The sequence below is a fragment of the Lepidochelys kempii genome, chromosome 15, assembly GCF_965140265.1.
Source record: "Lepidochelys kempii isolate rLepKem1 chromosome 15, rLepKem1.hap2, whole genome shotgun sequence".
Taxonomy (NCBI): Eukaryota; Metazoa; Chordata; order Testudines; family Cheloniidae; genus Lepidochelys; species Lepidochelys kempii.
In genome coordinates, this window is record NC_133270.1 from 12,673,974 (window position 1) to 12,744,045 (window position 70,072).

Sequence of the window (70,072 nt, forward strand, 5' to 3'; positions counted from 1 at the left end):
AAAGAGTGCACGGACCATGGAGACGGTCAGTGCCCCCACCCCATCCCCATGGCGGTGCTACCCCCAGGGCGCTGTGAGAGGCAGGTTGGCGGGGTCCTGGGGGACAAGCTGGCACTGCTTCTGCCCAGGTTGCAGCCAGCGAGCGACCATCCCCGTGACCCCACCAGGTCTCGCACGTCCAGCCCCTCAGCGGGCCCCTCCCGAGCAGGGGAACGCGCCAAAACCCCCCTGAGGGGTGGTGGCGGGGGCGTGTCCCGCGGGCCAACGGTCTCATTCGCGGGAGTGCCGGGCTGGCCGCCGGAGCGTAACGGTCACTTAGCCTGCCCGGTCCCGTGCAGTCCGCTGGTGGCCACCGCTGCCTCCCTCGTCCTCGGAGCCGCCATGGCGGGGGGTCTGGATTCGCTGGAGAAATGCCTGGAGCGGCACCTCCCCCCCGAGGAGCTCGGCGAAGTGAAGCGGATCCTCTACGGGAGCCTGAGCAGGTGCGGGAGGGACTACAGCTCCCAGCAGCCCCTGCGCCGGCGGCCCGCGTTGCAGTGGGACTGAGGCCGGGGTGGGGGGCGCCTTAGCTCGGGCGGCGTAACCGAGCCGGGGGGAGGGGGCGTGGCCGTGGCCGTGGCTGTGGCTGGAGGCCTTTGGGCCTCAGGTTTGGCTTGAGGGGTGGTGGCCGCGCAGCCTCCAGCAGCCGCCTTGTCCCGCCTGGCGGTTGGCCGGCGCGCGGCGCTCGCGCTGCCCACCCGCGCGCGCGCGCCCTTGATTCCGCTCCTTTGCCGTTTCAGAAAACTCGCCTTGCCGGCGGCGGCTCTGTCGGCCGCGGGCCAGAGGGCGTTTGAGCTGCAGGGCTGTGGATTCGGAGCGGCGCCCGAGCAGCTGAGGCAGCCCCGCGTTGTCCGAGTGGGGCTGGTTCAGAATAAAATCCCCCTGCCCACAGATACACCCGTGGCGGAACAGGTACGGTCACGGGCTCTGGGTCAGCCCGCTCCAGCTCCTCCGCTGGATCAACACCTGTCATGAGCCTGGCTGCTTAAATTCCCAGCTCTGTGACACTGAAATCATGGACTCCTTAGGGCCTGTCTTCACTACCTCCCCCATCCCCCCAGTGGCACAGCTGCAGGGATGGATGTAGCAGGTCTGGGAAAGACACACTGTGTTGACAGGGGAGCGCTCTCCCATGGAGGTAATTACTCCACCCCACTGAGAGGAGGAAGCTGTGTCGGCAGGAGATAGGCTTGCCAGCTTTGGTTGGCCATATTCCTGGAGGTTTCCTCACATGACATCATCTTTTAATTAAAGATTAATTCCTGGAGACTGCAGGACAATCCTTGAGGATTGGCAACCCTAGAGGAGAGCATCCCACCCCTGAGCGATGTAAATTATGATTTTAGTGGTACTATAAACAAGCTCTTAGCGAGACTGGTCTTGTGTCTCATTACAACAGTAAGTAACCCCTTAACGCTTCTTTGTCCAGTGATTGCAGAGGTGATTTTGTGCACATTGCAGAGAAATTGTGCACATCATCCTGAAGGATCTCTTGCAATGTGTTAACTCCTCATATTTCGCAATCTGTTCTACCTTGTACTGAGCTGTGACACTCTGAGTCCAGGTCTACATTAGAGACCTATATCGGTATAACTATGTTGCTTAGGGGTGTGAAAAATCCACACCCTTGAGTGCTACTGACCTACAATTCTCTTCCACCCCCCCTGCCCTCTCCCGGGTAGACCGTACTACATCGACGGGAGAGCTTCTCAAGGAGGTGGATTAACTACGCTGCTCTCTCTTTGGCATAGGAACATCTTCACTAAAACGCTACCACAGCATAGCTGCATTACTGTACATGAGAACAAGCCCTGAGTACCTTTCCCAGACCTCTGCGTATCTCAAAGCTTGTCTCATTCACCAACAGAAGCTGTTCCAATAAAAGATATTACCTCACCCCCCCTTGTCTTTCACATGTCACACTATCAGTTCTGCATTTCTTGTGTTGTCCGCTCTCAGTTTTGTGGCCTATGTTACCTAATGTCCTTGGATTTGACTTGTTGAATGGTAAATGGCCAAGAAGTCTTGTTACTCAAAGAAGAACATGCAGCTCCATCAGAAAATCTCATGTGTATTGTTTACTTATTGACTCGCCCGAGCTATTTGTAGTTTTCTTGAAGCTAAATATTTTAGTTGCTGGCTTTCTAAGCTAAAAGCCTTTACCTGTCAAATGAACCAGAAAGGTTTCATGTTCAGAGAATTGAAAGTTGATGATTGCAGAATGCAGAGTTGGTGATTTGTATAAATTCTACGCTCTAAGACTCTTTATACAGCAGTAAGTCAAAGGTCTGAGGGGAGTCTTTCACCAGAAGAACACTGGCATGTCTGTGATACAAGATGCACAGGTGCAAGTTTTATGTAAATCTATGAAGTCTTTTAAAAGCAAAATAAAGGTGAATTCCACATTTGTGAAATATGCTAGACCAATAGTCCAATTTATTCACAGGGCAGAAATTTCACTCAACACTGTATTTTGGAGAGAGAGAGTAGCTCATTCTCTGTGTTAGTCAAGTTCTTGCTTTCTCTGTGGTGTCTGCCAAAAAGAGTGCCAGTTGCTGCCATTTGTTATGTGGATGCCTGTTTACTAGAAACTGGCCTGAGACCACCAAGTCATTTTGCATAACGCTACACAGCTGTTATATCTCTTTGGTCAGTATCAGTCTGGGTTGGATTTGAGATGAATATATATATATATGAATGGCTCCAAATCTCGTTGCCACTGCCCCTATGCCTCTTTGTAACTAGAGTTCTCCAGTGAGAGGAGTTCCTGTGTAAAGATTTTTAAGTACTTAAAGAAAAATATGAACAGGCCATCACTGGTGCACTGCTTGGTTCTTGTAAGGGATGCATTAAAACATGCTTGGAGGGTAATAACTTGTATATTACTGACTGAAGCGTCTTTACTAACTCTGTGTGTGTGTGTGTGCGTGTGTGTGTGCATTTCAAGCCTCAGAGCATGAGCTTCTCTCATTAGACCCAGAGCATATGCCAAAAGGAGGAGCTTGTCTGCGTTTCAGGAGTAGCCAGTCCATGGCCATCCCTGCCCCTGATCATCCCATCTCTCCTTTATCCAAACATAGGCAACTGTCCCACAGATAACCATAGGGAGATGGCCTCCTAACTTCTAGTCAAAGAACTTCTGGTCGAAGTTGTCAGATGTATGGGGCTCAAGAGTGAAGCAACATACTGCTCCAACAAGCATTTTGTCAGTTCACAACTCTGCTAGCTCCTGGGCTGGTATTTTAGGGGAAGATCTGGAATCTACATGTGCTTGCAGGATGCACAGATATCAATTCAATAGGCTGGTCTAACCTCTGGTGGTATTATGCTTACTCATTCACATTGCTAAGTGTCACATCTCAAAACAGCATCAAAATGTTTTTTTCTGTGTCACTCTTTTAGGGTTTATAGATCTCTAGGCACCTAGATTCATTTGAAAAACTGGCCTTTAATCCCTATATGTGCATTAAAGATGCAGATATGTGCTTTTGAAAATCCCATTAGGCACCTATCTGAATGTTTAGGCCCCTAAATACCTTTAAAAATGCCCTAACTCTTTAGGGCCTAATTCTGCAACCATTGCTTGTACTGAGCAGTAACTTACCCTACAAGTACTCTCACTGAAATGAATGGGGTGAAGTGCCAAGCATGGTACTGCTTAGTGTGAACAAAGGTGGCAGAACCAAAACCGTAATGTTATAAGTGAATTATGATGTATGAATTTTTATAGACTCAAATTTCTTATAACCAGGTGGCTGCACTGCACAGGCGAATAGAGGAGATCGTGGAGGTGGCTGCAATGTGTGGGGTCAATGTGATCTGCTTTCAAGAGGCTTGGAGTGAGTATTTTCTGTAGTCTCCCGAAGTCCAGATTTTTTGCCTTTAAAATGCTAAAATTTCTGAAAATAGCCAATTCCTCTCCATTTAACAGGTACCCTATATTTTAAAAATGTTCCGCCGCAGCTATGAAACAGAGATTCCAGGATACAATCCTCTGATCCTAATCTTTATTTTCTGAAAGAAACTTAAAAGAATCCTTGTTAACAGAGCTGTGTGCAGGTTCCATGTTGGTCTGCAAAGGCAGGGTCTGCATCTGGGCGATGCTTTTAGTTATGCTTACTGTGTGTTCTTTCACCTGCTCTTCCCCTTTTCTTTCTTGGAAGTTTTGTTTCATTTAGGAAGATTCCCAACAGCAGAAAAATAATATTTAAATGAAAATGGAGGATGTGTGGGTTTAGGACTAGCCAAAACCAAAATTGAAGGACCTCCTGTGTGGCTGTTTAGGAAAATATGTCTTAGTCATTAATTTGCAGGTTTCTTCCTCAGACGCGCCTTCAGGGGATCCTCTGCCCCGTGTGAGATAGTGGGTAATCTTCCCCTCTCATTGCACCTATACTAACTTCCTACCCTCTTCGTCTCTAATCATAGCCACCTCTCTTCTGGCCAGACAGGCCTCCCATTTCAAATCAGTAGGGACTCAGTCTGGCTTCTTAATTGAACAAATGTTGGCTGATTATAAGGTGCTGTCTTTGCTCCATAGAGCTGAGCGACTGTGCAACACTTCTTGTCCTTGCTGGGCTGTGGAGTAAGAGGAAATTAGATCTTGGTCTGCTGCATATAGAGCACTGGAACTATACGTGGCTGGTCTTGTCACAGTGTCTCTGTGAGAATGCAGCCTAGAAAATCTAAAGTTTAGAGACCCCTAAATGGCACATTCTCAAGAATCAAACTCCTTTTTGCAGGGAGAAGAAGATAGTAATACCATACTCAGATGTGGTAATTATTTCTCTGTTTACACAAAAGCAGCTTCTGAACACATTTCATTGACCCGTTTTATATAAGTAAAGCAGAACCCACCCCATACCAGCTCAGTGATCTAAAGTCTTTGTATTGACTTCTCATGTTGGTGTTTTTCTAGCTATGCCTTTTGCATTCTGTACAAGAGAGAAGCTTCCATGGACTGAATTTGCTGAGTCAGCAGAAGATGGTCTGACAACAAGGTTCTGCCAAAAGGTAAAAAGCTGAATTCATACCATTCTGTAGTGGTCACTTTTTGTATATCAGTCTTATACATTGTAAGACTCAAAGAACCAAAAATAATTTTCCAGCATGTTCAAAGCATGTATTGTGAGAGCTAGTGAAAGTGCAAATGGACAATACACGTGCAATATGAAACAGTTTTTAAAAAATCATACTTTACATTTTTATAATGCCTTTTACCCTGTAGGATATGTGAGACTTCCTATCCTGATTTTTCCCATATTTTTACAAGAAAATAAGTTTCACAGCCAGTCATCTTTAACTTCTAGTCAAGAAATTCCTTTTGAATGGAACAGACCATGCATTAGCAAAGCATTACACAAAGAATATTAACTGATGAATTAACTAATGTTCTGAAAGGGAAACACTTTCATATGATTCTTCTACATCCTTCCTCTGACATGTAACACAGAATGTAGCTTTCTGTGCACCAGAGGTGACCTTTTAATAGCTGGCAGTCATTCGGCCAGGGATCGCTAAGTGAAAGCATGATTGTGGGATAATTTTCACCTTTTGCCATCTTAAATAGGCTGCAGTTTTCTTGTTTTATAAGGGATGTTGTATTTTTCTTTCTTAAATAATTCACTGACATGATCAGGTTTGTTGTGGGCCTGAATCTACCCAGATGTGATCTGACCTACTAAGCATGTGTATCTAACCACTTTACAGCTTCAATCTGACCTAGGTCAAGTGTGGGGCACTTCTCAATGTGGGGTTAATGACCTAAGGGCAGATCCTGCAAGAAATATTCAGACATATAGAAAAGTAAAATTACATGAGGGGAAAGAAGAGAAAATGTCATTTGACCAAATATTAAATAACCTATCAGTACTAACATTTGGTGCAAAATATTCTTGCTAGAACATTAAAAGGTACTGTGATGTTATGATTCCTGTGGATAAGGCAGCACCTATACTTTTAAACATAAATGTATTTACAAAGTGTGGATCCACTATGTACTGTGTAACTACAATAACTCGTTGATCAAAGACTTTCTTATATTTGATCTGTTGCAATAAAGAGGAATTTAAATTCCTACTCGAAAAAGGATTTGCTCTTGGTGCACAGTGCCACAGTTCTATACCTAGCATAACTGGGGATCCAAATTGTGTAACATCTGTCTGTTATGTTACTAACCCTAAATTTAATGAAAGGAAGAATACAAGGACAAACAATGCTTAAACGATGAGCGGCCAGTAGAATCTGGGATTTAGTTCTAGAGAGTGGATTCCTGGGACATCCTTGGAAGACTCTGCCTTGCCTGAATCCTTTTGTTCCCAACTGTTGGATTCAGTTTCATGTGCCTCTGAATTGCTGCTGAAGATAACTTGAATGCTTTATCTTGTAGGTAAAAGCCAAACATGAGATGCTTTGCAAAGAGAATAAAAATGATCACTAGGTCCAGACTGATTTAATAAATGTCTGCATAGAGTTGTCCACTTTCCATACTGTGATTTCACATGTCAGTTATTCACAGGAAAGCCTTAGCAAATACATTCATTAATCCTTTGCTCCAGTTCTTTGTAGAAGGCATCAGGAATCAGCACAAGGGTTTATGGGAAGCTTTAGAATCTGAGGCTCAGGCACAAGTTGTTAAGTAGAGTTGGTCAAAAATTCTGAGTAGAAACATTTTTTCAATGGAAAATGGCTATTGGAATGAAATGAGAATTGTCTTGGAAAATTTGTCACTGGTAAAACAAAAATTGAAAAAAAAATTCAGTTTTCTGTTTTGGTTTTTCATTGAAAAACTGATTTATTATTTTTCAGAAAATAAAAAATGTTCTTTTAAGCATGTCCTATGATTTTTTTTTTACCTTTTTCAGCCAGCTCTTGTTAAGCAAATCCACTAAGCAGTGTACCAGAATGAGAGAATGAGAGCAGGATTAAACACCCTCTCCCCCCGCTTATTTCTCAGCAGTTCCTTATGCCCCTTTTGGGTGGGTGGGTCTGGCCTACAGGTTAAAAACTGCTGCTACAGCAGAACTCATCTAACTGGAACTTGGTGCTTCTGCCAGAAGGATTCAGACTGGAAAGTTTTCACTGAGGTATCCCTCTCTGAACAAGAAAAATGTTGTAACACTAGAGTTCCAGTACATCATATATTCATCACTAGTGCTTAGCTGAGGTCAGAATAATGCACAGAATGAAAACCTCTTCTGTATTCTACTTTGAGGGGAAAAAGATGAAAACAGAGTTAATCATAACAGGCTTTTCCGTAATAGAGATTTTCTATTCATTTCTATAGTTGGCAAAGAAACACAATATGGTTGTGGTGTCTCCAATTCTGGAGAGAGATGATGTACATGGAGGAACTTTGTGGAACACTGCAGTGGTGATTTCAAACTCTGGATCTGTCCTTGGGAAGAGCAGGAAAAATCACATTCCAAGGATTGGAGATTTTAATGAGGTGAGATGCAGCATTGCTTATAATACACTGTCCTCACTTTGTAGCTCTTGCTTGTCTCTATATGGTAGAGTGTTGGAAAGTGTAGCTGCATAACTGTCCTGTCCATTTTGTCAAGGTAGAATTGTGTGGCTATGATGATACCACTGAGGGATATCTGGTGCGCTCAAAAATCACAAGCATGGAATATGATGCCACCAGAATTCCCAAGATGCTATTGTAGCTTTGATTTATTTTAAGTTATTTTCTTTGTTTTATAATATTTCCCCAAAATAATCTGCTCCACAATACAGGTTATCATCCCAATGGGCTTTTCTATACAAAGCAACTTCACAAAAATATTGATGAGCTTTATAAAAATTGTGTAATTCATAGCTACGGTGTGTCAGTTGTGGGGTTCTGATGAAGTCACACTCCTGGTGAATTTCCTGTAAGCTGATGAGCCTTGTGTTATATGGTTCAGGGATGAACTGTACCTGTGATCTCTTTGTATCTCTCCATGGGCGCTTCTTTCAGGTGACAGGCCTATACCTGCACTTCCCTAAGTAGAATCCTGCAATTCATCCCACTTTTGACTAGACCACAAGTTTACAGCACCTTTATTTATAAACCATAGTACCTCCAGCATGGCCAGCTGGGTTTGACCTCAATCCAAAATTCTCTCAGGGAGCTGTGACCAGCTGGTGAATGCAATGACATAGAGCAGCTTGTTCAAAACAGAGTATGGTTTATTTATCTGTAGGAACATCACAAGCAGAGAGAAAAGGGTTAAAAATAACAAATGCCTAAATGCATATTGTCTTACCTAAACCTAATCTTTCCTTGCTAGTTTAAATAGATTCTGCTTAACCCAGGAACCCCCAAAGCATTGGGCTGCACGAAGCAGGCTGCACCCCTGCAACTGCTGCCTCTCTCATAGTCATCCCCCGCTATCCAGTCAGCGTGCTGTGTCCCTCAAGATCCAAGCTGCCTTTTATCCATTTCAGAGTTCCTTTGTTTGAAATTTCCTACCCAGAGATCTCCTGATGTTTCAAGCTAAGCCCCTGGAGCTGACGAAACTGGAATGCATTTCTCCAGGGCAGGTTGGAGGTAGTCTTCATACAATGGATTCATAGTATTATCTGAGCACCAGGCAACTGACTTCTGTCTTTAAGCGATTGTTTCAGGTTCCTGAAAGGTTTAACCCTTAGCTGCCTTTTAGCCAGCACTACAGTAGCCACCAAATCCTCCCCCTTCCCTACACACACACATAAACATTCATACAAATTAATACACATACCTTCCATGTTCTTCACACCTTATTTAATAGTTAAATCCATACATAATAAATACCGTGTTCGTACTGTATGGGCCTAGAACATTCTGTCTCAGAGGTTCCCAAACTGTGGTCCGTGTAGCACTTGCTGGTTGCATGTTTCTCTTTGTTTCCAGCTGTGAAACTGGAAAAGGCATGAAAGGCAGCTAAACTGTATATGAGTACTTTCACTTTTCTATGCATGAAATTGCTGCAGTTGCCACAGGGTTGTTATGTGATCACCAATGGGAGGTGGTCTGTGTGACCATGAGTCCCAGGAGAAGCATCAAAACAATCTATTAACATAATTAAACAATTTTGACAATTCCAACCCTATCAGCTTCATTGTAAGGGGTAAGTAGTGTTTGCCTAAAACACCCCATCTTGTTAAAAAGTGTTGATTGTGCTTGGAAGGGGTTAAGGATAGTCTGCTGGTAACTTGTTACCCTGCCTGGATATAACCTAGATAGTCATGGCTCTCTGAAAAGAGAGAGATAGACAGACCTTGGGTGAGGTCTGAGCAGCTCAGACTGGGGGAAGGATTATTCCGATCTTTATTAACAGAGAAAACAACAATAAAGTAACAAAATCCAAACCTGAGGAGGGCAGTGAGTTGGACTTCTCAGACTGGGTGTTTGTCGTAGAGCAGGTTGAGAAACATGCCAGCTTGCAATCATCCATGGCAAATCAATGAGAACTAAATGTAAAGGGGAAAAAATTCGTTCTCTAACCTTTTCAGCCCTGTGTGGGAGCTTGTATAAATAAACAAAAATCAATCCTCCTTGAGACATCAGTTAGTTGCTGTGGAGATTATTATGACCTCTGGTGAGGAATAAAGAGCAAGAGCTGATGAATTCCCCCAAGAAATAACAATCTTGTTTTTCTTCTCCTATCATAGTAGAAAAAACAGAGGACTGAGAAATAAAAATAAATTTAAAATATACAAGATAGGCAGATCTGTTTTGAAATAGAAATATTTATTAGAACATAACTGCCATGCTGGATCAGACCAATGGTCCATCTAGCCCAGTGTCCTGTCTCTGACAGTGGCTAGTACTAGAGCTTCAAGGGGAATTTGGGAATGATTCACCTTGTCTTCCACTCCTGGTTTCTGGCAGTCAAAGGTTTAGGGTTGCCTGGAGCGTGAGGTTGCATCCCTGCCCATCTTGGCTAATAGCCATTGATGGACCTGTCCTCCAGGAATTTATCTAATTCTTTTTTGAACCCAGTTATCTTTTTTGTCTTCACAACATCCCCTGGCAATGAGTTCCACAGGTTGACTGTGTATTGTGTGCAGAAGTACTTATGTTTGTTTTAAACCTGCTGCCTATTAATATTATTGGGTGACTCCTGGTTTGTGTGTTATGTGAAGAGGTAAATAACAGTTTTTCTCCACACCATTCATGATTTTATAGATCTCTATCATATTTCTCCTTAGTTGTCCCTTTTCTAAGCAGACCAGCCCTAATCCTTTTAGTCTCTCCTCATATGGAAGTCGTTCCCTTTGTTGCCCTTCTTTTACCTTTGCCAGTTCCACTATACCTTTTTTGAGATTGGGTGACCAGAACTGGACACAGTATTCAAAGTGTGGGAAACCTTGGATTTATATAGTGGCATTATGATATTTTCTGTCTTATTTTCTATTCCTTTCCTAATAGTTCCTAATATTCTTTTAGCCTTTTTGATCACTGCTGTGCACTGTGCTGAAGTTTTCAGAGAACTATCCACGGTGACTCCAAGATCTCTTTCTTGAGTGGTAACAGCTAATTTAGAACCCATCATTATGCATGTGTAGTTAGGATTATTTTTTCCAGTGTGCATTACTTTGCACTTATCAGTGTTGAATTTCATCTGCCTTGTTGTTGCTCAGTCACTCAGTTTTGTGAGATTCCCCTTGTAAGGGCTGGTCTACATTGAAAAGTTACATCAGCATAGCTACGTCTGTCAGGGGTTTGTTTGTCTGAGCGATTGGCTGAAATAGGACTGAGTGGACTTGTAGGCTCTAAAGTTTTACATTGTTTTATTTTCAATGCAGTTATTTTTTGTACATAATTCTACATTTGTAAATTCAACTTTCATGATAAAGAGATTGCACTACAGTACTTGTCTGAGGTGAATTAAATTTTTTTTGTTTTTTTATAGTGCAAATACTTGTAATCAAAAATAAATATAAAGTGAGCACTATACACTTTGTATTCTGTGTTGTAATTGAAATCAATATATTTGAAAATGTAGAAAATATCCAAAAAATATTTAAATAAATGGTATTCCATTATTGTTTAATAACGTGATTAATCGTGATTAATTTTTTTAATCGCTTGAGAGCCCTAAAAAAAAGATAAATTGCAAATGGATACCTAACTTAATGAGCTAAGTGAATTTAAAAGCAAAAAGTTTTTTTTTACCACACGCTTACAGCAGTCTAACTGGATTGCTTCAGCCAGGACCTCCCTCCAATTCAATGATGCTTCCTTTGTGTTTCAAACATTGTAGCTGTCCTGAGTAGAGTGAGGGGAGAGAGGTGATTTGCGGGCCTCTGTTTCTTATTTTTATACCCTTCTCCCCTCTTTAAGGATTACCTCCAGCTGGGGGTCAGGTGACAGGCAGTCTGTTTACAAAGAAGCTCCTAGCTGTTTCATTGTCAGTATGGGGAAGTTCTCGCTCACCCCTTCCTCCTGCCGCAGAATGGCTGCTTAACTAGGTGGTAGTCTATAATAGTTCATCTGATTCTGCTGATACCTGGCTGGGGTGCCAGTGTGTCTCTGTCTCTGAAAAACTGATTTGGGCCTGCCTCTCTAACTTTGGAACATATTACAGCAATGTTATACAGTAGAATCTTATAACTTTACATGCAATGTTTCCATACATATTTTACCAGGACACTAATGTTCTGCAGAATGAGTTTTCAAATGATACCTCACAGGGCATGCCTTGTACCAAATTTAACATAGACTTGCAAAAATGGTGACCATGGGGTACAGTCTGTCACATCATCACAGGTTTTATCTTTAATGGCAAGACACTAAGGGTATGTTTTCACTGCAGAGTTGACTGTGGGTCTTACTTGATGTTGTCCCTAACCCTTCACCTGTCCACACATAAAAATGTCTCATCTGAGTTAGATGGTGCTTTGAACCCAGGCTGGTTGGCCTGGCTGGGGTTATAGACAAGAGCTCAAGAGTTGATCTCCTTTGGGCTGGCAACCTGTCCATGTTGCAGGGAGGATAAAAGTTAAATCACTTCAGTGCTGATTGTCCTCCAGTGCCTTCCTACAATTCCCCCTGTGTGCCGAGAAGGACAGATAAGATCTCCCACAATTCACTTTAAAAGAATCATAGAGCATCTCAGCTTACTGCAGCAAAAAGAAGCATGGGATATTCCTCCAGAAGTCCTTACAACAAACACAAGTGAATGCAGCACCAGTGAAGATGCAGTAACTTGAGTGAGGCTTGCGCCTGGGCTAGGCTGCACTGGGTGCTCAGATCCAGGTACTGATTACACAAGTTAACTCTATTCTGAAGACATAACCTAACAGGTAGTTCAGAGTTCCATTAAGAAAACAGCAGGTGTTATATGTGACAGTTGGTGATGCATGTTTACTAGCTAGTACATAGCATTCATCTCCATTTTCTAAGGTACTCATGGAATTACTGGAATGTATTTTGAGAAGGAAGAAGTGTTATTGGCTGAACCTAGTGAAGGCCTTACACTCAACTTGATGGTATATCTTTGTACGTTTGCAGTATTGTTTTAGCCATGTTGGTCCCAGGATATGAGAGTGACAAAGTGGTGAGGTAATCTCCTTTTATTGGACCAACTTCTCTTGGTGGAATAGACAAGCTTTCATGCTTCACAGAGTTCTTCTTCAGGTCTAGACCAGGGCGTCCCTGAAATAGTGAGGGTGGGAGCATGGCACCCAGGGAGCTGTGGGATAGAATGGGGGAATGCAAGGAGCTCCTGATGTGTGCAATAAACTGGGCCTACAGAAGCTATCAAATGTGTAACCCCCTACTTATCTATTGAATGCAGCAAAGTTTGTGTGTTTTACCTCCTGTTGGCACCGACAGCAATGTAAATTGAGCCAGCGGAAATGGAAGCTCATGTGGTTTTTATCCACCTCTCCATTCTGAGTTCTCTTTTCCCTCTGTACCGTCTTATTTCATCTCCCTTGTGTGACTGAGGTCCCAGCGGGGGCCAGCTGAGGTCACTCAATTAGAGTGAACTGCAAAGAATGGGGCAGACAATCCCCATAAAGCTGGTGGATATTCCAGTACTTAGATTTACCAAGCCGGCATAAAACAGCTTCTTTATTACCTTAATGGTTACTTAGAAGTCCAAACAACACAGTTCCCTTCCTGAGGAAACTACAATCCATCAGTGATCTTCCAGAAAACACCATCTTGGCTACTATGGATGTAGAAGCCCTCTACACCAACATTCCACACAAAGATGGACTACAAGCTATCAGGAACAGTATCCCCGATAATGTCACGGCTAACCTGGTGGCTGAACTTTGTGACTTTGTCCTCACCCCAACTATTTTACATTTGGGGACAATATATACCTTTAAGTCAGCGGCACTGCTATGGGTACCCGCATGGCTCCACAGTATGCCAACATTTTTATGGCTGACTTAGAACAACTCTTCCTCAGCTCTCGTCCCCTAATGCCCCTACTCTACTTGCACTACATTGATGACATCTTCATCGTCTAGACTCATGGAAAAGAAACCCTAGAGGAATTCCACCATGATTTCAACAATTTCCATCCCACCATCAACCTCAGCCTGGACCAATCCACACAAGCGGTCCATTTCCTGGACACTACTGTGCTAATAAGCGATGGTCACATAAATACCACCCTATACCGGAAACCTACTGACTGCTATACTTACCTACATGCCTCCATCTTCCATCCAGGACACACCACACAATCCATTGTCTACAGCCAAGCTCTGTGATACAACCACATTTGCTCCAATCCCTCAGACAGAGACAAACACCTACAAGATCTCTATCAAGCATTCTTTAAACTACAGTACCCACCTGCTGAAGTGAAAAAATAGATTGACAGAGCCAGAAGAGTACCCAGAAGTCACCTACTACAGGACAGGCCCAACAAAGAAAATAACAGAACTCCACTATCACCTTCAGCCCCCAACCAAAACCTCTCCAGTGCATCATTAAAGATCTACAACCTATCCTGAAAAATGATCCCTCACTCTCACAGATCTTTGGAGACAGACCAGTCCTCGCTTATAGACAGCCCCCCAACCTGAAGCAAATACTCTCCAGCAACCATACAACAAAAACGCTAACCCAGGAACCTATCCTTGCAACAAAGCCCAATGCAACTCTGTCCACATATTTATTCAAGTGACACCATCATAGGACCTAATCACATTAGCCATGGCATCAGGGGCTCGTTCACCTGTACATCTACCAATGTGATATATGCCATCATGTGCCAGCAATGCCCCTCTGCCATGTACATTGGCCAAACCAGACAGTCTCTACACAAATGAATAAATGGACACAAATCTGACATCAGGAATCATAACATTCAAAAACCGATAGGAGAACACTTCAACCTCTCTGGCCACTCAGTAAAAGACTTAAGGGTGATAATTTTGCAACAGAAAAGCTTCAGAAACAGACTCCAACAAGAAACTGCTGAGCTTGAATTAATATGCAAACTAGATACCTTTAACTTGGGTTTGAATAGAGACTGGGAGTGGCTGAGTTATTGCACATATTGAATCTATTTCCCCACTTTAAGTATCCTCAGACCTTCTTGTCAACTGTCTAAATGGGCCATCTTGATTATCACTACAAAAGTTTTTTTCTCCTGCTGATAATAGCTCATCTTAATTAATTAGCCTCTTACAGTTTGTATGGCAACTTCCACCTTTTCTGTATGTATATATATCTCTTCTTACTATATGTTCCATTCTATGCATCCGATGAAGTAGGCTGTAGCCCACGAAAGTTTATGCTCTCATAAATTTGTTAGTCTCTAAGGTGCCACAAGTACTCCTGTGCTGTTCTTTTGATCTCTGAATTACCAGAATACAGCACAGACAGGGACTGTGGATTACATTGTTGACCCTACTCATACATATATAAATACACAAAAATGATCTCCCCACATGTCTTTTGAGGGTTATTTATTTTGCAGGATGTTTAACCCTTTCTGGCCATACATCACACCTTGCTTTCAGTTGCAGCAGCTGTAATTTTTGCTCTTACCATTTTGGCATGGAGGGTCTGGTGATCAGGTAATAAAGTCTGTAGAGAATGCAGTATTGCTTCAGGAACATGTGAAAAAGACAGGTGGCACAGCACTTATGTCCAGCAGTGAGTAAAGAGAAGTAGAAATGGAACTGGAATTTGATCTCTACAGCTCAAGAGAGACATTTCTGTTGGATCTGTACATACAATGCAGGTATTTAGTGGCTGAGGGATGTTGTCTTTTCACATACTGTTGTGCCCCAGAGATCTAGTGAATTTTAAAGGCTGCTACCGGGGGGTGGGTGAACTCGGAGACAGTACCTGAAGACACCTGCTTGTGTTTTTTCCTAGTCTACTTACTATATGGAGGGCAACACAGGGCACCCTGTGTTCCAGACTCAGTTTGGAAGGATTGCTGTGAATATCTGTTTTGGGCGCCATCACCCCCTGAACTGGCTCATGTACAGTCTAAATGGAGCAGAGATTATCTTTAACCCTTCAGCTACTACTGGAGAGCTCAGGTAAAGTACAAACAACTTGTGGGCTGTCCATTGCTTGGGATGGGCTGTATTGTGGAGTGAAATACCTGCGTGTCCCACATTTCCTGAAAGAGGAAAACCATACTTGTTTTTCCTAAATGTTTCTTTTGGACAGGAACATTTAAAAAATGTTTTGAATTACACTTATTTTTATTTATTTATTTATTTATTTTGGTGATATCAGTTTGGAGTGGCTCACAACTGTTAGTGCCTACAACAAGGCAGATTGTCAAAAGCAGGGCAGACACCCCAAACGGGTGATGTGTTCTATGATTAGATTTCACCAACCCAATAAAGATGTGAACTCCTGGATCACTATATCAATCTTACCATGGAGTCACAGACAGTCCCCTTAGATTCTCTAGTCTATCTCGCCACCCAGACAAACTGGACTTTCTGATAAAAGATCACTTACACCAAAATCACACCACATGCAGGTTGCTCCCAGTCCCAAGAAAACCATCACTTACCCCAGATCAGTTGGTATCCTAGATCTTACACGAAAGGCAACGCTGGTAGCCAATTCTAGAGTAAACTAACTAAAGGCTTATTAGCTAAGAAAATAAGAGTTATTGAGAGGTTAAAGCAGGTAAAATATATGTACAGATGAGACACAGTTTGTAATTCCAAATGGTGGTAGTGATGTAATAAACTGCCAGTTTCCCAAAAGTCTTCTCAAGGTACCCAGATTGTCTCTAGGGATCTCCCCTTTGAATCTGGTATCCTTCCCTGTAAGAGTCCAAACAGTCCAGAAATGAGGGATCTTTCCCTGAATCCATACTTCTAGCTTCTTCTCATAGGAAACAAGCTGACAGGGTCACTACCCACGTGGGCTCTTCCTTTGGGGACGGAGAGTAAGGAATGCATTTAGAGTCTTTGATCTCCAATCATCACACAAAATGATCACTTGATTTGAAATTAGCACTTTGCTGTTAAAGTTCTTCATTTGCATTCCGTAAGGCTTCTTTCTCAGATTGATGGGTTATTTAGTTACAGGCATATAGACAATGTAAATATTTGCTGTTACAGCGGGATACAGATAAGTTACAAGTGTGCATGTAACATCCCATTACTTTTAATGACATTTAAACACCAAATACACTCTCATACATTTAGTAGTCACTTTGATCTATATTGCTACACAAGTGAATTGGCCTGGCTTCTAGATATGCATTTGTAAGCATTCACTGAGGCCTGGGGCTTTGGCATGAGCTGGCACATGGTCTGCCAGCATCACAAGCGCATCTATTAGCTAAGGTCCAGTATTCCAGAATATGTCAATGGATCATCTTGACACACAGTATAGTACATTTACTTTTTCATTTATCCAAATGACAGTGGAATCTGAAAAGAAATCCAGTTCTGTAGGATGTACACTCCTATATTAGTAAGCAGTGTTGCCTGACCTGTTAATTATGAATTAATTATATTGATTACACTCAGAGGATTGGTAGGTTCTCATCCCAAGATCAGGCCCAGTATTATTAAAATTACTATCCAGTTGGGAGCCCCGACATGCATGGTTCATAGATTCATAGATATTTAGGTCAGAAGGGACCATTATGATCATCTAGTCTGACCTCCTGCACAATGCAGGCCACAGAATTTCACCCACCACTCCTAAAAAAGACCTCACACCTATATCTGTGCTATTGAAGTCCTCAAATTGTAGTTTGAAGACCTCAAGGAGCAGAGAATCCTCCAGCAAGTGACCCGTGCCCCATGCTACAGAGGAAGGCGAAAAACCTCCAGGGCCTTCCAATCTGCCCTGGAGGAAAATTCCTTCCCGACCCCAAATATGGCGATCAGCTAAACCCAGAGCATATGGGCAAGATTCATCAGCCAGATACTACAGAAAATTCTTTCCCGGGTAACTTGGATCTTACCCCTTCTAAAAACCCATCACAGGCCATTGGGCCTATTTACCATGAATATTTAATTACCAAAACCATGTTATCCCATCATACCATCTCCTCCATAAACTTATCGAGTTTAATCTTAAAGCAAGATAGATCTTTTGCCCCCACTACTTCCCTCGGAAGGCTATTCCAAAACTTCACTCCTCTGATGGTTAGAAACCTTCGTCTAATTTCTAATCTAAATTTCCTAGTGGCCAGTTTATATCCATTTGTTCTTGTGTCCACATTGGTACTGAGTTTAAATAATTCCTCTCCCTCTCTGGTATTTATCCCTCTGATATATTTATAGAGAGCAATCATATCTCCCCTCAACCTTCTTTTAGTTAGGCTAAACAAGCCAAGCTCCCTGAGTCTCCTTTCATAAGACAAGTTTTCCATTCCTCGGATCATCCTAGTAGCCCTTCTCTGTACCTGTTCCAACACTCACACTTAGGACGTATTGTTTCATATTCTCTGTGTATATATAAAGTCTGCTGCAGTTTCCACGATATGCATCTGATGAAGTGAGCTGTAGCTCACGAAAGCTTATGCTCTAATAAATTGGTTAGTCTCTAAGGTGCCACAAGTACTCCTTTTCTACTCACACTTAGGAAAACCTTTTGTATTTGTAACAGTTTTATTAACACAATTAGTAAAATCACAAACACTCCAACCCAGCAAGGTAGATAGAGAGAATACAGAATGTGCATCTGAACATCCATATACTCACACCATTCTTTGCAAAAGGACCCAAAATGTTACTCATCATGTTCACCGTCAGATTCACTATCACCAGTGGTCAACATTCTGGCATCTCCCAAGAGTCACATCTCCCCAAGGTATGTGGGCTGGGATACAACTTTGATAATATGTTACGCTGAAACCACTATGCCAAATGCATATTCAGTAGGGGTGTCATTCTCTTTTCCTAGAGTGTCGAGCATAGTGGGGCCCCAATTTCAGTTGGTATCTAGGTGCTAATGTAGTACAAATAAGAAATAACAATAATGTTACCCTTTTTGGCCTAACCACTTTTTTCCATTAGGAGAAATTGATGATGGAGTCGGGTATTTCTTTGATGCAGTCCTGTTTATTTACAAAGAACATACATAAAATCCTGTTTTCTTGAATGCAGTAGGAATCAAACAGCAGGAGACAGTTATTTACTCACAGTTCCAAGCCTCTTTCCAGCCAGCACTCTACCCAAATGTGCTCTTTCTCAGCTTTTTCTCAGGGTCACACTACAAGTGCTTCTCTGGCTGGCTGGTAGACTTCCTTGCTACCTTTCCTGTGTGCTTCTGTTGTGTTTGTGCTACCTCTCTGCCCCTTCCCCACACCCTGCAATCAAATCAGTATCCCATCCCTGTGTTTGTGTTCAGACCCCCATGAAACCCCTTGGCCCAGTGGTCTAGTCCTTGGGCAGTAGTTTCCATTGCTTCAGCCATCACTAAACAAAGGGGCATTTAGTTTTCCCCTCATTTAGCCTGAATGGAAGGTAACTAGTATAACATGCCCAACAACTTCATCAAGGTGGGGTGATTGCCCAACCCCCAGCATAACAATAATATTAATATATTCAGTAATGCTAAGTCTGTTTCAGAAGATCACTCCTTCTCTAGGTGAGGAGCTGGTTGATAGAACATTTGTAGGCAGCCTTAGGGGATTCTAATAACTTAGGCCCCAGTAATGCAAGGAACTCCATAGGGGTGCAGAGTTCTGCCCATGCAGAGCTCCTGGCAGAACTGAGACCGTAGTGCTTCTTATCTGAGGTGGTAACCACTTCCTGGGCTGAATAAACTCTGCCTTTGAGTCTGTCAGCCCCAGGATATGGCTGTTATCAAGGTAACAGGAAGCCCCGTTGAGTTGTTTTAAGACACTGACATTTTAAATGTAATATTCAAATTGAAAGTGAAGGAAGAAAATCTAACAAAAGGAATCCACCCCTTCAAACTAACTGAACCCCCTTTAGGCCCCTGCTTTCCCTTCCTCTGACTCAGCAGTGCTTGTCTGTCCAGAATAATTGCAATATATCTTTCCTTTCATTGTCTTTAAAAACAAAGAGAAGGGAGGGGCCTCTCCCAGTGTAAACTGTGTAAACATAAATGTATGAATTATTCTGGGAACAAGAGCACTGCTGAATGGCACAGGAAAGAACAGAAAGTTTTAAATCATGGAGAAGGGATTCATTTAAAAAAATTTTTTTGACAGTCCCATTTTCTGTGCGCCCTCCCCCCCCACACACACATATTTCTCCGCTTCTCTTTCATGTAAATTTGGAATTTTTCTGTATCAGCCGAAGAGATTGAAGCAGTGAGGCCAATCTTCTTGCTGGCAAATAGCTTGAAAATTCTGAATACATGAGCCACTCAGAGTAGGGAGATTGCAGTAGCCAGAGGAGTGTGATTATTGATAAATAAGCACATAGTGAATACATAAGTCACACACCCACAGCCAAGCCCAGTACAGGGAATTGTATATTTGGAGTGGTGTGGAAGGGAACTATAATTTTGAATCAGTAAGTGTACAGCATCCTGTCACTCAGACTACCTAAGGCAATTCTGTTTCCCAATAAGAGCTGATAGCTGCTGATTTAGGTTGTTTAATATTGGAAAATGTCCTTAGAAAAGAGTTTAGTAAATACAGCGTCACTTGTAGTGGGCTTTACAAATGTCACCATTAAAATAATGTTTGTGATGTTGGTCCATTTATAGCCCATTAGAAGGAGAGCAAACAGAAATTATACTGCCTTCCTGAGGCACTTCATTGCTTTTCTGGGTGCTCCAGGCTTTCCTGATTATTGGCTTTCTTCTCTTGGTTGCTTTTTGAAGGTATAATTTTTATTGCAGGAAGAGGACTCTTGAGTCCCATGCAGAAAAGAGTTTCTAGGGAAATGGAAGAAAGCTGTTCTGTAGTAACCTCTTGGCTATCATCTCTTTTCCCACAGTATTTCTCCTTCCTTCTGTGAAATTGTAATTTCCAGGAGCCTTTCAACAAAGTCCCTTTTTCTTAGACGTGCTGTCAGGTTGGCTCAGCAGTTGGGGGGAGGGGGGCGAGGGGAGGGTGGAACAGGGGGAGTGATAAACCTAGTCCTTTCAATCAAGCCAATGAGCATCTTGTAGGTGTCTGAGTCTTCTTGAGATTTACTTATGAGTCATCCACCCACACTCTCCCCTTGGAGCTCAATATTGGGCAGCTACATGCTGTTATGAGGGTGATTTTGCAGAAGAGTGTACAGCCAGTCACTCTTGTTTTTCAGTGCTGTAGGTACTGTCAAACCATATCTTCTTGAATTATCTGATCCCTGTGTCTCAATATGCTTAATGAAAGGAAGGCTGCCTGCGTTTTCAGTGAGACAAGGGGAGTGAAGTAATATCTTTTATGGGCCCAACTGTTGTTGGCGAGAGAGACAAGCTTTCGAGCCACACAGAGCTCTTCTTCAAAATGTAGTCTAATAAAAGATGTTACCTCACCCACCTTGTCTCTAATATCCTGGGACTGACATGGCTAAAACTACACTGAGTTTTCAGTGTCTCCAAAATTGAGTCCCAGTTTGGAAAAGAACTGAGGGTGAAGGTGGAGGAGGAATTCTTTCCCATTTCACAGTTCTTGGTTTTCTGTACAGTGTGGAGACTGGTTTAATGGATAATGATTGAAATGTTACAGGGCTGCTTTTGTCAAGCATGCCTTTTTGTTCTGCAGCCCTGCATAGGGGAATGACTTTTGAAAATGTCTGTGAAACCTGCAAGTAGAACAAGGGGAGCAGGAGGGGTGGACTTTTTTTTCTAGCTTTCAGACAATCTAGTTTCCCACTGCCTGCCTCAGAAACTGCTCCTGGAGAAAGGGGGAGGGGGGCAATTAGAGCAAGAACCTTTCTATGCTGCTGCAAAATATTATTTGGATTCCTGAAAATTAATGTATAAATCTTCCAGACTGTTTTGAAAAAAATTTCTCCCAATGACTTTAATGGAAGGTGCATATCTAAATTCCCTGGGCTGCTTGAAAATCTCAAACCAGGCATTTAAAATTCTCATCATGGTGGTCACCATTAGAAGTCAGCATTTGCCAAGTTACCAGATAAAATAGTCTCTCCCTATATGTGGAATGGGAATAATGTTGGTAACTGTGCTGAATCTGGTGGAAAATGCTCACTATTGAGGGTGACCACTCTTTGTGATCCAAGATCATTGACAGCAGTTGGCTGTGGTTAGCTTTTGTTTCCCTGATCGCGAGGCTCAAGATTACAGGTATCCACAGCCCATGAAATCTCAAAATTTAGCTATGAGCCATGCAAATAAACAATAATCACCACCTTTTTTGTTACCAATTTGCAGCGAGTCACTGTGGCCAATTGAAGCAAGAAATGCAGCTATTGCTAACCACTGCTTTACATGTGCCATAAACCGAGTTGGAACGGTAAGTATTTCAACACTTTGCTTTGTAGCCTTAATTTCAGAATCTATGCATTTGAGCACATTTTAATCCTAGCTAATGAACTGTATAGTGCTAACGGGATTACATGGTAGCTGTAGGACACCTGGAAAACTCCTGTATTCCTCTGTATAGCATGAGACCTCCTCTCTCATGAATGTTTGCAATGGTGCTTTGAAGATTGAAAGTGTTGCTATGATACCTAGTAAACAGAGAGTGTGAGCCACCTGCCCTGCTGCTGGTAGCCTGCATTCTGCAGTGGCTCCTTCCTATTCTTGACTTGTTCTTTCTTTATGGTGATGGATTTAACTAAGGGCTTGTTTACACGTACTGGGGGATCAATGAATGGCGACTGATGCATCGGCGGTTGATTTAGTGGGTATAGTGAAGACCCGCTAAATCAACCATAGATTGCTCTCCTGTCGACTCCTGTACTCCACCAGATTGAGAAGAGTAAGGGGAGTCAACAAGAGAGCATCTCCCGTCGACATCATGTAGTGTGGACCCTGCGGTAAGTAGATCAAAGCTACGTCTATTTGAATTACGCTATTCACGTAACTCAAATTGCATAGCTTAAATTGACTTTTCCCTTTAGTGTAGACAAGGCCTAAGATGAATGCTCCTTCCCTTCTCGCTAATTCTCCTAGCTCCTATGCAGAATCCAGTGTCTCCTTCACTAAGATTATTGAAAATAAAATGTGTGCTTGCACTTCTGTAACAGAGCTGGTTCTTACTAGTCAGACACCTTCTCTCCTTAACAACTGAGACCATGGAACCAATTCTACCTTCATGTGCAGTAGGTGAGGCCTGTCTTCAGAGCTAGTGACACAAGGTGGATGAGGTGTAATACACTGTATTGGACCAGTTTCTGTTGGTGATGGTGACAAGCTTTCGAGCTATGCAGAGCTCTTCTTCAGATCTGGGAAAGGTACTCAGAGTGGTGTAGATAAATACAAGGTGGAACAGATTGTTTAGCATAAGTAGTTAACACATATTTTAAGGGACCATTTAAGGGAAGTTGTGGTGGAAACCTGTAGGGAAGTTTAGATCATTTGTCCAGAGGATGAAAATAATATCGATATCAACCTCTTTATGGGCCACCTTGAGGAAGAATTTCTGGACAAATGCACCATGAAACCAATGTACCTCAGATACATCAATATTATTTTCATCCTCTGGACAGATGACCTAACTTCCTTCTGGATTTCCACCACTACTTCAACAACCACCACCCATCCATCAGACTCTCTCTAGAACACTCTCACAGCAGCAACAACTTCCTGGCCATGATTAGCTTCAACAGTGGAACCTTAAACAGTATACAAGAAACCCCATGGATCACCGCACTTACCTTCACAGATCTAGTAAGCACCCCAAGAAATCTGTTATCTACAGCCAGGCCCTCAGCTATCACAGAATATGCTCCAAGGAGAAAGTCTGGGATACACACCTTAACACATATAAAACCACCTTTACCGAACAAGGATACTCCACCAGAGAATTAGATCACATCATGGAAAGAGCCACCCAAAAACCCCAAGAGACCCTGCTTTGCTACAGGGGGGAAAACCCTCTGACCGCACACCTCTAGTTGTCACCTACTACTCCATACTGGAACCTGTACGGGGTATCTTTAAACCATTACAACCCATACTCGATGGGGAGCATATCCTGAAAGAAGTCTTTCCCAACCCTCCTCTTCTGGGCTTCAAACAACCCACTGTGTCTCCAGGCTCATTGTCAGAATGAGCTCCCCACAGACCAGTACCCACCAATTCAGAGCACCACGAGACCCTGCCATAACAACAGATGAAAAACCTGCAGACATATTGCTACAAGGGTCAATATCTCCCACAACACACGTTTCAAGATGCATGGGTCCTACATATGCCTATCATAACCTGTGATGTACCTCCTCCAGTGCACTAAATGCCCCAGTAACAACTATGTGGGTGAAGCCAGACAGTCATTATGCTCTTGAATGAACTCACAGAAAGTGATGAAAGACAAATATACCATATCATCCATGGGCAAATACTTTTCACAAAGCGATCACTTCACTCCATATCTGACCTATCAGTCCTCATCCTCAAAGGAAATTAGCACAATTCCTTCAAAATATGAGCCTAGGAGCTTAAATTGATAATTTTGCTGGACATTAAAAATAATGGTCTTAATAAAGACACTGGATTTACGGCTTATACAACAATCTGCAACCCATTAACCCCCTTTTTTTGTCCTATGACTGGAGGAGTGTTAATGGGCCACTTCACCGTGAATCGTTCCTGAAAATATGTGTTAGTTACTTATACCTTTCCCAGACCTGAAGAAACGCTCTGTGTAGCTCAAAAGCTTGTCTCTTCCACCAACAGAAGTTGGTCCAAGGAAAGATTATACCTCATCAATGTTGTCTCTCTAATATCCTGAGACCAACCTGACTATATCAACACTGCAACATTCAGAGCTAGTGCACATACAAATTCTTTGCTGAGCAGTTTAGCATGTATATTTTTTTAAGGTGCTCTCCATGAATCTGGCTTAGTGTCCACCTGGTTAGACCATGTTCTTCCTTTCTGTTATCTGCAAAGACTACCTCATTTAAATCTCTCTTCTCCCACCCCCATACCAGAGCTGTCCTCTCCTTGGACTGTTAACTTGTTGTGGTGGAGAGGTTTGTGTCTCCCAATGACCCTCAGAACTATGTTGTTCGGACTATTGTACTCGTGGTAGGGTCACCCTTGGCGAACAGTTCTGAGGTGAGGTTCCAGATGAAGCACGGTCCAGACTTCTCAAAACCCCAACAGTGGAACAGGTGTATTTAAGGACTTGTCAATTCTCTGTGGCTGTGAAGGTGCATAAGGGGTGCAGCAGGATGGAGACCTCCAGTTATCTCGCTCTCCTCTGCCACCGGGTCCAGGGCTCCTTCCTGTCAAGTTCCGTGAGGTTCCTGCCTGCGCACCAGCTCCCCCACATTAAAAGATTTCATGCATAGGCCTCTGCCGTGACCAGAGCTGTGACACGCTAGTATTACTACTCATATTCCCCAGAGCACTGTGAATACAAGGCTGTCAACCAAGAAAATGCCTGTCTTCCAGGCTAGTCCATCCTAAAATTCTAGCAAGACAGTCACTACCTTGAATCTAGAAACTAGGTGACACTGAAGATTCCCTTCTGCAGGCAGTGTTGACGGTAAGCCAGACAAGTCTTAATCGATGTATGCCAAGCATTAATATGTTAGTATATTAAACATTGAATTGCAGCAAGATTCTCTTGCATGAAATGAGATTATAGTGCCATCTACAGCTTCATTTCAACCTGGCTTTTGTTTCACAGGAATACTATGTGAATGCATTTACATCTGGAGATGGTGGAAAAGGTACGTTCAGCAAATACCTTCATGAGTTGCTAATAGTTGATTTTGAAGCATGAAGAGTTATCTTTCCGGCTATCTGCCTGTAGTTTCCATGACAATGGTCGTATCTAAGAGCAGCCTTACTTCCCAGAAATGCCACTGTCATAGAAATGACAGGCAACTAGCAGAAAAGATATCCAAAGTACAGTGGCATATGGTCATTAGAGGTGCTTATATAGGGCTGCTATATCCTTCCTAGGGACTCCAGTCTGTATGATCCCTGGAAACTTGCAAGGCAAAACCCCACTAATTTGCCCTATGTTGTCAGTGTGGTTTATGATGATGCATTAATCTTCATGTTCTGACTTTAAATCCATAAAAGCCAGGAGTTCTCTTACCAAGTACTATTGCTACATACACAAGTTAATGTGAAAGAGGATTAGCTTCAGATAGTCCAGATCCAGACACACAGGTGAACTACTGAGTCTCATGCGTTTTTGTAAATGGTTTACATAAAGTTATAGGTACTTGCATGCCTCTGGCATGCCAAGCCAAATGATGCTGAAGATGGGGTGCAGAGCTAAGACATACAGGGGACTCTCTCACTGGAATTCTGCATTTCACTGCTTTATAAAACGTTGCCTCTTTATAACAATTGGCTATGTGTCTGATGTGGTTGTAGCAGACTCCCGAAACCTTCCTTTAGGCTGTCAGATTACTCCTCTTGTAATGCCTATTTTATAAATAGACAAATGTGCAATTCCCAACAGATATGTCTTCACTGCGGAGTTAAGATGAGTGATCAGCACCTGGATTAATCTAACCCCAGCAGGGGGAGTGCAATACCCGTGTGACTGTGTCCTCACTAATACTGCATTCACTATGTTGCTATGACTTTTGAGGGTATATCCCATGGTTCTTTGTGCTACAGTAATCTGAGAAACCCTATGATTCTTTCCTAGTGAATCGTGGTAGAATTTCTGTCTTGGGCACATGGGAGAAATTGTGGGAAGCCACTGGAGGTGTGTCAGTGCAGGAGTGATTTAGCCTGCATCTTTACAGCAAAGTGGACAAGTTACCAGCCCAAGTGGAAGCAGCACAGAAGCTCTCGCCTATACAGCCAGTCAGCCTGAGCCCTGGTCTACACTAGGACTTTAGGTAGAATTTAGCAGCGTTAAATCGATGTAAACCTGCACCTGTCCACACGATGAAGCCCTTTATTTCGACTTAAAGGGCTCTTAAAATCGATTTCCTTACTCCACCCCTGACAAGTGGATTAGCGCTTAAATCAGCCTTGCCGGGTCGAATTTGGGGTACTGTGGACACAATTCGATGGTATTGGCCTCCGGGAGCTATCCCAGAGTGCTCCATTGTGACTGCTCTGGACAGTACTCTCAACTCAGATGCACGATTGTTTGCCGTTGCTCTGACGCAGGGAGGGGCGACTGACGACACGGCTTACAGGGTTGGCTTACAGGGAGCTAAAATCAACAAAGGGGGTGGCTTTACATCAAGGAGTATTTCAGGCAGGACTTCACGGAGGGTTCCAATAAGAAATGGTGCACCTAAGTTATTGTTCTTATTGGAACAAGGAGGTTAGTCTGGCCTCTGATTGATACATGGCTAGATTTACCTCGCTGCACCTTCTCTGTGAGTGACTGCAGTGTGACCTAGAGGAATGAGTCCCCTAGACGGGGGAGGGAGGTTGTTTGCAAATGAGTACAAAACAAATCTGGTCTATTTCTTGTTTTGACCCACTCCATCTATCTTTTACATCTTTGGCTGGCAGCAGACGGTGCAGAAGGACTGCTAGCCATCCTCATCTCTTGCCTGCCCGGCAGAAGATGATGCAATAGGACTGCTAGCAATCCATATCACCTGCCTGCTCACCATAAGATGGTTCAATAGGACTGACTGCAGGACTAAAGCAAATGACTTGATCAGGTCACTCCAAATTTAGTCCCTGCGCCCATGTCTGCCTAGGCGCTCCTGATCGACCTCACACAGGCGACCAGGAGCACCTCGGACATGACAATGATGGCTACCAGTTCTATTGCACCGTCTGCTGCCACAAGGCAATGGGTTGCTGCTGCTGTGTAGCAATGCAGTACCGCGTCTGCCAGCACCCAGGAGACATACGGTGACAGTGAGCTGAGCGGGCTCCATGCTTGCCGTGGTATGGCGTCTGCACAGGTAACTCAGGAAAAAAGGCGCGAAACGATTGTCTGCCCTTGCTTTCATGGAGGAAGGGAGGGAACGGGGGCCTGATGATATGTACCCAGAACCACCCGCGACAATATTTTAGCCCCATCAGGCATTGGGATCTCAACCCAGAATTCCAATCGGCAGCGGAGACTGCGGGAACTGTGGGATAGCTATCCACAGTGCAACACTCCGGAAGTCGACTCTAGCCTCAGTACTATGGAAGCACTCCACCGAGTTAATGCACTTAATGCACTTAGAGTATTTTCTGTGGGGACACACACACTCGAATATATAAAACCGATTTCTATAAATTCGACCTAATTTCATAGTGCAGACATACCCTGAGTGTAAAGCGCTACCAGACCCAGGGGAGAGGCTTTTGTGTGAATGGAAGGGGGGTGAGGGGCAACACCTGAATAAGAGCCCAAATTAACTGCAGTGAGGACATACCTTAGAGGGGTTTCACAGGAGCAAACCAAAATATACTTGGCCAGTTTTATTCTGTTCTTTAATTTTACATCATTATAAATGGTGAGAACATGACAGGCAAAAGTAAACACAAATTATAATTCAGAAATAAGAGAAGAAAGAAAAGAATAACCTAATGCATTGTCGTGTTCAATATAGGCTTGAACAAAAGGATAAGTTATAAAAGTCAAAGAAACTTGTACTCTGATTATTCAGAAATCCAAAAGAAGTCTGAGATTCTGAACTGCTTTCTCTTGGGGTAGATGTAACCCACCAATATTCAGTTGTAACCTCAGCATTTGTCCTATGGGAACCACCATCTTCTCTGTTTTTTCTGGCCTCAGTCTGAGTCTCAGCCAACCCATTTGCTACAGATCCTTGTATTGGCCTGACATTGGAGCTGAGTGTTAGTGGCTGCTGCATGAAGGTGGCTAGTGGTTGCTATCGCTCACTTTGATTGCCCTCACTGAGCAGTGCAGAACTTTAGAGGTGTCTGATGCACTTGATCTTGTGGCCAATTCTTTGATCCTGTTGAAGATATTCGCATTTTTAATAAGATTTTTCTTCCTGCTATCTCAATGTTTTATACTTCGGTCCTGCACTGAAGAGCTAATGCTGTGAACTCTCTCAGTTGCTTTGAAACACACTGCGATGTTACTGTTAGCATTTACTTGATTGTAGGCTAGATGGGAGAGGGAAACAAAGCCCTTCTTTAAATGCAAATAGTTTTAATAATTAGCCAGCACAGTAGTACATTATGAAAAGCCTATGAAAGTTACCTGGGTTCCTGTTTCTATGTGAAAGTTTTCCTGTGAGGAAAAGGGTAACTAAAGGATAGAGCTACAGTTTTCCTGTGGCTTCACTGTGGCTTTTTGAGTGAAATGAGGGCACAGTTGGGTGAAAAAATAGAGGAAGTAATCCTGAGTTTCTCACAGGAAAGAACATGTGAAGTTCTATACTTATTTGCTCATGGCATTCTATGTTGTTTATTATCATTTATTTATTTATTTAAGCCCACCATGACTTGGGATATTTTTATGGCTCAAGTTATGTGGCTGCACCAGATGGCAGTCGGACACCTGGACTGTCTCGCACTCAGGATGGGCTTTTGGTGGCTGAGGTGGATCTAAACCTTTGCAGGCAAGTTGGTGACAAATGGAGTTTTAAGGTAAGTCCTTATTCTCTAAAGAAACCTGGCCAGTTTGCTAACTTTTATATGACACTGAATGGGCCTTACATGTTAGTTTTTGTGGAATTTAAGCTGTTGCTAAAAATGAAACCTAGTCCTTATGATTCTGAAGATCACACTCAGAAGGTAAGTGGTGGATTTCTCACTTCCTGAGCCTGCAGACAGCCTGAAACCAGACATGAGAACTCTCCTCATTCACCTCTGAAGCCTCTTGCTCTGTTTCACTTTGGAAGTGAATTAAGCTAAATGGAATTTAGGCCACTTTAATTCTGAATGAGAGCATCTACACGGGCGTGTGCTGTGATTTACGTAATCTAACACACCTTTAGTTAATTTAGATTAACTTTCCTGAGGGTATGTCTATATGGCAATCATAGGTGCCGACGAGTGCTCGACCCTGCCCCGCCTCCACCCCTGCACCGCCCCCATTCCAACCTCTTCCCCAACTCCGCCCCCTCCCTGTCCCTATTCCAACTCCTTCCCCAAATCCCCACCTCTTCCCCACCTCCTCCCCTGAGCGCGCCACGTTCCCGCTTCTCCCTCCCGGAGCTTGTTACGCCGTGAAACAGCTGTTTTGCGGCGGTAAAAGCTGGGAGGTAGGTGGAGAAGCTGGGACGCAGCGTGCTCAGAGGAGAAGGCACAGGTAGAGGTAATGTGAGGCAGCGGGCAGGGAGGGAAGCTTGGCTGCCGGTGGGTGCAAAGCACCCACTAATTTTTCCCTGTGGGTGCTCCAGCCCCGGAGCACCCTTGGAGTTGGCGCCTATTAAAAACTCACAGCTAGCCCATGCCAGCTGACTTGGGCTCGTGGGGCTCAGGCTAAGGGTTTAATTGTGGTGTAGATGTTTGGTTTCAGGTTGCAGCCCAAACTCTGGGACCCTCCCACCTCGCAGAGTCCTAGAGCCCGGGCTCCAGCCTGAGCCTGAATGTCTACAGAGCAATTTTTCAGCCCTGGAGCTTGAGCCCCGAGAGGCCGAGTCTTCTGACCAGGGCCAGCCACAGGTTTATTTGCTGTGTAGACATACCCAGAGAGTTCACATGTAGTCAAGCACTTAGTTTTAGTCCTCAGAACTGCTATAGGTCTGGAATTTCTATTAACCTTTCCTCCTGAACCCAATATGCACTTTGACTCCTGGCAACAAGTAGGATAAACCCTCTAGCTCAGAGGTGGGCAAACTACAGCCCACAGGCCACATCCGGCCCGCGGGACTGTCTTGCCCGGCCCCTGAGCTCCCGGCTGGGGAGGCTAGCCCCCGGACCCTCCCCTGCTGTCCCCCCTCCCCCGCAGCCTCAGTGCGCTGCGCCACCAGCACTCTGGCCCACCACTCCTGCTGGGCGGCGTGGCTGGCTCTGGCGGGGCTGCGAGCTCCTGTTGCTCTGAGCAGCGTGGTAATGGGGGAGGGTTGGATAAGGGGCAGGAGGTCCTGGGGGAGCAGTCAGGGAGCAGGGGGCGGTTGGATGGGGCGGAGGTTCTGGGAGGTAGTCAGGGAGCTGGGGGCTTTGGATAGGGGGTGTGGTCCCGGGGGGCAGTTAGGGGCGGGGGTGTGGATAGTGGGTGGGGGGGTTGGATAGGCGTGGGAGTCCCAGGGGGCCTGTCTGGGGGCGGGGGTGTGGATAGGGGGCTGGGCAGTCAGGGTGCGGGGGGGTTGGATGGGGGTGGGATCCCGGGGGGCGGTTACGAGCAGGGTTCCCAGGAGGGGGTGGTCAGGGGACAAGGAGCAGGGGGGTTGGATGGATTCTGAGGGGAGCAGTCAGGGGAGGGGGTGGGGGTGGGGGCCGGGGCCAGGGCCAGGCTGTTTGGGGAGGCACAACTTTCCCTACCTGACCCTCCATACAGTTTCACAATGCTGATGTGGCCCTCAGGCCAAAAAGTTTGCCCACCCCTGCGCTAGCTAGTGACCTTTGCAATCTATCATCCTCTTCCTGCTTGAGTTCTTCAGTTATACCATATTCCAGTGTTTAAAATCAGACATGGTAACAAAGAATTTTATGTCTTTATCTGTACAGAAACACATCCAACTTCCTTGCGTTTTGCTCTTGCATACACTTGTGACGTATGGTCTTATGTGTTCTGTGACACACTGGACCTAAAGTCTGTGGAAAGGACTCCTGGTGGCTGTGGTATACTGGTACTGAGTTTTACATCCTCAGTAAAATGAGGGGTCATTTCAGCAGAATGTAGATCTGGGTCATCAGAGAATACAAAAGGCCACCTCAGCTGCAACAGCACATTTTAGATGTATTCAAATGTGGACATTTTTTTTGCTGTGTGAAAATGAGTAGTACAATCAGTACAATATCCCTTGTGCTGTTTTTATATTTGGTTGTTTATTTTATGCTGCCCCCATGTCTTCTGTTTCCAGTGTGCTGCAGTTTTGTATTGATAGTGCAAACCGGCATTGCTGGAAGTTTTGGAAACTGAGTAGAGGACAACTGGGACTTTTGACAACCAGAAAGGAGTAGGATGCAGTTTAAATTTTTGTCATTTGATGGAGATGCATATCCCCTTTCTACTTGTGAGCAGCCAGAGGTGGCTTGACATTTGGGGGTGATGGGCATGACCTTCTTGTTCCCCACCCAGACAACCCTTGACAGCAACCACATATCCCCATAACCTGCTGCAGGATCTGCCCCTGCATCCAGCAACAATGGATAAGGACATTAACTGTATGTTTCTTCTAAAATTATCAGCAGTGAAATAATTAACCATTATCCTCATTACATTTCAGAATTCACTCTATTGCTGTGAGAGGAGCAAGTTCACTCCCCTCAAAGCTAATGTTTCAGGCTGCTTGCACACTCAGGAAGACAACAGTATCAGGTCACATTTAGAAAGCTTTTTTCACAAGTATAATGGCTATAAACTTACTAGGGTTTTGCTCTGAAAAGTGACTGTAAAAAGAGCAGCATGGAATTCATGTTTTATATGGATATCTTTCACACACACACACACACACACACACACACACACACACACACACACACACTGAAAGTCAAGATAGGTTCTTCCCTTACTCTGCATCACCAGGTGATCATGCAGCCACAATGGGAGCTGTATAAGTTCCTACATAAATACAGGTTCTGCAGCCCAAATGCTACAGTGACACTTGTGCAAACCCACTGAAAGCAGTGGGGTTTTTAGGTGTTACTGGGAGCATCGTGTGAAGACTTCTCACTTGTGTAGTTCCACTGCCTTCATTGAGTGTACATTGGTGCAACTGGAGTTCAGTATATAATTCAGTATATAATTCTGTTAGTGCACAGCAAAGAGACTCCAGCTCTCCCACTCACCTGTGTTATCTCTGCAAAAGTAACACAGGTAAAAAAAAGCTGTAAGAATTTATTTTTTGTCCCTAGTTAGCAAATGTGAATCTGAACACACACACAGGGAGTACACATGCTGAGTAAGATGGTGCCAATTTTACATAGTCACTTTCCAGCATAGAACTCCATTTGTAATGTTATTTTAAATGAGAGTTTAGCTTTTGCAAGAGACTGCTTGTGCAGGGCATTGGTAATTTTTGAAGACTGATGGAATTAAGACCTTACTGTTCTTGGTAGTTAATGTTCCTTTTTAAAAAAGTAATGTAAATCAATATTTTTCTATTGAAATTCCTTCCACTGATCATCTGTAATCCTCCTGGATAGCAGGGAGGAGAAGGAGCAGCTAATGGGAAGTTACTGAAATAGGCTACAAACTCTGCTTTTCTTTTCCAGATGACTGGTAGATACGAGATGTATGCAGAGGAACTCATGAAGGCTGTCCAGCTTAACTTTGCACCCAATATTATTAAAGAGTAACTGTGGCGGTGTCCTCTGGTAGGAGAGCTCTCACACCAAGATGATAGCACCTTCTTTATAAAACAAAAGTGATCTATGTATGTTAGTCTGCAAAAGTCTCCACCTTCTATTATCTTACAGTTGGTATTGCAACTGAAACTTGGCTGCTAGTCAAAGTGAAAAGTGACTGCTAGTCAAAAGTTATTATACATTTTTATAAAGCACTTACTGCAAAGTGATGAACAAATGATAGAAGGCAGGGTGAGGAACTCACCTGGTCAGATTTAGCTTAAATTCTTAAATGTGCATTATACTGTATGAGGTGTTGGTGAAAAGGTGATATAGCATAAGCAAAACCAGTCTGGCCCTGTGGAAATGCTAGTGCGCTTTCCCTACATGCTTTGTTGCAGTGGGATAAAAATGTCAATGCTTAAAGGCTTTGTCTGAGACCTTCTGACACATGTAGTCTCCTTTTCTTTGGACGCTGAATCAGTCATATGGTTCAGAAGAGTATCAGGAATACAGGCACTGGCTCTTGGTACTTCCCAAAAGGAAGCGCTAGATAAGGAACTGACTGTATTTCCCCTCACTTCACATGATAACTTTACATTGTCACAAGTAGCTGAACGCTCCTGCTGTCACACAGGTCTAATTTGTTAAGTCATGTTTATGAAAAAGCCAAAAATGGCTCTAAACAAAAACTGCCATTCAGCTATTCTTGTAGCTCTTTCCATTCCTTCACATTGACGCAGACATTGTAAGCTTCAGAGTGATGTTTGGGGTTAGTGTGCCTGCTGGTTGTGTCTGTTTGTGTGTGGATTGTGTCGTGCTGGGAGAGTTGTGTAGATTTCTCCAGGCTGGGAATGAGGAGGGTGGCTGCAGTGAGAGGCTATGTGTGTTTGGGATTTTTGTGTGTGGATTACATTGTGTTGAGAGATTTTTATTGATTTTTGTGTCTGTGGCAGTTGGGTCAGGTAATCCAGCATTTGTGCAGTTTCCTTAGTACAGCCAATGAAATTATTGCATGCAAATTAGCTGTAGAATAAGGTTGGTTGGTTGCGTTACCTCTGATATCACAATGGTCTCGAACTCTTGGCATAGAGATGCATGCCTTACTATAGCTGTGCACCACACAGGTGTAATACGTAAGGTCAAAATGGCTGAGAACTTAAAAATTGGATGGTAGTAGGCCATGAAACCCAGTGATGATGGAACCTGGTGATATTCTAAACAAACAGAGCTTTCAAGCCATGCTTGGACCTGCTGCCATTGCTTCACACTGACTCAACAGACATTTTAGGCTTCAGAGTGCCATTCCTAGAATCTTCTTATATGGATGCTGCCACACTACATATTTCAGCTTGGGGACATTGTACCTCTTAGGTTATTTATCTTGCTGGGGAGGTAATGCCCTTAGCCTTGCTGTTCCACCATCTGACTCCTTAGAGCCGGGGTGCCAAACATATGGCCCATAATCCTACACATCCCACCAGAGCATTCATAAGGCCCACAGCGGGACTCAGGCTGTCAGCCCTGGGTGGCAGGACTCCCACTGTTACCTGAAATCTTATTAAAATATGTAGAATCTGTTTGGCCCACACAAGGTTGTCTTAGGGTATGTCTACACTACGGAATAAGGTCGAATTTATAGAAGTCGGTTTTTTAGAAATCGGTTTTATATATTCGAGTGTGTGTGTCCCCACAGAAAATGCTCTAAGTGCATTAAGTGCATTAACTCGGCGGAGCGCTTCCACACTACCGAGGCTAGAGTCGACTTCCGGAGCGTTGCACTGTGGGTAGCTATCCCACAGTTCCCGCAGTCTCCGCTGCCCATTGGAATTCTGGGTTGAGATCCCAATGCCTGATGGGGCTAAAACATTGTCGCGGGTGGTTCTGGGTACATATTGTCAGGCCCCCGTTCCCTCCCTCCCTCCATGAAAGCAAGGGCAGACAATCGTTTCGCGCCTTTTTTCCTGAGTTACCTGTGCAGACGCCATACCATGGCAAGCATGGAGCCCGCTCAGGTAACTGTCACCCTATGTCTCCTGGGTGCTGGCAGACGCGGTACGGCATTGCTACACAGTAGCAGCAACCCCTTGCTTTGTGGCAGCAGACGGTACAGTACGACTGGTAGCCGTCATCGTCATGTCCGAGGTGCTCCTGGCCACGTCGGCTGGGAGCGCCTGGGCAGACATGGGCGCAGGGACTAAATTTGGAGTGACTTGACCAGGTCATTCTCTTTAGTCCTGCAGTCAGTCCTATTGAACCGTCTTATGGTGAGCGGGCAGGCGATACGGACTCCTAGCAGTCGTACTGTACCATCTTCTGCCGAGCAGCCATGAGATGTGGATGGCATGCAGTCCTTCTGCACCGTCTGCTGCCAGCCAAAGATGTAAAAGATAGATGGAGTGGATCAAAACAAGAAATAGACCAGATTTGTTTTGTACTCATTTGCTTCCCCCCCTCCCCTGTCTAGGGGACTCATTCCTCTAGGTCACACTGCAGTCACTCACAGAGAAGGTGCAGCGAGGTAAATCTAGCCATGTATCAATCAGAGGCCAGGCTAACCTTCTTGTTTCAATAAGAACGATAACTTAGGTGCACCATTTCTTATTGGAACCCTCTGTGAAGTCCTGCCTGAAATACTCCTTGATGTAAAGACATCCCCTTTGTTGATTTTAGCTCCCTGAAGCCAACCCTGTAAGCCGTGTCCTCAGTCGCCCCTCCCGGCGTCAGAGCAACGGCAAACAATCGGGCATCTGAGAGTGCTGTCCAGAGCAGTCACAATGGAGCACTCTGATGGGGCTAAAACATTGTCGCGGGTGGTTCTGGGTACGTATCGTCAGGCCCTCGTTCCCTCCCTCCCTCCGTGAAAGCAAGGGCAGACAATCATTTCGCGCCTTTTTTCCTGAGTTACCTGTGCAGACACCATACCACGGCAAGCATGGAGCCCGCTCAGGTAACCGTCACCCTATGTCTCCTGGGTGCTGGCAGACGCGGTACGGCTTTGCTGCACAGTAGCAGCAACCCATTGCCTTCTGGCAGCAGACGGTGCAATACGACTGGAAGTCATCCTCGTCGTGTCCGATGTGCTCCTGGCCACGTCGGCTGGGAGCGCCTGGGCAGACATGGGCGCAGGGACTAAATTTGGAGTGACTTGACCAGGTCATTCTCTTTAGTCCTGCAGTCAGTCCTATTGAACCGTCTTATGGTGAGCAGGTAGGCGATACGGACTCCTAGCAGTCGTACTGTACCATCTTCTGCCAGGCAGGCAAGAGATGAGGATTGCTAGTAGTCATATTGTACCATCTTCTGCCAGGCAGGCAAGAGATGAGGATGGCTAGCAGTCGTACTGTACCATCTTCTGCCGAGCAGCCATGAGATGTGGATGGCATGCAGTCCTTCTGCACCGTCTGCTGCCAGCCAAAGATGGAAAAGATAGATGGAGTGGGTCAAAACAAGAAATAGACCAGATTTGTTTTGTACTCATTTGCCTCCTCCCCTGTCTAGGGGACTCATTCCTCTAGGTCACACTGCAGTCACTCACAGAGAAGGTGCAGCGAGGTAAATCTAGCCATGTATCAATCAGAGGCCAGGCTAACCTCTTTGTTCCAATAAGAACGATAACTTAGGTGCACCATTTCTTATTGGAACCCTCCGTGAAGTCCTGCCTGAAATACTCCTTGATGTAAAGCCACCCCCTTTGTTGATTTTAGCTCCCTGAAGCCAACCCTGTAAGCCGTGTCGTCAGTCGCCCCTCCCTCCGTCAGAGCAACGGCAGACAATCGTTCGGCGCCTTTTTTCTGTGCGGACGCCATACCAAGGCAAGCATGGAGGCTGCTCAGCTCACTTTGGCAATTAGGAGCACATTAAACACCACAAGCATTATCCAGCAGTATATGCAGCACCAGAACCTGGCAAAGCGATACCGGGCGAGGAGGCGACGTCAGCGCGGTCACGTGAGTGATCAGGACATGGACACAGATTTCTCTGAAAGCATGGGCCCTGCCAATGCATGCATCATGGTGCTAATGGGGCAGGTTCATGCTGTGGAACGCCGATTCTGGGCTCGGGAAACAAGCACAGACTGGTGGGACCGCATAGTGTTGCCGGTCTGGGACGATTCCCAGTGGCTGCGAAACTTTCGCATGCGTAAGGGCACTTTCATGGAATTTTGTGACTTGCTTTCCCCTGCCCTGAGGCGCATGAATACCAAGATGAGAGCAGCCCTCACAGTTGAGAAGTGAGTGGCGATAGCCCTGTGGAAGCTTGGAACGCCAGACAGCTACCGGTCAGTTGGGAAGCAATTTGGAGTGGGCAAATCTACTGTGGGGGCTGCTGTGATGCAAGTAGCCCACGCAATCAAAGATCTGCTGATGTCAAGGGTAGTGACCCTGGGAACTGTGCAGGTCATAGTGGATGGCTTTGCTGCAATGGGATTCCCTAACTGTGGTGGGGCTATAGACGGAACCCATATCCCTATCTTGGCACCGGAGCACCAAGCCGCCGAGTACATAAACCGCAAGGGGTACTTTTCAATAGTGCTGCAAGCTCTGGTGGATCACAAGGGACGTTTCACCAACATCAATGTGGGATGGCCTGGAAAGGTGCATGATGCTCGCATCTTCAGGAACTCTGGTCTGTTTCAAAAGCTGCAGGAAGGGACTTTATTCCCAGACCAGAAAATAACTGTTGGGGATGTTGAAATGCCTATATGTATCCTTGGGGACCCAGCCTACCCCTTAATACCATGGCTCATGAAGCCGTACACAGGCAGCCTGGACAGTAGTCAGGAGCTGTTCAACTACAGGCTGAGCAAGTGCAGAATGGCGGTAGAATGTGCATTTGGACGTTTAAAGGCGCGCTGGCGCAGTTTACTGACTCGCTTAGACCTCAGCAAAACCAATATTCCCACTGTTATTACTGTTTGCTGTGTGCTCCACAATATCTGTGAGAGTAAGGGGGAGACGTTTATGGCGGGGTGGGAGGTTGAGGCAAATCGCCTGGCTGCTGGTTACGCGCAGCCAGACACCAGGGCGGTTAGAAGAGCACAGGAGGGCGCGGTACGCATCAGAGAAGCTTTGAAAACCAGTTTCATGACTGGCCAGGCTACGGTGTGAAAGTTCTGTTTGTTTCTCCTTGATGAAACCCCCCGCCCCTTGGTTCACTCTACTTCTCTGTAAGCTAACCACCCGCCCCTCCTCCCTTCAATCACCGCTTGCAGAGGCAATAAAGTCATTGTTGCTTCACATTCATGCATTCTTTATTCATTCATCACACAAATAGGGAGATGACTACCAAGGTAGCCCAGGAGGGGTGGTGGAGGAGGGAAGGAAAATGCCACACAGCACTTTAAGCACAGCACTTTAAAAGTTTACAACTTTAAAATTTATTGAATGACAGCCTTCTTTTTTTTGGGCAATCCTCTGTGGTGGAGTGGCTGGTTGGCCGGAGGCCCCCCCACCGCGTTCTTGGGCGTCTGGGTGTGGAGGCTATGGAACTTGGGGAGGAGGGCGGTTGGTTACAGAGGGGCTGCAGTGGCAGTCTGTGCTCCAGCTGCCTTTGCTGCAGCTCAACCATACACTGGAGCATACTGGTTTGGTCCTGCAGCAGCCTCAGCATTGAATCCTGCCTCCTCTCATCACGCTGCCGCCACATTTGAGCTTCAGCCCTGTCTTCAGCCCGCCACTTACTCTCTTCAGCCCGCCACTTACTCTCTTCAGCCCGCCACTTATTCTCTTCAGCCCGCCACCTCTCCTCCTGGTCATTTTGTGCTTTCCTGCACTCTGACATTATTTGCCTCCACGCATTTGTCTGTGCTCTGTCAGTGTGGGAGGACAGCATAAGCTCAGAGAACATTTCATCGCAAGTGCGTTTTTTTTTCTTTCTAAGCTTCACTAGCCTCTGGGAAGGAGAAGATCCTGTGATCATTGAAGCACATGCAGCTGGTGGAGAAAAAAAAAGGGACAGCGGTATTTAAAAAGACACATTTTATAAAACAGTGGCTACACTCTTTCAGGGTAAATCTTGCTGTTAACATTACATACATAGCACATGTGCTTTCGTTACAAGGTCGCATTTTGCCTCCTCCCACCGCGTGACTACCCCCTCAACCTTCCCCCCTCCCTGTGGCTAACAGCGGGGAACATTTCTGTTTAGCCACAGGCAAACAGCCCAGCAGGAATGGGCTCCTCTGAGTGTCCCTGAAGAAAAGCACTCTATTTCAACCAGGTGACCATGAATTATATCTCACTCTCCTGAGGATAACACAGAGAGATAAAGAACGGATGTTGTTTGAATGCCAGCAAACATACACTGCAATGCTTTGTTCTACAATGATTCCCGAGTACGTGTTACTGGCCTGGAGTGGTAAAGTGTCCTACCATGAAGGACGCAATAAGGCTGCCCTCCCCAGAAACCTTTTGCAAAGGCTTTAGGACTACATCTAGGAGAACCGCAAATGCCAGGGCAAAGTAATCCTTTCACATGCTTGCTTTTAAACCATGTATAGTATTTTAAAAGGTACACTCACCAGAGGTCCCTTCTCCGCCTGCTGGGTCCAGGAGGCAGCCTTGGGTGGGTTCGGGGGGTACTGGCTCCAGGTCTAGGGTGAGAAACAGTTCCTGGCTGTCGGGAAAACCGGTTTCTCCGCTTGCTTGCTGTGAGCTATCTACAACCTCCTCGTCATCATCATCTTCTTCGTTCCCAAAACCTGCTTCCGTATTGCCTCCATCTCCATTGAAGGAGTCAAACAACACGGCTGGGGTAGTGGTGGCTGAACCCCCTAAAATGGCATGCAGCTCATCATAGAAGCGGCATGTTTGGGGCTCTGACCCAGAGCGGCTGTTCGCCTCTCTGGTTTTCTGGTAGGCTTGCCTCAGCTCCTTCAGTTTCACGCGGCACTGCTTCGGGTCCCTGTTATGGCCTCTGTCCTTCATGCCCTGGGAGATTTTCACAAAGGTTTTGGCATTTCGAAAACTGGAACGGAGTTCTGACAGCACGGATTCCTCTCCCCAAACAGCGATCAGATCCCGTACCTCCTGTTCGGTCCATGCTGGAGCTCTTTTGCGATTCTGGGACTCCATCATGGTCACCTGTGCTGATGAGCTCTGCATGGTCACCTGCAGCTTGCCACGCTGGCCAAACAGGAAATGAGATTCAAAAGTTTGCAGTTCTTTTCCTGTCTACCTGGCCAGTGCATCTGAGTTGAGAGTGCTGTCCAGAGCGGTCATAATGGAGCACTCTGGGATAGCTCCCGGAGGCCAATACCATCGAATTGTGTCCACAGTACCCCAAATTGGAGCCGGCAACGTCGATTTAAGCGCTAATCCACTTGTCAGGGGTGGAGTAAGGAAATCGATTTTAAGAGCCCTTTAAGTTGAAATAAAGGGCTTCATTGTGTGGACGGGTGCAGGTTTACATCGATTTAACGCTGCTAAATTCGACCTAAAGTCCTAGTGTAGACCAGGGCTTAGATTTCTGTGGCCTTCTAGTATAATAAGGTTGGGCAGCACTGCCTTAGAGAATTGGTGTATCTAAATCGGTGGTTTAAAAAAATGAACTGCATGTTCCATGTACTAGTTTTACAGGGGAAAATACAGAAGGAAAATGTCTGGCCAAAAACAGAGTGGCTGAAGTTAGGTTCTTATGTCAGTGCTCAAATAAGGATTTAGGAGCCTAATTTTTGGCAACCATTTTTAACTCTCTCGTGAAGAAAGATTTAAAATGAAATGTGTATGGTTTGGCTTGGCTTAGTGAAGATGAAAGGGACCTGGGGGCTATAGAAAAACCTTTGAGTGAGCCAAGGGTCTAAAAGTATATAGGGCCTGGTCTACAGTACGCGGTTCTTTTGGAATTAGCTGAATTACCTCGAAATAAAACGGATTCCATCCACATGACCAAACCAGTTTTTTCGATTTAAAGGGCTCTTTACTCCAATTTCTGTACTGTACCTCGGCAAGTGGAGTAGCACTAAGATGGAATAAAAATGAGAAAAAGATTTGTTTGTAGAACTCCCAATAAGAAAATGTAAGGGTATCATTTTCTTAAGAGAATTGGTGGAAGTTCCCTTGTTTGGGACACTTATGACAAGTGATCAGTAAACAGTGTGAGAAAGTAATCCCACAACGGCAGGGGGTAACACTGGGTACTTTGTAGACCTTTTCCAGTGCTAAAACCAAATTGGTCTGTAACACCAGAGTAACTCCCATTGAAATCAAAGGCATTATTCTGTTTTATACTGATAAAATTTAGTTCAGAATCTAGCCTCTAATATCCAATTTGTATCTTAACCATCTTAATGCTCTGCAATTTTAAAAAGGTCAGTCAAGCAGGATTAAATGCTACACATTCTATTAGGGCTTTACTCTAAACTCCATGAAGCTATTATGAATGTTGCTTTCTAAAGAATTGATTAGTTTGGCCGTGAAGGACAGAGACAGCTTTGTAGCGAGACATCTTTTTTGATATTACAGCCAAGCCAAACAGAACTCTAACAGTGTTCAGTACTTTGTAATGGAATGTATTACTATTGCAGACTTCCATAGCACTTCAGGATTTTGTTGTCTTATTTTCCTGTAGCCAGTTTTTAAATACAGGCAACTAAAGCTTCTAAGCAGGGCCCCAAATGACATTAAGGAAAAAAAAAATGAAGGCAGCTGCCTAGGAAGTTTTTTTCTGTAGTATAGGCAAGTAGCTTCCAACCTTCAGTCCGGTGACTGTCCCACCAGAAATACAGCCATTGCATGATGCATGGGTATAACAAATGCTAGAGGAATTCATTCAGTATCACGTGCAGGAACAGACCATGTGATGTAAGTGGGGAAAAGGGGGTGAGGGTGGGGGGGGTCAGTAGAGAGAAAGAAATGTAATATTTTAAAGTTTTGTTCATAACATGCATTGTCTGCTCACTTTTAATTTCCTGTCTCTCCCTGTGTCACCCCCACATTAAGCACTTAATCCAAGCAGCACAAGAAAGCAGGGAACCCCAGCTCTGTGGCAAAACTAACTGCCTGAAATGCTTGTAAGCAGCAGGACTTGTTCTCTCTCTCCAGTGGGGTATTTTTGCCTATCTTCTGTTATCTCTCTGTATAGCACCACCGCCAGGTTGAGATTTGGCCATATTTATTTTTTATACAATTTAACTGTAGAGTCTGGGATTTAATTGCTTTCCTTCTATTGTTTTGTATTATAAAGCATTTAATACAGCCCACCTAGAACCAGATAGTGGCTCCAAACAGGACGTGACCACTAGTTGGGAATCACTGGTGCAGATAAGGCTTCTGTGTATTGATCCCATTAAAAGTATGTAAACACTAGCAAATGAAACTATTGCAAGGATGATGACAGGACATTACGGTTTATCACCTAGTTTGACCTTGCAGCAATTTAGCACATATACCCACCCCACACCATACCACCATAAGTTGAACCAATGCTTTTGGGTACTCCTGTAGTACCCAGTAATGGTGCTAGAGGCTATTAAGGAACGTCCAAAAGCCCAGCATTGCATTGTGAGATGGAATTAGAAGGAGCAGCTGAACTGGTGCAGCAGTTGCAATTCTTGTGGCTTCTTTCAAACAATGCAGAGAAATTGGTGTAGACTGCACCCAGTGCAGAGCAGAAGACCTCAACCAAAGAGTTGCACTCAGCTAGGATACCCACTGGTTGTGTGATGCCTGAGACAAATGTAGGGTGTGGATAGCAACGGTACATGGAATGCTTTGAGCTGGGAATGTAACCAGTTTTGCTTCCCTTTTTGTTTGCCCATTATAGTCTGATGTAGTGATGTGTCTGGGAAAAGTGAAAGGAATAAGACCCTAAATCCTAATGACAGCGTACCCACAACTGAAGTAAATATTTGTCTCTTAAGAGTTTCAAAATGGCAGTTTCAGCTAATTGTATCATTTTTAGTTTAATACATATTTCTTTTAAAGATCTTCACACATTTTTGCATAATAAACTAGTTGACAAATACAGCTGCTACTGCTACACTATGCTATAGGGTTCACTTAAAACCTTTATTGAGAATGGCTCAATTACAGAAAAAATATATTTATGTATAAAATTTCTCTGCATGTAAAATATCCCTTTCTTTGCTGTGGACAATATGAATAAAACAAGGTATTACACAGAAACATTCTCAGGGTGAACTTTTTGATAAGCAAACTTCTAATTGAAAAAAGATAGACATTCTGTATTTTTGCCCAATTAACTTCTTTCTTAACCTAACATTTGACTCATACCTTCTCAATATCAGCTCTACTCAAATATGGCCTTCACCTCTTCTCTCTAGGCTCATTTTCCAGGGCAGTCTTCAACTTGTTTTCCTTGGCTGTAGGAGTTCATGTGGCAGTGAAGGGCTCCTGTTTTCTTTGTCACTTCATCAGCTGTAATTTAATCTTTAAATTCCATTTAACTATTTAAAACCCAGCCACCCAAATACTACTTAACCCAAACAGCAGTAAAAATGATTACACCCATATATATGCTTCCATCATTTACGTTAGGTATTCTCACAATGAGACAAGATTCCATTTTGTCTTTGAGTTGAATACATGCAGTGTAATGTCTGCTCTCAAATTGGTTCAAAACCAGAATCTGAACACCAGAACCAAATACAGTCCAGCTCAAACCAGCTGTATGGCAACATATCATTACTCTTAACCCCTCTGTAAGAACGATTTTCATTGGGCTAAACACACCCTTTTCAGTAAATAAATTCCATGGTGATTAAATTATATTGGAGGAGTTATGTGATGGGAAAAAAAGCACAGATTAAAAAAAGATATTGACTAGTTAGTTTACAGATGTGTTATTAGTAACATAGCTAGAAATCCTTCACAGTGAAGCATTACACACAAATGGACTTGGACATACAATTCTCTAAGTCAGTGGCCAGCTGGTAGCTTAGCCAGTTTTGTAGGCATTATAAGGCAAAGCCTGTTAGTGGTTTTGGCCACAGGGCCTCTGCAGTGATTGTAATGGAACTGCTGATGCTTCCGTTCTGTCAGCCAATGACTTGTATCCTAATTCCCAGTCATCTTCACATGCAGCGGGTGCTTCAGTGCATTCCAGCCACACCTGCTGTAAATTAGTTCTGATTGAAGACAAGTTTCCATCAAACTCGTTTTTCAGATTTTGCAAAGGAACTGCATTTCTACTCACCTACCACTGTATTTCAGGCACTGAAGAAAGGAGCACTCTAACTTATATTGAACATACCCTGTCAAGTACTTTTTGGGTACTCTCCAGTGTTTGCAAGCCACCTAGATTAGAAAATGTTTTTCCTTACAACTTTTATCCTTTAGTGTATTGCTAAACACTGACTCCCTGTACACTGTTTTCACCAGAAAGGGTGCCTTGTATTTACTATCTGCACCATCAAGGATTACAGCTTTAGGAAATGGGTTTAAGATGTGTCTCCTCGGCTGGAGGTCTAGGTACAAAACATAATGTTATAGTGCTTACATCGATAGCAACTTTTTTTCTTTTGTTTTTAAAATCATTTAGAATTTGGAGGCGAGTTCCAACCAGTTATAATTTTAGAGTAGACCAGATTTTGGGCCCAAAGTGTTTGCCAGCGTGTCTTGAAGTCAACTGTACATATCTGAATTCTCAGCTGAAAAGGCTAAGTATAAAATCAAGCACATTTATATTGTAGTTAAAGTCATAAAGCTAAATTTCAAGAGGCGATGAGACTGGGAGTCAAAATTTGTAGGAAGTGTAAGGACAAAGCTGAATTCTGTCCTACACTTCAGTGCTTCTCTGCCAGGCAGGTGATCCCAGATAATATGTTCAAGGGGCTGCATGCAGCCTGCTGCAATCTTACAGTTTAGCTTAAAGCATCAGAGTGCAGTGAGGACCCTGCTGCTTATTCCAAAACACAGCTGCTGAGTGAGAAGAGGTAGAAAGTCTGGACTCCTGCTATAACATCTTTGGACTTCAGCCAAGAGAAGTTTGTTCTCCCTGCCTTCTCAATTAGAAGCAGAGTTCTGAGCCGGGCTACTGGCAGTATCTATTCCTGGGAAATCCCTCAATAAATCTCAACAACAAACGTTTAACCTCAAATTACAATACAGGCTTTGGGCAAAATCTGTTCTTTCTCCTGCCAGACATTTAAAGCAACCCCCTGCATGCCAGGCATAAACCCTCAGTGCTTCGGTGGCTACTTACCTAGTGCATTTGCTTAATCAACAGTTTAAAAACTGTACCTAGACTTGATCCCCGGATACTGCAGAGAGAGAGGGAGAGTGTTGTGGGCAGAAAGATGTTTCCAAGCCTTTGCATACAGACTTAAAATTTCTTAGACCCAAATAAAATGTCACCAGTCACCCTTTTGGGGCAACACAGAACTTTGGTCAAGCCATTCCTAGAGACGTCTTAACTCATGCAAGATAACTCAGTAGGCAAAATGACACTAGGTGCGGTGCTTACTACTTGGAAGGAGTAGCCTATAGCCCTTAGCAGGAAGACTGATCCTCCACTGACAATAAGTCCAAACTGCAAACTCAACTCCAAGGTACAGGTGTTGAGAGCAGTCAAGCTGGGTTTACACAAGAAGCTTGCTTCGTAAATGGTATTTCATTCCCATTATGCAGGCAATGCTGATAGGATCTGCCACAGTATGTCAACAGCTGACCAATCATTTTCTTCCTTGAAAAAAAATAATCATGGGGCAGGTTAATCATTTATCCTATCTACACCCTTCTGATCATTAAATCATGAATGAAGATCAGCTCTGGCAGTTTTGAAGGCAAACCAATATGTATTTCCTCTTTTTCCTTTCTTGCTTCGTGTAGCTGAAACTGCACAAATTTCCAAGTGAAGATTAAATTTGTGTACTTGGTGTATTTTATTTCAAGTCTTTAATTCAGAAACAAGCTCATAGCCAACTGTAAGAGTTGGACTCTGAGGGGATTGCATTTTGAAACTGCTCTCAAATGTGCAACGTTAAAATTAAAATGTGTTTGTGTTATATATTGCAACATCAGATAGTTCATCATCAGAAATAAAAAGATGAAGACAACACTGCAATATATTTGTATGAATGTCTATAAAGCATCCCTTGTTTAAGATCCCACTGCAATTTAGGAGCTAAGTCTCTGCAGTAAGAGTCCTGAGACAAGCAGCCAGCTGCCATGCGAGTGCTGGGCAGACTGCACCAGAAATGACAAAGCAGCAAGCTTGTATGTCAGCTGTCCGTGTAGATAAACAGGATATCCTCATCTGTGCCGTAACTTGTCCTGGCTTCCTCAAAGTTACTTATGCTGGTGCTGCATGTTCCTGTGGGACAGGAGCAGAGTGTTAGTCAAGCTGAGCCAGGGGAAGAATTTGCTCATGAACAGCGCTTAGCCTGGCTTTGAATAAACCAAGAACTAGACCTCATGGGCTTGATCTTGCAGCCCTTACTCGCTTGAGTAGTCCCATTGATGTCAAGGGGAATGCTTATTTGCATAACAACTGCAGAAGTTGGCTCTGTATAATCACACACCATGTTGTTCTTTCTTCAAGATACCAAACGTGTACAGGTTAGCTCTCCTAAACTGTGTCCCTCTGAATACTCAATCAGAGGTATGAAGGCCATAGAAGAACCTATTAGAATGTATTTCCAATGCTTCATCTGAATCACAGCACAAAAAAGAATGAAATCACTGAATTCTGTAAGAACAATCATGGGCCAATCAGCTGGTGCCGCCTGACTCAGATGCCTGGTATCGGGAAACTCCAGCTGGTTTTGCATTATGCACATGTTAGTAATGAGAAGATGGAGAATCCACACAGAATGAAGTAAAGTTCAGCTACTCACGGTCAGCATAGGCAGGGTTGTTGTAGTAGACACTCCCTGAGGCTTTGTTGTAGCCACACAATACAATGAAATGGCCCTGGTAGTCAGGATTCCTGCAGAAGCACTTCTGGCCAATAGGGAGGAAACAGCAATATTTGACAGGACTTGAGCAAAGTTCACACAGTAACAAGACTGCATTCACCAGGACAATGGCTACATGACCTTGGGACAGGTGCTCCTGAATGTCCTGGACAGTCACTGTGCTGCAGAAGAAAATTCAGACATTCACAAAGAAGTGTAGGAGAGAGATCTGTATTCACTGGATTGGGCTCTCCCAACCATGTGAGTGTGGATGATGTCCATCTCATTATGTGACTGCTATGATTATTTTACATATCTTTGTTGTTGAGGGCTCTACTGCAGCTGCGGACAGTAGGTATTCCATCCAAGTCTATTATACCCTCACTGCCAGTGAAGAGCAGAGCCATTCTGGCTGAAATTCTATAGAGCATGCTTTAAAATGAATAGAATCTCAGGATGTCTCAGATGCCCTGGAGGAGCAGCATTTTTGTCAGAAGTATGAGATAACCATTCAACACTAGGGAGATTAGTTAATTTATGGGGCAGTTAGGGATGCTGTAGAATCCCATTCCACCACCTGGAAGCCCAAATGCAGCTGGTCTCTAAAGCACCAAGTCTTTCTCAGATGAGGGATTGGATGGCATAAGATCCCCAATCATCTTGGTCTCTGCATCCTAAGATACCTTTGTCAGGTAAGAATACAGCTTCCCAATTATAAAGTTGCATTGTCTGGCTCTCTATTCTTGCCAGGATTGTTGTTCTAATATTTTATTGTGCCCAATTTAAGAGCATGAAAAATCACCCATGCCCACCTGGTAATCTCATTTGTTTGAGCTGAAGTTCTTCATTCAGAGACACAGACAGATGGTGTGTTCCATACCAGTCTGCACTCATCCCCTGGATCAGATCCAAATGTTCAGGCTGATGTCCTTTTTAATCTCTTCCGGCACTGCTCTTCCCCTTGCCTTCTCAATCCTAGTGTTGTACAGGCGCAAATACAACCTCCCCCCCCAATCTCTGATGTGAGCCAAATGCTAAAGCTTTGTTACTGTGCAAGATATGGCCTAGATTTTTGCCATCGCCTCCTCCTCCTCCCCCTCCCCCTCCCCCCAGGTCACAGCACTAGGATAGATGTTGCCATGCAAACTCTGAGTACATTAACAGGGCACTAAAGACTCTGGCAAATGCAGGTTTAAAAAAGCATGTTAAAACACAATAAGGCCATTGTTTCTAGGCACAAATAGTACCTTCCCTTTTTTCTCTTGCTACTACTCATCCACCCCAGTAAACAATATGCAGAGTCAAATGCAACCCTGGTGGAAGTGGATGCAACTCTTTGACTTCAGTTTATACCCATTTACAATCAGAGTCTTTTCTCCTCTTCCAAATTTTGCTGTCAGCAAAAGGGTTTTAAGCCACGAGTGTGATTTTTCTCTCTCCCATGTTTGAGTCTCTCTCCGGGGAGGTTCCTTCTCCTATGATGTCATCCTTCCTTTGGAAAATATTGTAAATTACAGGGTTTCCAAGGGAGCAAAAGCATGCATGCCTGATTTTGGTTTATTTCTATAAGTACAGAGCTCAGCAGTGTTAGCACCGCTCTGGGAACAATGGGTTTTGTGCCACTACAACATTCGCTTCAGCACTGATGGCAACTTTTTTTAATAAAAGCTATTTAGAAGACATTACCTACTAGTTTATCTTAATGGAAGACCAAATTTTCGGCCTAAATAAACAGCCAGTTTCCCATCAGCAAATCCAAAATACTGCTTTTCCCCTTTCAGGGCTCCACTTTTCTGCTCTTCTTCCCATTTTGCTTCCTCCCTCTGTCTCAATGGAAGTGAAAAGACAGCGTGGGAAATAAAGAGGGGGTGGAGCCTGAATTCAGTCTGACTTACACCAGCACAGTCAGAGGTAACTCAAAGGAGTTAGACAAGTGTGAAAGGAGACTCAGGCCCCTACAGTCTCCAAAGGGAAAAGGAGATGAAATGACAAGCTCACCACTTCTCCACCAGCACCTTGCTGGCTTTGGCTTGGGCGAACAGCTGGTTCACTCTGTTCTCTTCCGTATCAAAGTGTTTCCTGTAGAATGACTAAGGGATAAAGAATAATTTACGAACAATTCATCAGAATGAAATTCACCCTAGTAAAGTGAATCTTCAATTAAAAACCGGTTAGAGAGGGACTGGGTGGTTTAGGGGGTTGATAATGGGTTACGGTGTCATTCTCCCTCAGGTCACCGGAAACAGGATAAGAACCTCTCCTCTAGTTCATCAGTTCAAATTCAGTCCAGGTCAGTGGTTATTGCAGTCTCCAGCTGATGGCTATTGAGCTGCCTATGTGAAATGAATCTGGTCTTATTAACTTAGTTCTTAGATTTCAGGACTCCACATAAGAAAAACCATAACCACTACTGGATCGAATTGGCCCTTTTGTTGGCAATATCAACAGAGGCCAAGGATTGAATGGACATGGAGACTGAATTCCCCTCTCACCTCTAGAGGTGGTTCCTCCAGGTCAAGGTTGAGGCACGTTGGCGGGGGAAGTGTAGTGGAAGCTAGCACTGCTGCTGCCCAGGCTGTACCTGTTCTGTAGATAAATAGAGGGCTTCAGTCTCCAAGGCTGTTAAATAGGCTGGAACCTTTCATGAACACTGAATTGGTACTATTTTTTAAAACGTACATCATGGAATCGGTGCCGGAAAATATCCGGGACCATGTCTAACCTGGGTTTGGAATTGTTTCATGGACAGTTTGGCAATAGACAAACCTTGCTTACAGGAACGGAGGTTAACCACATCAATAACACAGCTCCACCAGCATGGCCCTGATGGAGCGTGATGGAAAGTGCCTGATATTTCCCAGTGAACGAAGATGCTCACCTGATTTTTATAGCCCTTGTCCACTCCAAGTGTCTGTGTGCAGAACCTATGCTTAACATCAAAGTGCCGCATTAGGTAGGCCAAGTCAATGGTCCAGATACTCTTTGTTAACCGGAGTTCCCGGATGGCTTTCTGAAATTCCTCATCATTCAAACGATTCAGATACCTGGGGTATTAGAGGAAGTGGGGAAGCAAAGACATTAGCAGAAAGTGTGTCTAACAGTCCAAAGCCTCTTAATATCACAAAAGGGAAAACCTGAAACAATAGGGAGAAACAACCAAAATACAACCCACAAATGAACCACAAATTTCCAAAGAAATGGGGTAGGGAGCATTTCACTGGATTTATCACAGGTGACTGTCTCCCTTTTGGAAATTTAGTGCTGTCTTAATTATTTTACAATTCTAAAGGTGTACAGGATGCTGTACAAGAGGTTAGCTGTGCTAAACAAATAATGGGGCTCTATCCTGAAGAGTTTACAATCTAAAAGCACGAATTCAACAGAGCAAATGCAGGAAGGGGTATGGCAACTATAGCTGGATTGATTCATGGAATAGGTGCGTTTCAGAAGGAGTTTTTTGAAGGAGGAAAGGAACTCGGTAAATATTCAAAGGAAGGTTGCTTTAGGCACTAAGGGTAGTGTGAATGAAAAACAGTTGAGAGGCTTGGAATGCAGAAAAAAGGAAGGAAGCCATTGGAATTCAAGAGGGAAAGACACAAGGTCAGATCGGCAGGGTAAGATCGATCTTGGCAACGGAGGTTTTGAATAAAGTGGAAAGGAAAAGAGGAGAGGGGGATGGAGAGGCTAGAGGCAGAGGTTACAGTAGTCAAGATGGGAAATTACCAGCGCACGGACTAACGTCTTGGCAGAAGGGATGGAGAGAAATGAAAATCTTCTGCTTCATATCTACTAAGTGGACATCTAAATAGGTATTTCACTCTCCTGCACCTAAGCTCGTGTTCCTCTGTGGAAGGAAAGACTAGTTCAGCAGGACAGCTAGTAGGTTAAAGAAAATGGGCAACACAGAGAGTAGTTTTGAAATTCATATTCCTGGAACAGAAAACATTTACCCCACAGAACGGATGCCCAATAGGACAGTGGCAAGATACTAACTCTTATAAATACAGAAGAAACCTGCTTGTCATTTGAAGACACACACAGAGGAATTCAAGGGAATTATAATGCTGTGATTTGTAACAGTTCCAATAAGCAGAGAGAACATTCTGTCAGACAAAACGTGCTAATCTGCAAGGATAACATTCTATTGGGTTAAACATGCTAATCTACAGAGTTCTTAAAGTTAATCAGATATTTTGTATATATCAAGAAACTTGGTTAATTATCCTTCGTCTGTGTTTTCTTTTCCTCCTGCTGGAATACTGGTGCTATGCCCAACGTGGCAGCAGTAATCCTTTGCAGGGCATTGGAGAAAATATGGTCTGATGAAGATGTGAGGTTAGTCACAGCTGCCCCACCCAACTTTTCTCCTTTGATCTTCGATCCTGGTCTTAGGAAGGGTCCTACAGTGGGGATAACATTTCCCAACTCCCCATGCTCAAACCCACTCCTTTGAACCACAATCAGTTACTTACTGCAATGCCATCCTGGAGCAGGCTAGCCCACAGTCCCAATGGTACAACTGCTGAATAACTGGCACTTGCAACTGGACATAGTCAGCTGGAGTAAAAACAACGCATCGTTAGAAGAGCATGATAGGTGAGTTAGCCTGGATGTGTGTATCCTTCCACACATTAGTATTAGCAGTCCTCTTGTGCTGTACTGGGGCACTTGAGAAACACTTTTTATTTTGTCCCATTAGCAGGTTATGCTTCTCAGCATAAATTTAGTATTTTTTTTAAACGGTCCTTTTCCAAATTGTAAAAGTAAGTGAACCATTAAGCATCTGTTTTAACCTGACACTCCCTCTTTGCTACAGGTCTGGCCAATTCTGTAGCAAATTCATCCACCTCTTCCGCCCTAAATTTTTTTCTGGTCATGGCCCTTGTATGATCACAAAGCGGTAATCACACCCTAAGAGAGAGATCAGGAGATCAACAGACTTTTTTATCTTCTTTTGTGGTGTGTCCAAAACTGAGTCTCTGGGTTTAAACAGACTTTGTGACTGTGGCAACCTTCTGTGCACTCTAACCACCAAAGATGTGCCAATACTCAAGCGTGTTCATCCAGCAAAAAAACATACCATGCCACAAGGAAGTGCTAATTGAGCCTGTGATCAACAGAAACAATAGGAGGACTTGTCTCCTCAAGAACACTACACTGAGCTACAGCAAGACTGTGAGAAGTTGTGTTAATGCAATGGCAACTGTGTCTTTGCAGTCAGTGTAAAGACCAGGACAAGGTGTGTTCAACATCATGTGGGCTAGTCATGGTCAACATCAACTCCTCAAGGTTGTGCTCTAACTTGATGTAATTTTCTAGGGAAGATATGCCCAAAATGCTTTTAGCAGAAACAGGCCATCGTGGATTTTGTGGCCTCCTTCCAAAATTTCTCACATTCCTATGTATTCCATTCTTTCTAGCCTTTCCCTTGTAGCTTTGAAAACCAGTGTACCTGCTGAGGACATCAAGTCTCTTTAGTTAATCTACGTCTGGCCAGCACAGATCAATGTACTAACTCATTATACTAAAGGAAATGCTAATCCCCAAGGCCTACTCACATTAGGAATTATAAATCATTTGTCATAAATCCCTGCTGGTGGATTATACTAACCTCATTTTCCACTAAGGACTCTACCCCATTAGGTCCAAGAACACATTTTCTACATTATAATCTCAAACAGTAATAACTGAAGCCTAATGTGTCAACTAATTTCCTTTGATTTATCGAGTTGCCAGCCATCCTACCTTGCCTTACACACCCTTTGCTGCACCAACTTCATATTACTTTTCAAGATCCCTAGATGAGGATGATTGCCAGCTGTTCTAGAATAAATGAAGTGATAAAATATGTTCCAGCAATAAACTGAACTGGATGATCATCTCCAGTTTGGTAAATACTCAGTGTGACAGGTTTACAAAAAGCAGCCACTAATTCCAGATCCCTAGTGGACAGTACCACCCTCCTCCTCAACATGGATCTTAGGCAGGTTGGTGCAACCATTATCCCTGATCTGATAGACCTGGAAGTGTAGGGAAGACAGATCCTCGAAGGATTTGCCGGTAGCTTGCGAAGACACCACATCTTCCTGGAACAGTGGTATCTTCCCAAACTGAGTGCCCTAGTTCTATCGTCTGTCCAGAGTGATACAAATCCAATCCCAGGACTCTTTTTTTCACTATACACTCAAAAGCCCAGAATGTTCTGTTGGAAAATAACTATCTGGTATTTAAATTATACCCAGATTCTCACACTGAACCCAGTTCAACAGGAAGAGCTTCCGCACAAGGTATTAGTTATAGAAGACGCTGCAGAACGGTGCTCAGGGAAGTGGGCATAGACCCCGTCTTAGCTGTTTAATTCTAGCCCCCTCCCCCCATTCATGCAGTTACATTCACCGGCAGCATCTGATTTAAAAATCCCATCCAGGCATCTCTGCAGAATCAGAACCTTAATATGCTTGGGGGTAATATCTCTTATAGGGACAGGTAATTTTTTCTGGTATCTCCTCCAGCCTTTAAAATACTGCTTTAGCTCTAAATCTTCACCTGCTGTATTAGTGATCACAGTGTGAACAACAGCGGGTGTGCAGAGGACTATTGCCGGCAAGGGCTGCAGACCAGTCAGGGCCTGCGAATGCCTCAAACTTCTCATGAGAGAGTCAATGTAGGCATCTTTTATTGGACCAACTTCTGTTGGTGGAAGGTACAAGCTTTCAAGCTACGCAGAGATCTTTCCTCAGCTCTGGGAAAGGAAGCAGAGACACTGAGCCAAATACAGTTTGGGACGGATGTCAAGCAGAAGGGGTAACGCGTGTAGGAGGCCGTCGCTTGAAATGAAGTGGCCAAGTGGGGGTTAGATTGTTATGCAGAAAGGGTCTGGGGGTCTGGATCCCCCCCGGGCAGGGCGCAGCGAAGGGGCTGGGGGTCCGAGGCGGCTCCGGCCCCCTGGCAGGGGTCCGAGGCATCGGGGTGGGCTGGCTGCCCGGGCAGGGGCTGGCGAGGGTGCCCTGGGGGCGGGCGTCGCTCGGAGGAGGCTCGTTTGCTGGGCCCCAAAACCCGTCCCGGCCGCGCCCGGGGACACACTGACCTGAGGGCGGCTCCGAGTCCGCGGCCTCCTTGGGGCTTTTCATGCCGGCGGAGAGGGGGCCAGGCCGCTTAGTGAGCGGCCGCCAGGCCCGGGCCGGGCTGCAAGGCTTGGCGGGGCCGGGACCCCCACATGTCTCGGAGCGGCGCTGCTCCTGCCGGCCCCGGTGCTGCTGCCTGGCAGGGGCGGGGCGGCAGGAGCTGCGGATGCGGCGGGCGGGAGAGCTGCGGCTCCGGGCCCAGCCCCGCACAGCGGGGACTTGGGGGGGGGAAGTGGCGAGAAGGGAGCGGGCCGCGCTCAAGACGGCGTCGCCATACCCGCCCCCGGGGCTATTCCCGCCGCCCCCGGCAGCTGTCGGCAGCGCACGTCCCCCTCCCCGGGCGGGTCCGCGGGGCAGTCCCCACAGGGCAGGCGTTATGGGGGTATATGTGCACCCCCAGCCAGATGCCCGAGTGATACAGCGGGCGGGCGGGGGGGGGGGCTTTTCACCTCTGCCCCCGGGGCCGGGTGTGTTAAAACTCGCAGCGGCGGAGCCATGGTTTCCCGACCCGCCACGCAGGCCGGGGAAGCAGGCGGAACCTTTGTTCGGGGCTGGTGTATCCCCGCGGGACGCCCTCTCCGGGGGCCCGCTCACGAACCATAGAGTTGAAAGGAGAGAGGCGCTCGGGAAGCGCTCTCTCCGGGTAGTGAGGCCTTTCCGGTTCCGGTGCGCGGGGCATGGTGGGATATCGGGGGAGGCCATTAGAGCGGTAAAGCTGAGCCCACGCTGAATAGAGAGGTGCCTCGCGGAGCGTAAGTGGCAGGCGGGAGCGCGGCCTCTCACCGGCCGGTGGGTGGGGAGCTGGGCTGGGGCCCCGTGGGGGGAGGGTCTCTTCTCAGCGCTCCCCTCCCCCAGTGGCCCGAGGGCCCGGGCTCCCGTCGGCGCCCCATCCCCCGGGACACCGTCAGGACCCGAGCTCTGCAGTGGTGAGGCAACGTGGGTGCCGTGAGCCTTGTAGCTCGTCTGGGGTTAACGGCTGTGGAGGCGGATTTGTTTTAATACCGCGCCAGGAGTGTGTCGGGATCTCCCCGTGGAGCATTGGTGTAGCTGGGTCCTTTGCTTTTCCCGGCCCAGGAGGTTGGCGGGGTATGACCGGGCGCCACGGTGGAAGGTCTTGTATGTCTGACTAACCTGCCCCTTTTAAGAAGTCCTTTCTGACTTTTAATAAAACAAAAAGGGTTAAAGTTTAGAACTGCCTTCAACTGAGTATAGAAACATCCCATTTCACCTCACCCCCACCTCCCCACACACGATTTTCCCACCACCTTTCGTCCTCTTTAATTACAACAGTCCTAGTTACAGCGGGGAAGGGATGGGGTGAGACGAGAGACCAGAACCATGCAGTGTAGCTGCCAGGTGAGTCCTTCATCTATTAAATTAGATAGGAGTCGGTTTTTTATGTAGTTCAAAACATACCCTCTAGATGGTTAGTAAGAATTACTTAATGAGATTTATATATATATATATATATAAATAATTTACTTACATAAATAGTTCCCTTTAGGTCCATGACTGCATAAGTAAGGATTTGCAGCATCAGGATGTAATGCACATCGCTGGCCTTGCCATATCATTTTAATAGGCTCCTTAGCCATTTCTTTCCAATTCTAAAGAGGTAATATCTCTTGTTGTACCAGTTTCTGTTAGTGAAGGAGACAAGGGTTCAAGCTACACAGAGCTCTTATATCTTTATTAAAGGAAGTACTTCACCCACTTTTTCTCTCTAATATCCTGGGACCAACATGGATATAACAACTCTTTCCTGTATGGTAAGGTAATTCTTCTAGTGGAGACCATATATATTCTCAACCTCAGGCATTTCTGAAAGGAAATAGCTCTTGTATCAGAAATGTCACTTTAAGTCACATTGCTTCTGTGTCACTTTAATAGAAAATTTGTGCACTAAAACAGTGCTCCCAAAGCTTGAGAAAATCCCCTATGTGGTACAGATACCTCCATCACAAGCTTGTGAGACATTACACTAACATTTATATCTTGGGGAATGTCCAGCATGTTGTATGTTTTTATTATGATACTTAGAAATACAGTAATGTAATATGGAATGCTCTTTATGTAGTTCCTACCTCTTTGTAAGTATCACTTCCATCAAGAAATGAGATTCTGTGAATACACTGTGTGTGAGTCAGCATCTCTAACTGAAAGGAAAGTAGTATTTTCTTTCGCTAGTAGCAAGCTAGTGTTTTGAAACTGCTGATTCCACTGCTTTGGTATTCTTACTCTGGTTTCATTTGGCTGGTATGGGCCATCACAAAGTTAGTTATGTCTACTTAACTCTTCTAAAATTATTATAAAAGAGCCTCTCACTCCTGTTTCTTGACTAACCCATCAAATTCCTCAGTACTTCTGAAAATGTAGAAAATTTGTAAAGTTTTTCTTCCCCATCCTCCATGACTCTCTCTGAGTTCCCCATTTCTTTCCCTGCCACCAAGATTTTGAGACCAACATAGTCTTTAAAATAAAACTATTGGGCAATTACATAGCAGTTCAATGTGCACAGAAGCCTTAACACTGATGACCTGTTCTGGGAATAGCCATGGTGACAGAAGTCCTGTTTATCAAGTTGACACTTTTTAAGGACACTGAATCTGTGGGAAAAGTGAAGAAAAAAAAACAAAAAACGAGTGAGTAGTCCTGTATTTTCTAGACTAGAAAAGTTTGTTAAAGGTGTCTAAGTGAAAATCTGTATTATGTAGGCAAAGAAACTTACACACTATTCCTTTTTTTTGGCCTAGGTTTAGAGCTGTACTGCTGCAAAGATGTCCATCGGAGTGCCAATTAAAGTGCTGCATGAGGCAGAGGGCCACATCGTGACATGTGAGACCAATACAGGGGAAGTCTACCGTGGCAAACTCATTGAGGCTGAGGACAACATGAACTGCCAGGTATGTGTGGGAAAAGGGGATGTGAATGGTGTATTTTTGGAAAGGTCCATCTTTGGCTGATTGTCAATATTTAAGTAAAGCTGACAATTTCTACTCAGAGATAAAGAAAGATGAGTTATCCTGCTTCATAGCTTTGCCAAAATGAGTCTCTCTTGTGACATTCTAGAGAGGGGACAGCTTAAACTTTTTGGTTTATAGGCAGGAGCACCTGTTCCTATCAGAAATTCTTATGCATTTTTCAGAACTCTGTTCTGTGACTAGTTTGAGATAATGGTATTTCTGCTAATATCGTTCGTTATTTCAACAGCTAGCTTCGACTCGACTCATTAGCTCAGGATATGTTTTCTCTAAATCAGTGTTTTGAAAAACTATATCATAAATTTTTTTTAAAGCACACACAAAGCCAGATACTTGAATATGGTGTAATTCTAATTGATTTTTAGAACTAGAGTTTCACATTCAAATCGCAAATCATTCTCATCTCATAAGAAATTACTTTTGTTAGAATAAACTAATATATGTGATACTACAGAAGGAAAGAGATTTCCCCTTGTCAGTGAGTTCCTGTTTTATCCCTAATGTAAACAAAGCTTATATGTGTTAATGTGAACAACTTTAGGAATTTGTTACTAGAAATACAACTCTGGGAGGGATCAAAATAGCCTACTAAATCCCCAGGATTAGTAAAATTGCAATAGTTTAAAATGTGTTGTCTCCCATAAATAACTGCAATTGACAAAGAGTGCCAGAGTTAACAGAACTTCTGAGTAATGATTTAAATAGTCCTTGGTCTTATTGTTCTTTGTGTACCAGGCTCAATGGGTTATTCTCTTCTTCTCCACCCCCTCTCCTCCCCCGCTCAACCATGTTTTTTACACACACACCCAGTCTAATGTAAATCTGCTGTGTACTTGTATGCTGATCTGATCTTGAATGCTGAATCTGATTTTTGCTGGCTAGATTACTCTAACAAACACTGTGCACACAAGTAAAAGACCAAACTTATGTAAGATTATGATGTCTTTGAAAGATTCTTAGTGATCTTGCGGTGCTGTTTCAGGGGATTCTCTTAATTGGGATTCCATTTACATTAGTCAACTTGCTGCAACTTCTGAAAAATACCAATCCATGTTAGCACAAAACAGATGAAAGCTTCTCTTAGAAATCAGTTTCAAAACAGTCCTGGAAAGCTATTCTGTTGAACACACATGCTCATGCTATTACGTAGCCAGAGAGCTTTCTGTGTTTGAAAGAAGACTTCTTTAAATCAGAATTCAGTAGCCAAAACAAATTGGAACATTTCACTATTTAATAGGCTGTTATAGGCACTGATCAGTTTTATGTCTTCCAGATGTCCAACATAACAGTGACATACAGAGATGGGAGAGTGGCACAGCTGGAGCAGGTGTACATTAGGGGTAGCAAGATACGGTTCCTCATTTTGCCAGATATGTTGAAAAATGCTCCTATGTTAAAGAGTATGAAGAATAAAAACCAGGGTTCTGGGGCTGGACGAGGCAAAGCAGCTATTCTCAAAGCCCAAGGTGGGTACCTCTGTGTTTGGTCATTAAGTTTCCTGTCAATTAGGAAACTGAAGTGGCTGTCATTATCAAGAGTTCTGTAGTACAAAGAGTTCGGTTTATTACATCACTTAAGTATGAATGTCACAAGGAGTAAGAGGAGTTTATTTGGCAGGTATCCAGAGGGGAAAGTTTAATAACTGGGAAGTTTGCACTTTATTCCCCCCCCTTCCCCTCCCCCTTGATTTTATTGTCAAACTCAAATTTCTAGTGCTTTAGAAAATTTAAAAATAGTAATATTAGTTCAAAAAATACTAGGGTCTTAAGGGTCTAGTTAGTTAAAATCTCAACTCAACTCTCCCACATAAAACTGAAGATTTTGTGCTCCCTGAGTATATGTGTGCAGATTCTGAAGCAGCTATTTGAATCATTGGGTTAATCATATCTACTTCAGTTATCATTGAAGAATTAATTTAAATGTAAAAATGGCACTTAAATACACAAGGATTTGAACTTAAGTCAGACTTCCTTTATCTTTGACTAGGCCTAAATTATGTGGATTGGTGCATAATGATTAAGAGCAAATATTTTGGGGCTGTTTATGCTTATTTAGATTACTTTGAAAAGGTTTTTGCTTATAGGGATTAAGATGTTTGTAGATCACTTCGAAATCTGTTCAAGCGTGGTATGTAATAATGGTGGTGATAAAATGTTATTTAAAAATGTCTCTGGCATGGCACTGACTTCTTAATCTAGGTCTCCTGGGCTGCAGGTTTGTGCCACTAAATGGAATGAATACAAACGTTTCATTTTGTTTTACTGCCAATCTGTTAGTTGCATCTGTTTCATGACTAGAAGCATGTAAACATTAGCTTCTGCTCCCCATCATAGAGCACTCTGGGAATTAGAGCAGTACATCTCCTTCTGAACTGTATAGCGTAACCTAGTTTCCACACTGCTAACCCAGCACAAGAGGCTAGATACTATAGTGATTGGCACTGCAAAAATATCTTTGATACAAGACGTGTAGATTCTTATAAACATGCAGTTATGTCAGATCCACATGATCCCTTATTTTTTTTCTTCAGTGGCTGCAAGAGGAAGAGGTCGTGGAATGGGCCGTGGCAACATTTTCCAGAAGCGAAGATAATTTTGGACTTGACTTACCTTTTTTGTTTTTAAGGGTTTAATTTACTACGGGTGCAGCAGTTAGGTTTCTGTTTAAATAAAAATCTGTTTCTGACAAAATAGAAAGTTTTGTGTGCTGTTGTGTGTTGACAGGTCTTGCCTGGGACACAGCTGATGAGGTGATAGCTTTTTGTAGCAGGAAGAGTATTGTATATTGATAATAGAGCAGATTATTTCTAAATCCATCTTGAAATAGAGACTGGTACCTGGATGTGTGCGTTCTCAGTATTTTTTGGTTAAATCTTGCATTTCAAGTACGTCTTTGTGTCCCTGGCTTTTCTCACTAAATCCTGTTGCCATCCACTCTGCAAAAAAGAGTTAAGTCACCATCTAGATGTATATTTTTAGGTAAGAGAGGATGCATTCTCAACTGGCAGAGTGTTTGTCTCTCATGTTGAGTGTTTCAGGGGTTTGCTGTGGCCCTGTGACCCAATACAGGATCTTGGTGGGGATGACTGATTCATTGCTGACAGTTCTGTAAGCAGCATCTCTTGACTTTTTTCCTCTAAATCACCAAGTGAGCTGTTGAAGAAGCTGCTGTCTCATTTTGCAGTGCTGTTAGCAGTAGGGAGGTATTGGGAAAAAAAAGGCATGCAACAGGTCATGGGGAGGACAAGAGAATTTGGCAACTGGCTACCTTATTGGGTCAAAATAATATGATTGAATAAATAGCTGGATGGCTGAGGATTTGCTGCCAAAAATATTACACTACATTCAGAGAAAGGGCCAAACTAAAAATAGAGCCTTGCATCTTACATATTACGAGAATGCATCCAGAATCTGAGTTGTGATCTTCTTTTCAAAGACAGAAATAGCATAGCATAGTTTCTGACTTTGCAAATATGAAAGGTTTGTCAGTCAGCATAATTTTATAGTTCCCTCCAATTCACTTTACTGAAATATTGATTGATGTATCTGGAGAGTTTAAAAGGAAAGACTGTCCTTGCTTAGGTTTCAGAGTGGTAGCTGTGTTAGTCTGTATCAGCCAAAAAAAAAAGTCCTTGTGGCACCTTGGAGACTAAAATTTATTTGGGCATAAGCTTTCGTGGGCTAAAACCCACTTATGCAGTGGAAAATACAGTAGGAAGATATATATATACACACACATACACAGAGAACATAAAAAAATGGGTGTTGCCATATCAACGGTAACAAGACTAATCAATTAAGGTGGGTTATTATCAGCAGGAGGAAAAAAACTTTTGTAATGATAATCAGGATGGCCCATTTCAAACAGTTGACAAGAAGGTGTGAGTAACAGTAGGGGAAAAATTAGCATGGGGAAATGAAAAACCCGTCGGAGAACACTTCAGTCTCCCTGGTCACTCAATTTCAGACCTAAAAGTCGCAATTCTTCAAAAACAGATTCCAACGAGAAACTGCAGAATTGGAATTAATTTGCAAACTGGACACCATTAAATTTGACTTGAAAAAGACTGGGAGTGGATGGGTCATTACGCAAAGTAAAAACTATTTCCCCCATGCTAATTTTTCCCCTACTGCTACTCACACCTTCTTGTCAACTGTTTGAAATGGGCCATCCTGATTATCACTACAAAAGTTTTTTTCCTCCTGCTAATAGCCCTCCTTAATTGATTAGTCTTGTTACCGTTGATATGGCAACACCCCATTTTTTCATGTTCTGTGTGTGTGTGTGTATGTATCTATCTATCTATCTTCCTACTGTATTTTCCACTGCATGCATCTGATGAAGTGGGTTTTAGCCCATGAAAGCTTATGCCTAAATAAATTTTAGTCTCCAAGGTGCCACAAGGACTCCTTTTTTTTTTTTGGGGGGGGGGGGGGGGGCGGACGACAGGACATTGCTTTGTTTCACAGCTGCTACCACCTGATCTGTAGTTGTAAGAGGTTAAAATAATCCTTTTGATTTGCTGTCAACATAATTTTTAGCAGTTTACCACGTTGAACTCTCATTCAGTTCTAAACCCATAAGTATAGGCTGAAGAATCTCCTTAATTTGCAGTCATATTTTGCATCTTGCTGACTTATTTCCAGTGATCTTGTATAAACTTGGCAATCCATTAGGGAACTACTATGCAATATTTTTTGTACCCTTCCCATTAGCAGGGGACTATGACTTTAGTTTACAGTTGCTTTTTTGTAACTGGAAGCATGTCATTCAGGCCATCTGTGGGAAGCCTGCTGGAAAAACAAGCATCTTTTAGGGACAGGCTTGCCCGCATGGGGGACTGGGGCACAGAGAAGTAGGAACAGGAGGTTATTATCTGCAATTCTGGAAAGGGCAGCACACAAGCACAGGCTCCGGCCCCAGGGACTCATAGCACTCTCCAGAAAGACCACCTAGTCCCACTGAATCTCACTGAGAATCTCTATCCCCAGAGACCCTATCCCTCAATCCCACTGAACCTTATTGGACCCCCTACCCGCAGAGGGTATGTCTACACTGTAGCTGGCAGTGTGCCTCCCAGCTGGGCTAGACAGACTTCCACTAGCCCATCTTGAGCTAGCACCCTAAAAATAGTGGATGTCATGGCTCTGGCCAAGACTCAGACTAGCCACCCTAGTTAAGACGCTGGGGTCAGGTGCACTTGAGAACCTGAGCTGATGCCCAAGCTGCAATATCCACACCACTGTTTTTAGAATTCTAGCTTGAACTGGTCTACCCAGGGTCAGAGGTTCACTTCCACGTGCAGTGTAGACATACCCAGAGAGAGCCCCAACCCCATTGGATCTTCTGCACCCCAGATGTCGCCAATCCAATTCATTTGCCTTTTTAAAAAAACAACCAACCACCCAGTAAATAGGTCCATGAGTTAAAAATTGGATGCTTTTATGATGTAATAGGTCTACAAAAATTCCTAATTGTCTAGATCAGGGGTGGGCAAACTATGGCCTGCCAGCAGTTTTAATCCAGCCCTCGAGCTCCCACTGGGGAGCGAGGTCTGGGGCTTGCCCCACTCTGGTGCTCCAGCCAGGCAGCAGGGTCAGGGGCTCCACATGGCTCCCGGAAGCAGCAGCATGGCCCCCCTCCAGCTCCTATGTGTAGTGGCAGCCAGGGGGCTCCACTCTGCATGCTGCCCCCACCCCAAGTGCCACCTCTACAGCTCCTGTTGGCCGGGAGCTGCAGGGGCTGTGCCTGCAGATGAGGCAGGGTGCAGAGCCACCTGGCCTCACCTCCACATAGGAGCTGGAGAGGGGACATGCCGCTGCTTCTGGAAGCCGCTTGAGGTAAGTGCCGCCTGGAGCCTGCACCCCTAAGTCTCTCCCAGCACCACTGCCCCAGCCCTGATTTCCCCCTCCCAACCCCTTGATCCCAGCCTGGAACACCTTCCTGCACCTCAAACCCCTCAGCCCCACCCTAGAGCCCGCACCCCCCGGATCCCCCTCCCACACCATGAATTCCTTATTTCTGTTCCCACCCCGAAGCCCGCACCCCAACCCCAATTTTGTGAGCATTCATGGCCTGCCATACAATGTATGTTCCCAGATGTGGCCCTCGGGCCAAAAAGTTTGCCAACCCTGGTCTAGATAAAGTGCTTGAAAAAGTTTCCTTGGGGACTGACAGACTCCCCCCGCCCTCTTTTTCAGACACTTTAACCATTGTGGAAACTAGATATGTTCTGTTTCAGAGTAGCAACCGTGTTAGTCTGTATTCGCAAAAAGAAAAGGAGGACTTGTGGCACCTTAGAGACTAACCAATTTATTTGAGCATAAGCCTTCGTGAGCTACAGCTCACTTCATCGGATGCATTCAGTTACTTTACAAGTGGAGAACTAGTGATGACAAGGCCAATGAACAATTCATTTGCAAACTTAACACCATTAATTTGGGATTGAATATGGACTGGGAGTGGCTGGCTCACTACAAAAGCAATTTTCCCTCTCTCGGTGTTGACATCAATTACTGGGAGTGGACCACATCCACCCTGACTGAACTGGCCTTGTCATCGCTGGTTCTCCACTTGTAATGTAACACTCTTCTCTTCATGTGCCAGTATATTTATGCTTGTATCTGTAATTTTCACTCATTGCATTTGAAGAAGTGTTTTTTTACCCACGAAAGCTTATGCCCAAATAAATCTTAGTCTTTAAGATGCCACCGGACTCCTCGTTGTTTTTGTGGATACAGACTAACATGGCTACCCCATCTGATATTAAAATATAATTTACTCTTTGAAAGCAGTATTTTTTAAAAGGGCATTTAAAGAAATTTGCCAACTGCCTCAAACACTTCCATGTCACAGACTGGGGTGGTGTAAATATAGACTCCACAGTCAAAGCAAAGCTTAATTTGCATACAATACTAATGCCCTCAAAATTTCGCCACCAGTTGGTTGGAACACACTCCCTTTTGATTTTTGAAAGTTCTGCTTACAACTCTGTAGGGTAAAACTGCACCAGTGTGTTCGCTGGCGGTGGCCTTCCTGATCAGAGGTGGATGATGCAGCTATTTCCCTTTTTTTAAAAGCGGTTTAGTAATCCACCTCAGCGATAATAGTTTTATTGTGCAGGAGAGGCCATCTGCTGCCTTCATAGCTTCCCTTAGCAACAAAGTCCTGAGTTTCACAGAGACAATCCTCACAGGAAGATTGTAAATTTTAAAAAGTACAATTTAATTTAGGTTTATGCTTTTTATAGCAGGGCAGCCTTGCTAAATATTTAACAGTGTGCTAACTCTGGGGTTTTAATAAAGAGAAGGATCCTATGCCTTGGATAGTGAAGTTTATTCATAGGTGAAAGCGAGGTGGTGTTAAACCAGCCTAGAGATATCTTACCAGTACACACCTTGGATGGATTCAGCCACGCTGGCATTGCATGTGGCTGTTGGATGGCTACATCTGAGAATGCAGCTGATTTGTAAGTATTTATTTGTATTACTATAGCGCCTAGAGGCTCTAGTCATAGACCAGGATCCCATTGTGCCAGGTACTCTACAAACAGAATGAAAAAATGGCATCTGTCCCAACAGTCTTATGATCTACATGTGACAGATGTATGCATCCGATGAAGTGAGCTGTAGCTCACGAAAGCTTATGCTCAAATAAATTGGTTAGGTGCCACAAGTACTCCTTTTCTTTATGTGACAGATGTTATCACAGAGCAGGCTCATTTTGTCCTTTCGTTTTAGTCTCTTAGCTGACTCGGGCTCTTGGTTTGTGAACCCTTCAGACCGGTGTCTGGGAGGCTCGACCAGTCAGAGCCCTTGCACCATGGAGCTGGAATATCGTGGTGTGACGTATGCTATTGTCAATGGATGAAATAAGGCAGCAGGAGGTTCGGTAGTCTGTCACACCTAACCTGCATGGCAGGTACTCCTCGACTTCTGGAACTGCCTTTCTCTTTCTAAGGTAAACAGCTGCTGAAAGGCTTAGCTTAGTGCTGAGTCAGCAGGTTGCCTTATAACGAAGTAATTTCATACAGGCTGCAGTGCCGAGCTAATGCCTGAATTGAGAGTGAGTAGGAATTCCTATTTTAACTGAAAGAACGACAGCTTCCCTGATGCGGCTAAGGAAGGGTGTGCCCTCGAGGAGGTGACAACTGGCTGTATCCCAGCGGGGTGTCCGTTGCTTCATTTGATCCCAGATGAGACAAGTTGGCTAGTATCAAGTAGTTTCAAGGTAAATGTTTCTCTTCACATATAAAGCCTTTTAAGTAATCTTGGTCCGGCCTCTTTTTAGTTTCCCTCTGATCTCCAGGAGAAGCTAACACTACTATCAACTTACTAGCAGTCAGGCTAACCAAGATATAATTTTACAATGAATCTCAAAGACCCGTACTTTTTCTCTGCCAATCAAAATTTTGCTCCCCTTCCTTTTTGGTGAACTTAGTACTTTTGAATGGTGCCACAGTGACAGTCTTAGAAAAGGGAAGTCAATTGGAGGGTGGGCACTTACTGACTGGCTTTTTTTTTTTAAAGCAGGCTCAGTATGGTGGGTGCTGAGCACTTCTGCAAATCTGGCCCTTGGAATGAAAGATGGAACTAAAGGTGAAAGGGCCTCTCACCTTGCATTTTGTTCTTCAATAGTTTGTCTGAGGTTGAAGCCTCTTCTGGAAAGGAGAGGGAAAATCAAGGACAGCTTTGTGACAACAGATAAGTTTACATTGGGACTCCCAGCCTTTATGACTTGCAGCAGCTCCTTTAGGCAGAAATATTTGGGACTCTGGTAGATCTCCCCAACTGTCTGGCCTGACATGCTCAAAATGCTACTTATCAGGATTGCCTTTTAACAAGTTTCTGGGTTTTAAGTTGTCTGAAGAAGGTTTTGTGCTGTGATTCTAGGAAGAGTTCAAGTTGGGGGCAGGTCATGGGGTGGTGAAGTTGATGATTTGCAAGAGGTTGTTGGGGAATGGCAAAAACATAAAAGGCCAAAAGGAAAATCCTATAAAGGTAATTAGAGTGGGGACAGATTGGGACCTTCCTGGGCCCTCAGCCAAGCCTAGAGTATGTTTCATTGATCAGCAGAGATGTTAGTCACTGATAGGAAGTCAGAGGGTTAATTAGGCACTAAAGTCTTTCCTAGGTAAAGGTGTGATGATGTATGTGCTACTGTGTATCTGTTAATGGCAATGCAATTCATCTTGTCTTCATTCTGACAAATGATTGGCCAGCCACTAGGTGGCTCTGTGGCCAAAAAAGCTAAACAAGCGAGGAATCCAGCGCTGGGTGTGTACCTATCTGTCCTAATCTGATCAACATTGAAAAGAAAAGAAAAAAGCAAGGAATGGATTTTTCTGAGCTCAAATCCATACACACAATAGAGTGTCCATCCAGAAAACAAGCTTGAATTTCAGAAATTCCCTCTCACCATCAGGTGAACCTAGGAACCCCTGTGTGTGATTCAAGAGCCTCACACCTCTGCAGGGCTAGTGAGCGGGTGCAGATCTTTTCTCTTGAGGCTTCACCCAGTAATTCAGTTTCATCTGTTATTTCCCTCTGGTCTCGCATCCAGGCCTCATCTTCACTAGCCACAGAGCTGTTTAAATGCACAGAATTACAGCAAAACCGGGTTATAAAAACAGCCTGGCTGGCCTGTGTGGAAAGGGTTTAAACTAGAGCTGGTTGGAAAATGGTGAAACTTTTTTTTATGGGACAGGTGTTGACCAGCTCTGTTACTTTCATTGAAAACTTGAAACCATCTACCAGATCTAGTTTGCATGCTAACCTAGTGTTGAAAAGCATGCCTGGAATGGGGGTTAACATACGTGTCTAACAAATGTCGTCTTAGAAGGGTGTGACATTGTAGGTAAAGTAGTGGAGTGGGGCAGCTTTAACCACTCCCAATAACTATGGTTGGGTGTATTTTTTATCACTTTAGAAAAGTTTTTGGTTTCTGCTTGAACAAATTGCAAAGTGTTCTAGGACACTAACCCAGGAGAAGATCTCTGGATTGCCAGAATAAATGTGTTTCCAGGTCAAATCATTTTTAAGTAATTTAAAAAATACAGCTTGGTACTTTTTCCCAAACTGTGGTTGTGGCAGCTTGTACTGTTTACTAAAAGCCATCCTAAAAAGTGAGGTCATCAGTAATGAATTATAGCAGGATTGAGATCTGTTAAACTTTGTAGCCCACTCTCCCCTTAAGGAAATACAAGCATGCTTGGGATCCCACTCTTACCTTCTGTATTCTCCTACCACCTCATCCGTACGCACAGAAAGAGAAAATATTTTCCCATTAAAAACTTAACAAAGCAGTAATGCAAACTTTATGTGTAGTTCTTCTCCCCATTTTAATAAAGATTAAGCTTGCTCCTATAAAGCCCTTGAAGTCCATTAGAAACTCTAGCATGCTAACCACTTGGCTTTCCAGAAGAGCGCTAGAGAGAGTGAGCACTGGTTTTCCCTAAGCACAGCTTGTCTCTGCAGCTGCTGTTTGTTTGACCTCCAGATGCTGTTACTTGACTCATGGCCAGGCTCTGTTCCCCAGGCATGTGTGCTCTGGCATTTAGTGCATGTTTTTTCTGGTTCAGTAACTTTAAAAAATTAAATGATTAGATTCACATGAGGTTTTTATGCTATAGATAGGATTGCTGAGCAGTATTTTAGTCTCCCCTGCTTTCATCTCAGGCTTTTGTATTTCTTTTCATTCTTACCGTTGTCAGTGGCTTTTCATCAGTGCTGGCTGATAAGTTTTCCTGTTCCATAGACTCTGAGTAAATTCCCCACATAATTCCTGATGACAGGAATAGGCCATATTATTGGTATGAAGTTTCAACAGGTACCAAAGGGATGAGTGCACGTGGATTATACTGATATAGCAATCTGTGGGCCATAGAGGCTGAAACGCGGGCAGCTGCAACTGGTTATAAGGTGGTGTGGAGAGGAGGCTTGAGCAGAAACTCATCCAGGCTTCTAGAATCGAATAGGGGGCTCAGCTCTGGGGCACAAATGATGGAGGTTTTGAACAACAAAGAGCAAAAGGTTGTATGGTGGGGAATTTTCAATTTTCAGTGCAACTTTTGCAAAGCACTTGATGTTTCTTCCTCATTGACCCAGATGTGGACCAGCTGCAAGTCAACCTGAAAGCTAAGGCTGATTGCTCTGAAGGGAATTTTCACTCTTCTGGATATTTACAGCCTAGTGCTCTCAAAACTGTGCATGTCTCATTCCTTTCCCACTCCCATCCATACACATGCCTGTGTAATACACAGCCCTCCTCTCAAAGTGCACCCCTCCCGCCTGAAAGTCTATGACCCTGCATCTTACAACACCTGCCACACTTGTACTCAGTCCTGCTCCACAAATGTACTTCTCTTCACTGTGTTCTTCACTGGTTACAATGAGAAGCATTTTGCTTTGTCTGGGTGGAGGCGGCAGGGAATGGGTGGCAAGCTACCGCATCTGTTTTGTTAGTCTAATGATACACCGCAGCGTAAAAGCTGCTTCCTGGTCGGTGATAGGCTTTGGCTTACTTACAAAGACTTGGATGGCTGTGGGACAATAGGCAGCAGTCTTTAAACCCCTTCCCACTCCTGTAATATCCTTGATAGCACAGGGATGTGACTCCTGAACCTCCTGTGCTTTCTTTAGGAGTCCATCCTGGTCCCTACCCCTGCTATTGCAAAGCTACCATATCACGGGATCAGTCACAACATGCTAGTAGATGGCACAGCCAAAATATCAGTGGGTCTTGCCTACTCTGCCAGACCAAGCTGTGTTTTAACTGTCTCAGGTATCTTGTCATCTGGTCCTGCAACACAATAGCATTTGGTAGTGTAGATGGGCCTCAGGGTTAACGAATCAGCTGGATTTCACTGGACTTGGTTTTCTTTATTAAAAAGATGGCTTTTAATGATGGCTAGAATTAGCAGAGAACAACAATAGAGTGTCTCTGACATGGAAGCTGAGGAGGGTATATTGTGCATGACGTTCAGGGTTTTTTGTCTACCTGCGTTTTACATTCTAATGAGAGAAGTCTTTATTTTTGTGTATTCATTGGCTGTTCCTGCTGCAGAGAGATTATTAGCCCTGGCTCATGGCCAAATCCTTGCACAAGCTGGCATTGTGCAGCCTTCTCCTGCTCAGCAGAAATGTTCTCAAATAGGATTCCATGAAGAGTGGAGGTTTCCAGCATCAGTAATTAGATGGAGAATTTTGCAGCCCTGGCTGATAAAGGGGGTTTTGTAAGTTGCATGTGTGTGTTGAGGGAAGCTAAGAGAACCACAGGAGAGCACTTTGCTGCTGCTATTGGATTGTATGCACTGAGCATTTAATTAGTTTTTTCACTTTACCTTGCCTTGGGGCTTAAAACACGCTGTCTGCGGTGATGATTTCCCCTGGCTTCGGCTCAGTAGCCAGACTCTAATGTAGCTGCACCAATGCAAACCTCCAGTGTTAACAGGATAAACCACTATACGCTGTGATTTGCCTGTCTCTACCAATGCCTGCTGTCACAATGAGTTAAGTTGGGGTAGATCAAGCCTTTATTTATTTTTTGTATTTTAATAGCACCCACAAACTGAAAAAGTCCCTGCTCAGAAATTTTGCAATCTTCAATAAAGATTTATTTGATTCCACCTAACCCCAGTGAAAGTGAGGGTCAAAGAGGCTGTATGGTGGAGTGGCAAAGGGCACATTAGGGGGAAAGTCAATGTTTTCTGAGGAGATACAAGCACTCATTTTTAATATTGATCTGCTTCCAGATTGGGTGGGTAGGCCAATTAGATGGGGTTATAATGTCTAACAGATTATTTTGTGTCATACTCTTATGGCCCCTATTATGCTATCTGAGCATCTCACCACCTTTAACAGATTTTTTTTCTCAAAGCCCATGTGAGGCAGAGAAATATTATGATCCTCTTCTTAGAAATGGAGAACTGAGGCACAGAGATGAGATGACTTGCCCAAGGTGTCACAGGAAGACAGTGGCAGAGCAGGGAATTGAACTCCGGTCTCAGGGGTCCCAGGCTAGTGCCCTTAACCACTGGACCATCACCATAACACTGCTCATTGCCAAAACACTGACTTTCAAGATGTGGTAATTTACAACATTGAATGTTAATTGCTAGCATAGTGGTTGGAATGAAGGTCCCCTTCTAGAGTAGGCTACTGGTCAGAGGGCTGTTAGGGCTGACACCTTTCAGGATATCCAGGCCACCTTGCTGGATGTCTAAAGCTCAGTTTTAAAA

The 70,072-nt window shown here is 44.2% G+C and overlaps 4 protein-coding genes across 10 annotated transcripts; 2 read left to right on the top strand and 2 right to left on the bottom strand.

Moving 5' to 3' along the window:
• The first annotated feature begins 270 nt into the window (after nt 1-270).
• UPB1 (beta-ureidopropionase 1) lies at nt 271-33,320 on the top strand. Its single transcript, XM_073312808.1, has 10 exons — nt 271-482; nt 780-951; nt 3,791-3,878; nt 4,958-5,052; nt 7,325-7,486; nt 15,359-15,528; nt 21,776-21,857; nt 25,206-25,248; nt 28,911-29,065; nt 32,801-33,320. Exons 1-10 carry the CDS (start codon nt 382-384, stop codon nt 32,882-32,884), a joined length of 1,152 nt encoding a protein of 383 aa, XP_073168909.1. The 5' UTR covers nt 271-381; the 3' UTR covers nt 32,885-33,320.
• A 4,647-nt stretch (nt 33,321-37,967) lies between these two features.
• On the bottom strand, nt 37,968-45,397 carry LOC140898658 (uncharacterized). Its single transcript, XM_073312809.1, has 3 exons — nt 43,108-45,397; nt 39,396-39,999; nt 37,968-38,808 (listed from the first exon to the last, which is right to left on the bottom strand). Exons 2-3 carry the CDS (start codon nt 39,976-39,978, stop codon nt 38,246-38,248), a joined length of 1,146 nt encoding a protein of 381 aa, XP_073168910.1. The 5' UTR covers nt 39,979-39,999; nt 43,108-45,397; the 3' UTR covers nt 37,968-38,245.
• Nucleotides 45,398-45,448: 51 nt separating this feature from the next.
• Nucleotides 45,449-54,245, bottom strand: GUCD1 (guanylyl cyclase domain containing 1). 5 transcript variants are annotated; one of them, XM_073312812.1, is made up of 7 exons: nt 53,818-54,245; nt 53,277-53,472; nt 51,203-51,287; nt 49,609-49,774; nt 48,729-48,820; nt 46,671-46,912; nt 45,449-45,517 (listed from the first exon to the last, which is right to left on the bottom strand). In XM_073312812.1, exons 2-7 carry the CDS (start codon nt 53,380-53,382, stop codon nt 45,507-45,509), a joined length of 702 nt encoding a protein of 233 aa, XP_073168913.1. In that variant the 5' UTR covers nt 53,383-53,472; nt 53,818-54,245; the 3' UTR covers nt 45,449-45,506. The 5 variants fall into 5 exon arrangements, with proteins under 5 accessions (XP_073168913.1, XP_073168911.1, XP_073168915.1 ...); XM_073312810.1 differs by lacking the exon at nt 45,449-45,517 and adding an exon at nt 45,542-46,147 and having other exon boundaries at nt 53,818-54,235; XM_073312814.1 differs by lacking the exons at nt 45,449-45,517; nt 51,203-51,287; nt 53,277-53,472 and adding exons at nt 45,542-46,147; nt 49,223-49,316 and having other exon boundaries at nt 53,818-54,241.
• Nucleotides 53,447-59,531, top strand: SNRPD3 (small nuclear ribonucleoprotein D3 polypeptide). Of its 3 annotated transcripts, none has more exons than XM_073312817.1 (4): nt 53,447-53,534; nt 56,608-56,757; nt 58,109-58,301; nt 59,366-59,531. In XM_073312817.1, the coding sequence occupies exons 2-4, from the start codon at nt 56,632-56,634 to the stop codon at nt 59,425-59,427; spliced, it is 381 nt and encodes a 126-aa protein (XP_073168918.1). In that variant the 5' UTR covers nt 53,447-53,534; nt 56,608-56,631; the 3' UTR covers nt 59,428-59,531. The 3 variants fall into 3 exon arrangements, with proteins under 3 accessions (XP_073168918.1, XP_073168916.1, XP_073168917.1); XM_073312815.1 differs by lacking the exon at nt 53,447-53,534 and adding an exon at nt 54,500-54,606; XM_073312816.1 differs by lacking the exon at nt 53,447-53,534 and adding an exon at nt 56,373-56,496.
• Nucleotides 59,532-70,072: the final 10,541 nt, after the last annotated feature.

Coding starts and splice junctions, on each gene's coding strand:
- UPB1 (XM_073312808.1), top strand. CDS start 382: ATGGCGGGGGGTCTGGATTCGCTGGAGAAATGCCTGGAGCGGCACCTC. Junction 7,487..15,358: donor GGATTGGAGATTTTAATGAG/GTGAGATGCAGC, acceptor GTTTTTTCCTAG/TCTACTTACTATATGGAGGG. Junction 25,249..28,910: donor ATCTGGAGATGGTGGAAAAG/GTACGTTCAGCA, acceptor TATTTATTTAAG/CCCACCATGACTTGGGATAT.
- LOC140898658 (XM_073312809.1), bottom strand. CDS start 39,978: ATGCAGAGCTCATCAGCACAGGTGACCATGATGGAGTCCCAGAATCGC. Junction 38,809..39,395: donor AGGCGGAGAAGGGACCTCTG/GTGAGTGTACCT, acceptor TTTCTCCACCAG/CTGCATGTGCTTCAATGATC.
- GUCD1 (XM_073312810.1), bottom strand. CDS start 53,382: ATGAGAAGTTTGAGGCATTCGCAGGCCCTGACTGGTCTGCAGCCCTTG. Junction 49,775..51,202: donor TGCTCCAGGATGGCATTGCA/GTAAGTAACTGA, acceptor CTAATACCCCAG/GTATCTGAATCGTTTGAATG. Junction 46,913..48,728: donor AAGGTGCTGGTGGAGAAGTG/GTGAGCTTGTCA, acceptor TTTCTTCTGCAG/CACAGTGACTGTCCAGGACA.
- SNRPD3 (XM_073312817.1), top strand. CDS start 56,632: ATGTCCATCGGAGTGCCAATTAAAGTGCTGCATGAGGCAGAGGGCCAC. Junction 56,758..58,108: donor AGGACAACATGAACTGCCAG/GTATGTGTGGGA, acceptor TATGTCTTCCAG/ATGTCCAACATAACAGTGAC. Junction 58,302..59,365: donor AGCTATTCTCAAAGCCCAAG/GTGGGTACCTCT, acceptor TTTTTTCTTCAG/TGGCTGCAAGAGGAAGAGGT.